This window comes from Melanaphis sacchari, unplaced genomic scaffold, assembly GCF_002803265.2.
Source record: "Melanaphis sacchari strain LSU unplaced genomic scaffold, SCAv2.0 Contig1_pilon_pilon, whole genome shotgun sequence".
NCBI lineage: Eukaryota > Metazoa > Arthropoda > Insecta > Hemiptera > Aphididae > Melanaphis > Melanaphis sacchari.
This window is the reverse complement of record NW_020270976.1, coordinates 604,960-677,048: the sequence shown is the minus strand read 5'-3', so window position 1 is coordinate 677,048 and position 72,089 is coordinate 604,960. Positions and strand designations below refer to the sequence as shown.

Sequence of the window (72,089 nt, the reverse complement as noted above, 5' to 3'; positions counted from 1 at the left end):
AGAAGAGTGTCATATAGCAAACTTTTTTTCCGATTAAGAACCTTTCTTTTTTTCTTTTTTATTATAAATAATTGTCAAGTCGATTTTTTTTTAAATTTTAATGTGCATAGATAAAAATATAAAACAACCTGAGTTATGAAATTGTATGTACTAGGTAAGCATTTGTTATAGTCTTTTATAATATATAAAATATATATGATCTGTAATAGTTTGATAATCATTATATTAATTTTTAAAATTTTATGATTTTTAAATATTATCAGAGTAGAATTAAAAGGTTCTATACAAACATATATTACATCAAGTATTTTATACTGCTTTTGTTTAAAACCATTATCAAAAAATATTATACTTTATACTTATGACATAAAGTGGAATAATATCTCAGAAACTACTTGTTTTAATTTTTACTTAGAAGTATTAATTTTTTTAAACATTTTAATCTATAGTAATACTTTTCACAAAAGTTCTGGTTTAAAATAAAAACTTTTACATTTTAAGTAAAAATCTAAATATTTGAATGTATAGTATTTACTATTCAAGTACCTAAGTATATATATATATATATATATAAATACTAACATTTAGAATTTGAATAAATACCTACATTACAAAATAATATACGAGGAATAAGTGAACGCTTAGGGTAAAACAGTCAGTATAAGATATATAATACAGTGTGGCGTATACTACGTTTTATCGTTGGTTTTCGTATTGTTTCATCGATAAAATGTTAAAACTCGATGAGCCACCCTATATACATAAAGAATTATAGTTATAGTGGCGCCAGTTATTATATCATGTACATACTGTCGAGGACATTATATCTATCGTATCTTAAATCTAGAAGACGTCTGCAAGTCGCAAAGACAAATGAAAACGACGAGAACGATGACCCACCACCCGCGCTTTGATTATTACGTCCAGTACGTGAGTGTCATATTATCATTTTACTACTGAAGTCATAGCATAGCTATTGTAAGTTGAAAGTTCTATATTACGGAACGCTTTACCCGCGAAAAAATCGACTTTACTACACGCTTCAATAAATGTTTTTGGTTTGTTGAACATCGTGACGGGAATATTATTATTAATTATTGTTATCGTGCAAATAATTGTCATTGGTCCTCTTTGTTTTTCTCTTACACCTGGCTTTGTTAAGAATAAATACCCGGAGCCGATTATAATAAAAAATTTAAAACAATATAATTTCTGGTAACAATTATATTCATTAGATCATCGTGTGAAAGTTATTATGTTTCTGTGTTATAAAAATATTTATTTTAATCGACGGTGGAAGAACTGGATGTATAATATTATTGTGTGAGTTTGCAAGTGTATGTAATAGTATTGTGTTTGTTTAATATTTAATGTTTCTGTATTATAAAACTATAAGAATACGAAATGATGTTTTGTCATGTTGTGTTTTTTTATGTTTTACTATTGTTGTTATTCATACTTATTTGGCTTGTATATAATATTAATATTATGTCATATTATTATTATGATATATATTGATTATATGGACAAACACATCGCAGGTACATCTTCGATGGTTATGTATTTAGACATTGTGATTGTACCACAGACAAATAATAGGTATTCGACAGTCGATAGTATTATTCATCGGTTGAATCTAGTTCAGTAGCACGACTTATTTAATCATAACACTGGAGACGACGTTTCAGCGGTCAATTATTTTTACACCACTAATAATAATAAGGCATTAAGTGCTTTTATACAATCCGCAATATCATATTATTAGGTAGTATTACCGTGCACAGTGATGCCTAATATGACGGGGTATTGTATATACGACAAGAGGGCGTGATAATAAAATATAACAACCTATTTCATTGCTTAAAATCTATGTATATTTTATTTTTTTATCATTTCATGATTTTTTCGAATAAATATAAATAAATAAATAATGATCGTATTCTTAATACTAATAAATATTATCATAAACTTTGTACTGTTGTCGTATAGAAGCACGTGTTCAGTTCAAGCTCCTCCTTCTTCGCCACGTGTTTTCGTTGGTTGCCTCATTGGGTGCTGCTTCGGCGATGGCACAGCTGTTCTGGTCTGTCTTGCGGAAGTAGCTCTTGCTCAACTTGTACTTGTCCAATACACCGTAGGCTTTCTGCATGACGGTACCTGGAGCCAACTTTTCACGGGTCATGATCCAAGCGTTCTCTGTGAAGATCAACATACAAGTGCGCATTATATATCAATACATTCGATTTACATGATTATAATACGTCGAAGTGATCAAATAATTGTCAAGTACTCACGTGTGTTAGCTACTCCATAAGACGAGCAAGACCAAACAACGGCAAAAGAATCATAGTCGGTTTCCAAAATCATTTGTTCGGTGGAGTAAGAGACTACAAAGTACAAACAAATATCGCACCGGTTATTAACACTCGTATTTAACGCGACAACATAAAACGATACCGTCAAGAGTTTCAAATTACAAACGAAATGTTTAATTTTTATAAATATCTAAATAAACCATGGTTTGAACATAAAATAATGATATATATTTACTTGGCAATGTTGTGTACTTGACATTCATTTTTGATTCAGCTCCTTTGACGATCAATCTGATTTCACCGTCCAATACGCGTTTCACTCCGGTACTAAGAAAACAAAAAAATAAAATGTCACATTATTTTTGTATTAAATGTCAATAGCAGGCGTTAGAAATCATTTTACGTACAATCTGTTCATGATTTCGTTGGAAACGAGGTATCTACCATCAACGGCCTTTGTGTAGTTTGTTTTTACGCAGCGAGTTCCAATTTCAAAGATGTTCACGTAGTGTTCGGCTTCGTACCACGTTCCCAAGTACTATGGAAAACATGTGTGATTAATATATCTTAATGCTATGATTTTTTTTTTTTCATATATTTTCTAATAATAATACATGACAATATAATCATAATATTGAAATTCATAAATTAAGTAAATATTTATTTTTAAATCGTTTTTTTTACACAAGATAATAAAAGAAAATATTTTTTAAATATATTATGATATAATAATATTCATCGATAAAATTATCATTTTAAAACATTTTTCATCGTCGAAACTAAAATGAAACTTTAATAAAATTATAGAATGAAGTTCTAAACATTAAAATGAAAAGTTTCAATTTATTGATTTTTTTATTTTTGTTTTTAGGTAAACACTATTTGTAAACTGTATATTAACCCTTTTAACTCTTTTCCTTGGAATTGAGATGAGAATTATACTATTGCTATATAAAATCCATAGCGTGTCAATACTACTATGATACAAAGAAAAAAATACCACTTCTGATTTAGGAAATATTACTACCTATTCCCTTTATGATAGTAAGTATAGAATTATTACGAAAACATAACCAGAAACCAGTCGCTAATAGTCACGAAAAATCCTAATAAATCGTCGAAATTATCATCGTTTTTAATGGTTAAAAAAAAATGAAATGTCAGTTATGAGATGTAATTATAATTATTACGGGTATATTTCTAGCACTAATTTTAGTAAAAAAAAAAAAAAACCAATGACCAATATTTTGTCAATATTGATTATATTGGCCTGACCGGAAATCATTGGTGATTAAACTCCGATACCAGAATGTGCGCTTACTCTGTTCATGTCGAAGTCGGGTTGCGAATCGAATTCCGGACATCCACCGATCGCGGGCACTTGGCAGGACACCATAGCGATAGAAGTGCACACCAGCAGCAAAACCAAATTCGTGTTGAACATCATGGTCGTCTTCGTGCGGCGTTTGTTGCGGAAACTAAAATCCTCTACACTATCGTTGCAGTCGATCTGTGGTGTAGGTACGTCCGGTTTGGCGTACAAGACGAGTGTGATGCCAGCCTGTGGACCGGTGGTCTTTATATACACGACGGACGCTCGCGCGCGCTCGTCTGGAAAGTCCGGTGTGTTTGTGTGTGCGAGTGTGAGTATGTAAATTTTAAAACTCCACTGCGTCACCGTCTTTATTATTATTATTATTATTATAAAAACGATATATCAAATATCTTTTTCTGTCGTGTGAGAACAAAAATCAGAAACGGTAATCTACATTCGAACGTGAACAATTTAGTTCGAATCTGTCTACTGTTCTTATTGTAGTGCCCTGGGGGAGCAGTGGTGATCTTCGACCAGGAGGTTTCCGGGCGGGCGAGAGAGGTGCAGAAGGCGACCAGAATAGATTTATCCTGCTGCAGGATCCCGGCTGCTACGTCCATCGCGCACGACGACGACAACGTGGGGGCGGTCGACGAACTCCATTGGCCTGGAGACCGGTTTCCAGCGCATAAACGCATATTATACCGAATACACGTTATACATACATATATTATTTTTATGTGTATAATATATTATATGAGTGTGAATGCGTGTGATGTTGAAACCCCTCACGCGAGCTGCTCACCTAGCTGAAATGTTATGTCTCCGCGTGACCCCATAACGGATTCCGGGTAACGGGACCGCGTGGATTTACGATCTAGTACTTATTGTGGCGTTCTACAAACAGGGTTTCCACCAGCGACCCACACATATCGTTTATTTTTATTTTTATTTTTTACATTTCCTTTGTCGTCGTCCAATCGTTGTATTCATACTTATTGCACCTATTTTATGACAGGTGTAATAAGAACAAACACTGGTAATGGGCGAGTCTGCGGTTTGTTTGATCCATAAAATATTTTTGTTTACATGAAAACTAATATTTTACTCGGTTTTTAAATTATATTATAATTTTTTTATAAATTTTAACTTATTCAACTATGTAGTAAATATATAGCTATCGCTGTTACGTAGACCTGCACGTAGAAAATATCGCGAGTAACAATAAGTTTAAGTAATTGTTTCAAATTTTTAATTTTTTTTCAAATACATTTTGTCATTGTGACCATCAAACAAATTTTATTTTTGGATGGTTCCAAGATTTTTATTTAGCTTATAAACCAATTAAAAGTAATTTATATCACAAGGCGATGCTACATGAATAACTTAGTCCTGGTTTACCCTGCAATATAAAAAAAAATTACAAAATAGTTATTTCAAACATCATATTTACTTCATTAATATTATCAATAATATGTAAAAATCGAATATTATTTTTGGCGAAAACAAAATTTGAGCTTTTTTAAGTTCAATGGAAATTGAAATATATTATTATTAGAAACTAATAATACCCTTTTTGTACTAAATCACTGTAATAAAATATTATAGAGCACACATAATAACTAATCCACATGTCACCGCAGTTGTAATTTAAATAATACGCTAGAATTGTATTTCACTGTCTCCTTAGCTTATTTTATATGTACATTATTATCACGATAAGTGTTGCATTTAATAACATTTGACCAACAAATCGGAAAGCTTTGACTGTATATTAAATGGTTAATGAAAAATGAAAAAATGTCTATATGCATTAAACAGCGTAATCGAGTTAGGCACGTATAATTTACGTTGTGCGATCGATTGGAAATCGTAAATGGAAACGGTAATGTCTCTACCGTCAAATGTACCGCAAATATCGATAGGTAACCAAAACTTCGATTAATAATTATTGTAATCGAAAACTGCAGCATTCAAGTTATCATAGTTATAAAAAATTTCCGTTATCACCTCGACATCGGTGATATAGAGTGTATAGATAATTTTAAGTATATTTAAGTATATTATATTCTGTATTTCTGAATGATATGTTTTTTGTCAGTTTAAACAATTTTAAATGATTTAATAATATATATATATATATAAACAATTACTTATAACAAATGTACGTAATAATTAAGCTTATAATTAAAAATAAAGTATTAAAAAATTGAAATATTTCACAATTTTATATTTCATAAAATTTTTCAACAATTATAATACATGATTGATTAAATTGTTTTCTTAATGTGAATTTGAGCAGTTTAAGGATGTTGATTGGTTCTAAGTTTGGAAGTTAATGTTATGAGATACAACAACAATATTTATTTATCATAAATAACATAACATTGTTTTAAATGATTAGAATATGTATTGTTTAAAAATTGAACTAATAAAACAAATTTAATAAAGTTTGATAACAATTAAAATATACCTACTCTAAAATATATAATACAATACAAAACAAATATTGAATCTTTATCTTCAATTATCTTTCTTAGTATGTGGATATTTTGTAGGTTTATACGATTTTCAATTAGTTTTATCAGTCACAATATTCACATCTATTATTTACAATAAACCTCGGAAATGTTTTACATTTACATATCAATACTAAAAATATATTTAATCGTGATTTTGATGAATTCAATAGTAATTTGGACTAATTTACGAAGAATCACAATGAAATATCGTAATGACATAGTAATTACATGGTATTATGGATTTTGGTATTCAATTATTTAATCAATTATTTAAATATTTTATTTTATTAATTTAGAATAAAATGTTGAAGATAATTAATGATTAAATGATAATGGATAATTTGATTATGCGTGTAATTGATTTGTGAAATATTTAAGGTAAATAATAAATGATATTAATTTCTAGCATAAAAAAAAAATTCAATATAGCATAAATTTAATTAGAATTTATAATAATAAGAATTGAAATATTTTACGTTAACCGTTTTATATAATAATAATACTGCAACTAATGCATAAATAATCAAATTTTAATACTGAATAGTAATCGGTTTTGCATGATAACTGAAATATAAGCTAAGATATTTAATGCTTGTTAATCATTATTTTTTATATAATAGAACATACTCTATGAAGAAGAAAAAAAAACACGCAAAAAATTACCTAAACTCACAGAACTAAAGATACTAAATGCTTTTTCTGTTGTGATAAATGGTTTTAGACTACAAGAAAATATTACCAATGAAATTTATTTTAAATTCAATAAAATTGAAATATTTTACAAAAAAAAGTAAAATTTATAGAAGTAATAAGCAAACGAAACCCACTGACTATTTATTTTTAATTGAGATTAAAAAATAATATATACATATATATGTTTAATATGATATTTTATGTATATTTTCAATGCAATACAGAATATGAAATATTTAATCATGTAAATATTAAAAATGAGAAATACCATTTAACAAATTTCTCTATTTTACGAATTTTTTTTTGTTCCCCGCGAGACTTTGTTATATTATGGAAGTTTCACTGTATTTAATGATAAATATTCTCTTTTTTATTTTAATTTTTTATTTACTAAGTAATTAAGTACTAAATACTTCTGAACTATTTAATTATTTATATCTGATTAAATAAAATAAATTACTATACTTACGTACGAAATAAGTTAGAAGTTATATTATATTTATCTTTATTGACTACAATATTAACGAACAGTATATATTTATTAGTTTATCGTTTATGTTTTACTTATATGCAATATAATGTTACATGATAAAATTTGTCAAATAATGAATAATAAAATTGAAGGCACCTATATAATAATCATGATATATATTGATGAATGAATATTACATTTAACTCTGTGTTGTACGCCTGTAAGTAATAAATCTAATACTATTTAAATGTTCAAAAACAATGGTTTTTACATATCATAAATCATAATGTTAAATTAATCGGCACATTTTCTGTACACGAGTATTTTTTTTTTTTTATCTTTATTGCATTCGTATAACCGAATTGAGAGTCGTAACACAATCCTTCCGTTTAGTGTCCAGATCGTATATAATTTAATGTAGGCGACACTACACATGTATAATAATATAGTACACTATACATTCAGTTGACCTACATGTTTTCACCAATAAACTTGAATATATATTACGGTTTTGTATAACTAGATATGATTTTTTATTGTAATAGCTTATTATACTATTTTCTTTTCTACCATCTATGACTTTACTACGTATTATTATATTATTATACTTTCCGTATAAAACCATAAACCAACAATACATTTTCGGATTCTTAAAACTGTAGCTAAACGCTTGAATACGTTAATTTTACGTGAGTAAAATATTTAATTTTGTTCTCTACAAGTATCATACATTATGAATAAAATATATAAATTATAATAGCATATAAGCGTTTGCATGTTAACATATAATAAAAACCTACTAATTAGATGAATTTATTATGGACCCGATAATGAGAAGAGATGAAGCATACGAGACCAACGTGAAAAACACAAAATAATAGTCGTTTGCCATAAGATAAATTAATGCGATGAATTAAACGAACTATCGTCGACAAATTAATTCAAATAAGCGTAATATGCCATAACTCATGTCTCCTAATAGCTAACGAATAAGAAAGATATCAAAAAAAAAAAAATAATAAATAAATAAATAATTAGGATAATAAAGTTCTTAACAAAACTATTGTTTTATTCTGAAGTTTTCCCAGTTCTATTTAAAAAGGTCTAAAAAGCCATAAATTATTATAAGTAGGTAAAAGGTTAAGTTTATCAAATAACTTATAAGTGCTACATAAAAATAATTTAACTTTAATTATTTGATTTATTTAAACACATACACTTGTTAATAAAAATAAAATAGTTAACCATTATGTTTATTTTTAAATGCCATAGAAAAACAGAACACTAGTTCTGCAAGGATATATTTTTCTTTTATATTATGATTTTTCTAGAATTTTTATTTGATTAATCTACCTTCTGTTTTTGATATAATATAAAGTCGAACATAAAAACAAACATAGCTAATTAAATTATCGATTTTAGTTAGATTGTTCTTAGAAATATAGTAAAATCATTATTTATGGAAACTTCCCAATGTAATAAAAATCATAAAAATATAACGACATTAATTTTGATTACAAAATAATGATACTTTATAAATATCTGAAACCTCTGTATAGTGGACAAATTTTCAACACTCTCAAATCACTGCAGGTACATAAAAGTTTCACTTATAAACATATCATACCATTTAATAGTGTAAATATTATTTTTTTTACTTATAAATATAAAATTTGAAAAAATAAATACATTTATGCTGTGTTAAATGTATTGAGATCTTATTCATGCTTTAATATTGATATTATTTTTAAACAATAGTCCTATAATCATAAAATTTTATTTTTAATAATATGTTAAATTCTGTTCACCATTACAATCAAACATGTTTCAATGAATACAATGTCTACAATATTACAATAACGCAGGTATATTATCCACCAATAGAACTTTTAAATACGCAAAAACTATATTATGTTTTATTGTTGTACCTATATAGTGTGTGTTTTTATACACTGGTTGTTATTTAATGGAAAATCCAAGAAATCAACTCGTTACACGTATTTAACACTAAACGAAAGTCTATCACATTCATTCTTTCTTTGTTTTGTCAACTCGCCGTAATAACAACACTACATCGTGAACACGCATATACATATATTATATGTTATGATTTGTTAAATATTCCGATAAACAAACTTTCTTTTTGATGAAAATATTTTTATTTCATCTGGTTAAGGCGGCTAGATATATAACTAGATTTTGTCGAAATACAATTTCTATTTCTAAGAACATCCAAAAAACACTTTATTTTATTCAATAACAATATATTCAACTATCACTGAGCGTTAAGTATTTATGTTATTTATAATCAAATGATAGAAACAGGAATATTATAGTATTCATGTTATTCTTAAAAATACGTAGTTATTATAATAACTACTTACTATGTCAAATATTAAGATTTGCATACTATTATAAATAAAAATATTATTAATACATAAATACGTCTACAAATTATTTTTAAACATTTTATTCGCTACCAGAAATTACCTGTTGTCGAAAAAATATGAAATTTAATCGTTTAAAATATTATCTATAATAATTTATAATTTATTTTAAATTAAATATCTATTAATAATTTCTATAATTTTAAAATTTATAATTATATTGGTCTATTTATAATGATAACTGATATTCATAAAATATAAACATGTAAAGTAAAATCTTGTAGACAGTGCTGGATCTAACATTTTTTTAACTCTGGGCAAAATATAAAATTGGCGCCCTGTTACAAGTTTTATTTTCCAACTAACACAATACAAATTTTGGTACATGAACAGAGAAATATTATAAAAATAGAAGATAATTATACTGCACTAAAAGTGACAAATCTTAGAATTAAATTTTTAAAAATATAGCTAATATATTACCATTTTTTCTTATAAGCCAGTTAAAATAATAGAAAAGCTTGACCCAACTCACTGAACATGATTTTAGACTATAATTTATCTACCTTGGGTTCGATTTTTTTTGCATTTAATTTTATTATTTATTGTCATGATAATATTATGTATATCTATTATTAAAGAATTCAAATGATATTGGATACGCTTATAAGCAATATTGAATAAAAATATTAATCTAATAACAATAATAAAAAAATCTTTTTTTTTTTTAAGAAAAACATACTATTCGTAAAAAAAAAAAGTACACAATAATCATAATTTATGTTTTATAAAATAAAAAAATAAATTTTTAGTGCTTTAAATGTATAAAAAATAACTGTAGTAATATATATAGACGGAACTCTAATAACTATACTTTGAGGTTTCTGTCCCATTATTGTATAAATTTAAATATTTAATAATAAATATATCTATTTTCAAGCATATTATATATTATATTAAATATATTAAATTCTTTATTTCACAGTGTAGAAAAGAAAGTAGAATCCAGTAATGACGAAAAACCAGAGGTAAAAATACTAGGTATAATACTACCTGTACAATTGACTGTCACGAAGGAAAAACATGTGTCGGTAAAAAGTAATTAGCCTGAATAATTTAGATAATTTTTAAAACTCAGTATTTTGTTAATGGTAATAAGTAATAACTAAAAGCGCATATTAAAAAAATAACTGGTTACTTAAAAGAATATATATAAATATTAAATACTCATTGTAATATAACGTTTATTTTAGCTATATTTAATTTTAAATTGAAAAAAATTGTTTATTGTAATTTATTACAATAAAGTGTCCAGTATTAATAATATTATGTTTATATTTTAAATTATCATAATTTTAATTTTTTTTAATTTAAAAATGTACGTCTTTAATATAATATATAATGTAATTATTTAGATATTATAAAAATTTAAATTTATAAAAATTAGTTCCCAAATTTGTTCACAACATTCTTGTAAACCTAAAAAAAGAATATATTAAAATTAAACCAAATAAATTCATTAGTTTGCGCTTTCTATACTCTAACCTTCAACCGGTTTCATAGGATAACAAAAAAAAAATTCACATACGGAGTGATCCATTTGAATAACTACACTTATTTTCTATAGTCAGTATTTGTAATTTTTTTTTTTTTTTTTAAAGCGTTTATATTAATATTACGTATAGCTTAAAATCTTTATAAGCATATTACTCTATTTTTTATAAGACACTTATATTTTTACTATTCTCTATGGTAAAAAATTTTCATTTTCAATAATCCCCTATTACAGTAGAATATATTTATAGAAATATTGATTTTCAAAAATATCGATTAGTGGTACAGTTTTTTGAGTTCATAAAAACTGAAAAATGGCAAGGAGTTATTATCTATCAAAAGAGCTAGGATCCATTACTCCACTCATTAAAAATGTATTTTGTATCTTATGCAACACAAAATATCTACGTATAAAACTAGTGTAGCAACAATTATTTTGACAGACCCCCCTGTATGTGTAAATTCGCGTATATTCAGTTCATCGTAATTATTTACTTTTAATTATCACGTACATAATATTATTGCCGCCACCCAGAGAAAACGCGTAGAAATCTTTTTGATTTGTCTTTCAATAAACGTCGTAATATCAATACGGATGTCAAGATGCAGCGGCGGTGAGATTCAATGCTAGTATTATAATTATAATTCTATTGAAACGGCCTTTAAATGTACGGAGAAACACATATTACCTATGTGTTCTTTTGTTCGGTAACAGTTAAGAAAGTCGATTGAGCTTATATTATAGTCAATTGTAGAAGAATATTAATAATGCTCGAGACCGAGGGCGATCATGAACAAGGGAAATGCGCGTATAAGTATTCTTGGTTACTATACATAATAATATTATGTATTATACATAAGTGTGTGTATAGGTATGCATAATTTAAAAACTTTAATCGTCTGATTACTGGCAATTTAAAAATAAGAGCTACTTCACATATGAATACGCAACGGGTGTGTGGGTATTCAAACGGCAAAAAATAAATAAGTATACGACCAAATGTTTTCATTCATTCTTTTATATCATTATAATGAAATTAGCATGATCACAGTAACAATAATACTAATAAAAACAAACTAATTATTACTATCATTTTACTAATGTATCGTTCATTTGTATACAAACAAAGTATAATTTTCTAGTTAAAATACACATTTCCGTAGGTAATAAAAACCCTTCGTTTGATGATAAAAAAAAAGTTTTTCTTTTTAAACCCACTGGATAACTAGGTATTTATTTACGAAAATTATAACCTTTTCAATGCCTTTTTTTTGTTATTCATTTTTACATTTCCGTAGCAAGAGAAAATGGAATTCGTTTACCAGGAACTAACTAAAAAAAATAATAATCAGTTATACCAAAATATATTGAAATAAGATATAAAATAAATAGTAAAAATAGTTTATTTTTGCAAGTATTAAACCTTAGATTATCAGTAAATCTATGTATTTTTAAAAGACACTGTTTTACTGATGTTATTATGACATTAATTGTTAAAATATAAATAAGATGTATTATAGCAATGTTTTATTTTTATTAAATAACGGGAAGTAATGAAATCATGGACGAAATTATCTCATGACTTTGCACAAAGTTTTATTTTTTATTGGAAAATATATAGAAATTTACAAAAATTAAAAGCTTATTTCGTTAGATTGATTAAAAAATATAAGTTTTCTTTAAAACATTTCAGTACTAAATTAGTATAATAATTATGCGTACATTTAATTATTAGTAAAATAAATTTTAAAAATGTGCTTAACTTCCTATCCATCTACACCAATGGGCTACGAAGTACCTACATTATCTAATTAAAAGAATTAGAAAAATCCACAGCAATAAGCTAAACTAGTTTTTAAACACAAATACATAATATTAGTAGTTGTTACACGCGTCATTAAAGACACTGATGCACCACACCTATTTAGTTTTCATTTGAAACACTGATTATAATATGCGTGTAGTCAGTAACGCTAATCTATATACTTATAAACATCGTGGACGCTATTTCTTGTTTCTTTTTTATTATTATCAAGAATATTTTTACAATCTATATAATAAAATAATTAAATTAAATAAAAGGATAATAATAAAACTTTATGAATTTTCGAGATTGCAGAAAATATCGGACTTATAGCAGTGAAAATAATATGTATAATAATAATAACAAGTAATTTATCTAACTTTAAATTTGTGAATGCAATTTAATTTTTTCATGCTTTCACCCTTTTTACTATAACTTAAGTGTTATATCCGATATTTTATTGGGTATTATCAAAAACTAGCAAAATAAAATTTATATAATTTAAAATTGTGTTTTTCGAAAATAAAGTGAAAAAAATATATTTTATAATTATATTATTAGCGTAATCGCAAAACGTAAGTTTATGTCAAACTATACGGTTTTCGACAATAAAAACTGTATTATACTTGATACACAACGAGTTAATTAAAAAAATAAGTACGATAACGACAGTTTTTTATGTTGTTTTTATGGTGAAAAGAAGTGCACGTTGTCATGGACAAACGTTACCGGTTTACGAAAATTAAATTTATCATCAGCTAGTACATCTACAGTCTTGCACGTTTATTCATATTAATAATAACTATCCGTCGTTCTAAAAAAAAAAAAAGAAAATCATAATTATTGTTCCATGGAACGGTGGCTTAAAATTACCATACAGTATAATTAACTTAAGCAGGTTTAATACATTTAGAAATAACTATTTATTAGCGTTATTATTAAATTGTCTGACTTATAAATAATATAATATATCTTATCGTTATACTTACTCCTATAAATAATATAGAACGTATAGAATGATTGTTATTACTTATATTCCTTGTCAGATAATCATATTTATGGTTTTAAAAGTCAACTTTTTTTTTTCTTTGCCTATCTGGTGCAAGTCACCTGCAATAACTGTGTAGTTAGGCCATTGACCCTTACTACTGCAGCTAAAGTTATCAAGCCACTCAACATGATATAGCGACAACGGAGTATTGATGAGTTATTTCCTTAAGTTTAACTGTAATATATTTTCAAAATATATTATGCAGTTGTTATTTCATACAACAATCTAGATTTAGAGAAACGCAGGGTTATTCTAGGCTTTACATTTCTGTACTTACTCTGAATTTTAAATGATAAAAAATTATTGATAATTGGTTAAGTATACAAAATATTAATATCACATTAAAATGTTTAGAAAAATATTCCAAAAGAAAATTAGTTTTAAAATTGTTTCTCGTTGCGACTGTTCTACTGTGAACTCATCGTTCATTTCTGCAACACAGCACAAGTACATTGCATGTATTAAAACGTGATGATAAAAATTATAACGCATACACTTCAGGATTATACTTATACAGATTAAAGTAATAACCGGTGATTTGTAAATTTGTTATTAACGTTGTATGAATATAATAAATAAAATGAACATCAAAAGTATCTATAAGCGTGGTGCCTTGGTGATATTTTCTGCTATGAAGAAAAAAGTATTTGAAAAAAACGGTGTCAATTTTCATATTGAAAGTATTAAACGATAAACACTACAAGAGTTATGGAATTATTTCTACCTTTTGGTTTGATAATGCTATGGTATTTTTCGGTTTCATTGTACTTGCTATAAAGTTCAACATAATTCCTCAGTAAAATTCCAATATTTTATAAAAAAAATTATTTTTTTTCCATTCAACAAAACTATAAAAGATAAAACTATTATTACTATTATTGTAAATACCTTAAATATAGGTTCTATTATCGACCTGCAGTTTAACGAAAATAGTTTATCATGATTTACTAGAATTAAATGAAAAGTATATAATTTTGAATATCAAATAAATTTATAAAAATCCTATCATATAATATCACATTTTATTATCTAAACACCTTAGGTCACTGAAAAGCCGTGGTTACTGTTATTATACTTTCAACTGTGTTATATTGCTATGATTATGTGGTTAAAAATCGTTTTTTGTAAAAGAGACTATTAAAATTTTATGACATTGCAATCGTTTAAACGTAAAAATATAAAATTTAAAGCTGTGAGTACTGCTTATCGCCGTTTATGTTAATGTCATCATACAGAAAAATTTGAAAAATCATAGTAAAATATAATTGTAAAAAAACAATTAAAATAAAAAAAAAACTACTAATATATATATACATGTAATATTTTATTGTATTATTCATCTTATTAACCTAAAATATTAATACACATAATATTATAATATAATACTGATATTTAATTATAGTATTGTTTATTTTACGATTAAATTACACAATATGATAGTTTGTAATGTTTGGAACAGTTAAAAAGACCCATATCCATCCGTTAAATAGCCATTTTTAGTTTTATGAGACAATATATTATTTTAGTTTATTTATTATTATTTATTTGGTATTGACAAATATTTCATAACTGAGTCCTCTTCAAACCGTTATCACTCAACTCGTTGTTATTTTCTTCTTGATTATTCGTCCATAAGTACCGAGTCGGTTGTTTATTTATCAGACAATATACTAAAGAATTAAGTCTTGAACGATTATAATCTAATTTTCAAAATATTTATCTCCACACGATTTCTGCACGCGTCTGGAAATTCAGGTTTATCAACTCATCAAAGTGAATGAGTGAGTGTTTTTTTTCTCTCCTTGATAAGTCCTTTCGCCTTCCGACATTGTTCAATAATCTATTGCAGTGATGATCACATTCGCGAGACACTATCGCCATACTAGAACGCCATATCGTATTATAATTATTCGCGATAACGCCACGCGTATTTACGAGGGAAAAAAGGGTCTGACGCGAGGTCGCTTGACGGCAACCTCGAACCCTCGCATCATGCATTCTTATGTGTATTTTAATCTACCTCAAGTATCTCTCTGTGAACAATATATTAAGGTCACGTGATCTTATAACTACCGAGAACCCGATAATAATACGTATATTACTTAAAATATTAATAAAACACAATATACCTATAAATAAATAATAATATAGTAGTAATCCGTGTTCTTGGAGTAATGTATCATTTTTCTCCACGTGTCGAATCCACTACACACACGCACGCCTAATATAATATAATATCTTTGACACGGTGTGGCCGTGTGGGTAACATTGCGCTCAAAAACGGATAATAACCGTCGAATCGACGTGACAAATTTGGTTGACAATATAGCAACGTCATAACGCTATATAATAATATGTAGCGTGGCAACCGGCAGGTATATGAAATTATCGAACGGGCCTAAAAAAATCGAACTCGCGTCGATACACCGTCACCATCATATAATATGATATAATCATTGCGCGAAACACGACTATACCTAACCTCGGCAATAACAATATTATATAAATATTGTTTTTTTATATATCTCGCGCTTATAGGCAGCACGCGTGTTATTCACGCACGGGTCGAAACAATGGGCCCCCCCCCCTGTTTACCGATTACGGGCGTGAATATATACAGCAAACGCGTGTAAACAATGAGAGGCGCGGATTGCGTTGTTTATCTAGAAAATTTTTTTGCGCTCGGAAGGTCTCTCTCGGTTTTAACATTTAAATTTTTTATTTTTTTTTTTTGCCGGTCGCGCGCGCGCGTTCGCGTTCCGTCGGGAAAACGCCGAGGAGGTGGGATCGCGCGGTATTACGTACGCACTCAGCGGCTGCTAAAACAATGTATAAAACTAAAACGAAAAAAAATTTAAATAATAGAAAAATACGCCTAGTAACGCGCGTACCTGCAGCTGTACCTAACAGCGTATACGAGCCGGCGGCGTCAGTCAAAAAGCGCGCGCGCGACGCGTAGAATCGTCGTCGTCGTCGAGTAATACCTAAAACGCCATCGCCGAACCGCACGCGATAAACATTTCACGACGATCGATAGAATTTCGAGCCGATCCATAGTGGAAAAATCGCCGGAGAAAAAAACATCGATCGTTTTAGCAATAATATAATAATAATAATAAATCGCAATCGTCACGCGTTCCACCGGCGACGGCCCAAAATGAAAACGACACGTCGACGACGGAACCGAAGACCGTAAAATGATATAATATGATATTACATATCGTACGTCATTTTTTCGTCGTACATGATATTATTATGTGATACCGCGTTACCCGACTTGACCAGTCGTCGTCATTGTCGGCAGCATCGATCCCCGTGTGCCGACATTACCGAGCAGCGAGCGGATGCTGCCCAAGACGTCGTCAATCATCTACAACGCGGGCCCTAAGTCCTACATCGCCGCCGACCACGATGACCGTCAGCTACCAGTCCAAGGTGTCGTCGTCGAGCAGCGCGGGTTTCACCAAACTGTTGTTTCTGTGGCGGGGAAGTCTGTACCAAGTACTGTACAGGGAGCTGTTGCTGTTCATGGTGGCGTTCATCATCATCAGCACCCTGTACCGGAACGCATTCACCGTCTCGCAAAAAGAGTAAGTCCGTATGACGTGATCTAGCTGTAACGATAATCGTCTAGTATTCAGTGCCGCGTTAAACATTATCTGAACAATGTTGGCTATCTTATTTTTTTTCTTATACGTATTCATAATTGAAGGAAAGTTTCCGAATCGATGATTCATAATTAACCGTTTTAAATGGCAAACTAAATTGGTTCCAGTTTAAATTTGATTCACCACATACGCGAATTGGTTCTCGGAATAAATTAGTCTTGAACGAAAGTATTCATTCTCGTTTTGTATAGGTTTAGAAACAGGACTTGGCGCCCAAATCATTAATTCAGACTTCTGGTTTGAATATATTCAGGTGTTCAAACAGCAGAATACAAAGTTTAAAAAACCGTTTAGATTTTCGTTGTTATTATTATTATTTGGTTTAATATTGTTTAATATAGCTAGTAGTTCAAGAAAAACAGTTTGAAAAATATGTATTAATAAATTGTTCAATTCATAGGATATAGGACGACCCCTATAATATTTAATTAAATGTATACAATATTATTGACACACCACAAACGATAATATGATAATGTAACAATAACTATATGAGTAAAAATTTGAATTTAGCTCATTGTTGTTTGGTACTGTTGCTATTTTTCAATTCTGTCAACCAGTTTACTCCAGATCATTTGTCGTGATAACTATGAATACAAAATTGTCGTTTATATCTTTATCTTCACGCCATTAAGAACATTTATCTTTTAGAGCCACGATTACAAAATCGTTTTAACCACTAAACATACATACAAAATGATAATATCACGAAATTAGTAAAATAAAAATAATACTCAGACTTCTGGAAGTTTTATTTGGGTTTCAGTTAATTACAATGTTTTGACAAGGAAATCGTGCAAATTTTGGATTAGGAGTTTTAATTGGGATCAAACAATCAACTATAATGATTTATGACTTATACGTAAATAAAAACCGTTTAAGTAATTTTTTTGTGAATCTGTAAGTTTGAGATCCAGACTAAATAAAATATGAAGTTACAAAAACGTAGATAAACATGTATAATGTATATAATAACATAATATAAAAATGTAGACGTCAGATACTCATTGTAAAATACAAGTGCGATGCTTAACCATTTCTAATTTAACCTTCGTTGTTTGGACGAACTTGTGCAATGCTTAAGTAATTATAGGAAAAACGTAATAAATTTCGGTGGACACCGGTGCATCGCTTTTAAATTGTTCAACCGGATATGGAAAATAGAATAAAGTTGCTCAAAATAGGGTATTTCTTGGCTGTTTATCGTTAAAAAAAAAAAAACCAATAACACTGTAAATAGAATTTAAAGTAAGAATACTATAAAAACAGCGCATCTGACTATCTATCATCGACTATCTATTTTTTTTTTATCCAATTTCCAAGCTATGCTGACTACAGCTGTTCGGAAAATAGCATACAATATTTTAATAGTTGGAATGATTGTTGATGCATTAGAGGGACAGATCAGCTAACACCACAGTGGTACATTCAATAGTGACCGTGGAAATGTCAAAAGCACCTGACAAATCAACAGTATCCGTCGAATAGAAACTAAAAATCATTGTCGATAAAAGAACTAACCACCCCCTCTTTAAATAGATTTTTTGCAAATATTCAGTCCATAGTTAATTTTCATTAATTAACTTTCGTTACTTTAATAATAATTAATAATTATAATTATAATTACTATAGGTATGTTAAAAAATGCATGTGCCATATAGCATTAAATAACATAACTTTTAAAGTTCTAACTATTCTAAAAAATTTACTATCTACTCATAATCTTTAGATTAAATGTTTCATAAACATATTATTAAAAGTTTATTACTGAGAGACTTAGAAAACATACTGTTTCCCAACATTACTGAATCTACTATTCTACATAAATTATAATAACATAAAATGTAATAGCCCAAACAATATCATGAAAGTTTCTGGTTTGCCAAACGTTTTTTAGTTAAATTACCTATCGAATTGTTAGTTTCAATGGTTCTGAGGTGGGCTAATAGATTCCCGTTACAGCTAAGTCTGATTTTTGATTTCTCGGACGGATGTGTGCATCGGAAATTGGGGGTTCTTCAAACCAAGACTACTATGTTGTCTTATGATTTTCTATTGCTATGTACATGACCGCTTCGTTAAGCACACGACAATTTATTTCACTAACTGTTGAAATCCACCATTGAGTTTTTTTTGTCATTCATTGTTAGCCTTTCACTCACCTCGTATCTAGGATTTTCAATTTATCAGTGTTGTCGTATACAACTTAAATTTAGTACTTAACAGCACATAAATAACCAAGATAGATACACAAAAATGTATTAAAATACGGAAGAAAAAAGTTATAATTTAGTCGACAAGTTTGCAAATACTACAGTAGTATGGTCAACACAATAATGTTTATATATATATACTACTTATATAGGTACCTAACCTAACCTACACGGATGCTGTGGCAAATTTATCTGAAAGGATAATAGTAAAATTAAACACTAAAAAAACTATCAAAAAAATGTATTTTTTGTAAAATACAAAATAAAGAAAAACCGCACATTTAAAAAAAAAATCTATACTAAATTCAAAATATCAATGAAATGTTTATTTAATTAATAATAAAAATTAGCATTTTTAAAATTATATTTGAATTCTTCATTTTGCCCTTCTTCAGGCGACCACGGGTACCGAAGTTAAGAGGCGGATCCAGAAAGTTTCCATGATAGGGGGAGGGAGACGCATAGAAAACAAAAACAAAGAGGTCATCAGACAAAAAAAATTGTGGTCCAATAATATCTTTTTTTTTAATTTAGAGATTTGGGAGGGGTGCGTACCCGCTTTGTCTCCCTCTTTAGATCCATCCCTGCCTATGTTTATCTATGTTCAGTTCATATTTCAATGCATACAATTTAAATTATTTCCTTTTGCTAATTACGATTATGGAACAAATCTCTTTCATATCTGGTTTAATTGATACAACATATAATAAATTGTATTTATTATTATTTATAAGCAAAAAAAATTTTAATTTAAAAATACCATTAAGTTGATAACAACACTACAGTGCAGTTAGTGGGTGTGCCTAAAAGTTAAATAAGTCTATGTGATATTTGCATTAAGTTTTAATTCAATGATAAGTAATTTGTTACGAATAAAAAGATTTTGAGCGAAGATAGTCTAACTTTTTGATAACCAAACAACATTTTAATAATAATACTAGCATTTTTATAATTTCTGTATTTTTCCCCTAATGATTTTACAAAGTAATTGGAAATTTCAATTTTTGACACACAAAAGTACAAATTTGATCATTTTTTTTTATCAGAAACCTCTCTTTAAGTTTAAAATTGAAGCTTTTTTTTTCTTTTATAAAATATATCTTCAAACAGAATTTGAAAAAAAGAAACCCCATTAATGCTGAAATTAAAATAACAATGTACTTGAATATTATGTCGGTTTGCTTAAATTTTTAGATTTTATAAAAAAGTAATAAATGAGATAATGAGATAAAAAATTAAATAATATTATAATTTTATAATTATACTCCAATAATATACTAATAGTAATACTCCTTTATTAAATTTTCATTCTATAATTCTAAAATATTTGAAAATTGTATAATTGCATGATAAATTAAAATTTTTATTATTTAGTACATGTAGATATTATAAAAAAACCTTGTCTCCTCAACAAACATAGTTTCAAGAGACAACCATTTATACATCAGTACTATGTGTTTGAAATATAAATATTTGTATTATTTACATGTATGTACACTATTTAGTTTTTCAATATAAAAAAAAAAAATCACACATCACACATCATCATAATATCAATTCATTCGTCGCTCAGTTTAAAATCTAAACACGTGTTCAATACTCAATGAATTGTAACAATATATAATAATAATATATTATATTAGCGACGCAAACAATTAAGAAAACTTAAATAATAAATTTCTATTTACAGTACACATATACCTTATGTCATAGTTTTTAGTGAATTTTATAAACGCATTATTTTAATTTTTACGAGCTTTTTTGAATTTTGTATAGATTATTTTCATTGCCATAAACTTAACAAATATGAACCAAATAAGTAAATTCTAACCTCTGCTCATTTTTGGTTAATCATTATAATATGTACCAACGCTAAAATATCAAAACCAGTTTTCAATTTTGTCTTCTTTGACCGCTGTTTACATAGTTGAATACCATATATTTATGTCATATGTTATAGGTATAAGTTGTATGACGATGTTGCACGCCCGTTGAATGCGTTTTTATCTAACAATGTATATATTTTACGTGTTTGAAATAATCGCATAATCAGTATGTGCCTTAACATATGCAGTATTAATTTCAAATAAAATATATACATATCTATGCACGAATGTCACGATAGTGTTTTAAACATTACGACTACAAATAAATCGTCCGTCGAATCGCAATCGCTGTGCAATGGTTGTATTATATTCACTCAATATAATCTTTGATCTCTTTTATTCACCTTGTGTCATAACATAAATATATACACAAAAATATATTTTATTGGGTACGAGATGTACAATACTATAGGAATATCATTGTCCATTGATTATGGAATTAACTATTGGTTGCCTTTTTAGTCTATTCTATAATCAATAGAAATTTATAATAATCGCACGAATTACATGGACCACAATATCAAAATATTGCACATTGTTTTATACAATCGTAAGTTATGGTACAAATACACCTAAAAAAAATTATATATATATTATATATTATATACTGTAGTCAGGATCATCCTTAGGCTTCGATTATGGAAAGTAAATGTCTAATTGTAGTACTCAATAATTACTTATTTTTATTTGGTCTCCACGTGCAAATCTTATAAGTTCATATCTAACAAATTACTTATATAAACATGTTAACAAAATATATATGTAGTAAATGTCTTATTTTATAGTTATAGCAAATATCAATTAAATAGTATTAAAATAATATTTTATTAAATAATAATTAATAAACTCAAATAATAATTATTTAAAGTATCCATTTCAAAGTGATGTTGGATAATATATGCTAGGGAATAGATGTTATACTTTTAATTACGTTAACTTTTCAAGAAGACATTATATCCAAATGTGTTTTGTTCTTTCTTCAAATTATAGCACTCAACATAAAAAATTGTACGTTTAGAAAAATCGATTTTACGCTTTTATTTTTAATAATAAAGTCAATAAACGAATTATCATACTTAAGTGTAATAATATTACCTAATATAATATTAAAAATTTGATAAGAGGTCCAGATTCAAAACTCCGCGTATCAGTAACTATATCAACATCATATCTTTCATATATGTTTTAAATATATATTTATAATTTTAACTAAAATTTCTCTTTAGAAAATATAGAAAGAGCTATCTCTGTTATCAATGTTTTAAAAACGACTGTTAAAAAAAATATTATTATAGCATTAACTATAAAATAACTATTTGGATTATTCTATTAAACGACATACATCTTTTGGACAGCAAGGATAAATAAAGGACGTTTGTATGTGTTTGAGCATAAAATACTTGATAATCTATTCGGCACAACAGCAAACAATGACTTTTCACTGTCAAAATATAGACTGCCGCAACCTTTATAGAATTCGCGGTCTTTTCAAATGACAAAACAAAATGACGATTTTCCAAGTTATACGATTCGTCACAAAAAATCATTTATATAACAGTATAAAAACAACATATTGTACATAAAGTATGAAATACATTACTAAAACCAAAAACAATAACAATGCAACCAATATCGTTTATACAGTGTCTTAGGCATAATATCTACATAAATTGTTTAATACTCAATAATAATGGATAATTTAAATTTTTTACACGTACTATTTTAAAAATAATGTTCTTTTTGTTATTATAATTTATAATATTAGCCATACGATGTATTATTATACTATTTAGTTACAAACGATGTCCAACGTATAACTATAATAACTGAACTCGTCTACGAAGTATATACTCATAAGAATTGCCATTGATGATTATTAAGTTCCTTTGTGTATTATTATTCAATTTTTTTAATCTATAAACGTATTTTTTTTCCTAAATCTTTTCCAAGTACCTACTTAAAACAATGATGGCAAAACATGTCAATGGTGGAAGTAAATTGTGTAAATAATAAATATTGAAAATTATAGAAGTTTACATAACTAAGCTCATCCTTTAAAATTAATAGCGACATTAAAACGGACACAAAAAAATTAACCGTTGCTTATCTATGAACGTTTCGGTTATAAAAAATGTTTACTATTTCACATTAATTACTTATGAACTATTTGATATTATATAAATACTATTTTCTACATTTAATGCATAATAAAATTACGAATTTAAACATGTTTAATTTATATAAGTAATAGTATATAAAATACAATAGTATTATATTATATGTACAAAAGTATAAATAGTTGCAATTTTTATCGCAATAAAATTATAAAAAAAAAGAAAACCAGGAAGTCATTTTGCAGTATGCTGTGTAAATATATGTCGAGTTTACTTCGTCATTAAGTAGGTCGATAAAATGTCAAATTAAAGTTCAATGATACATCAGTGCATATATAAAACAGTTCTGAGAAAAGATAGTCTTATCAGTCTTTACCTATTTCCAAAGATATCTTATGACTTATTATAATATATTTATTTTGTTTTAAGTTATTTATATTTCTGTTATTAATAAGTAATAACTAGTAAAACTAATCAAAAAATTTTTTTTTCAAAAAAAAAATCACTTATTGTGTTTTATTATTTTACTTAGTTTCGACACACCATAGAACGGTGTAAAGAAGTTTATGACATGAATTATATAAAAATAGCTTAAAATTAGTCTAAATATTTTAAAACTTTCATAGTACAATAAAAATTAAATTAAATTAAAAGTGGAGTATTTAAAATTCTTGTGGTTAAAATTATTTTAATAGTAATGACATAATACGAAAAAAAAAAAAATCGTTTTAGGATAAATCATTATTTTACGTTTAAATTTCACAAATATTTTAACTTAAAATGCTCATAAAAAATAAACATGTATTTACGCTCAACTTTTTTCATTGCACTAAGAAAAAATTGTAAGTAGTTTCTTTGCTTCTAATTTTCTAACTGTTTGGCCAATTCTACAAATTTGTATGCACGTGAATAGAAAAAAAAAACTACAAAAACTCATATATTTCACATATCTATTATTAACTCAAAAGAGCCAACCAAGTTACTACCAAAAACATACTAGAAGTTAAATATTGATGTTTTTGTATTTTAGAAATGCCTTATGTTAATCAACAATTTAAAAATTAATGATCAGTGCTCGGACAGTTTGAAAATTATTAACTCATTTAAGTTTTAAATTAAGATTTTATTATTTTAGAAAAAAAATATTTGAACATTTTCTTGTATTTTAAAAAGATGAAATTAAGAAATTGTAACTTCCCTCTTAACAATTTGGATTACATAGTTAGGTATATTAAATTTACAGTTATATTGTGACTGCAATTATCGAATCTATTCTAATTTAAAATTAAATACAATCTTAACTTATAGATTTCTATTATATTCGGTAAAGAGTTAAAATATGAATTTAAATTTTGAAATAACTTTAAAACCATAAATTAAATATGATTTATAGGTAAGCTAATGATAATTTGTTAAGTTAAAGAATAACTTTCTCAATGTATTGTGAAAAATAAATATATTTTTTAAATTCTTTTATGGATAATCGAGGCTACTTCAGATATATAATAAATTACTGATTGTCACATGGTCTATTACGTTTATTTGTTCAATCGAAAATTTGTTATTTACATATGTGATTAACTCCTTGTTCTAACAGAAACCATATTCAGCTAAAAAGCATGTAAGCTTACGGAACTTCTTTGGAAATAATTGTAAAAATCTTCATTAAAAATGCAAATCAAACTACAAACACTTTTTAAATGTATAAAAAAAGCCTTACTTAGTTTATTGGTTTTATGAATATCCTAAAAATCCTAAAAGTAACATGCAGTTTTATTTTTAAATCTGAACACTGAGGAAACTGAAAAATATCTTAATATATATATATACTTCAACAGGTGGAGACAAAACACTTACATTTCAAACTTAAAATATTCAATGATCTGTAAAATATAAGTCTTAAAATCTTATCAAATATCATTTATATGCCTACACCAAGTGCCGGAATTTAAGTCGTATTATTTTCATGAATAGTTATAATAAAGTAATTCTTAATGAAACTTAGTTAATTATTTTAATCTAAGAACAAAATCGTTTCATGCAATGAAAGATCTTAGACCGTTTCCATACAAATATTACATATACTTCATAAATATCAAAAATGAAAATACTCAATGTTAACTATATCAGATATCAAAAGTTCTATTAAACATTAGTAAGGTTACAATAAATTTCGAATATTACATTAAATTATTTATTATGTCGTAAAATATAAATTATGTTATTCTTTTTGAACCTATTTAATTATAATGTCTAATAACTAAAATTATTCTTTAAACTATACGCATATATATTATATTTATTGATATATATATTAACGTCGTACATTAAAATTAAACTTCAGTAATAATCTTAAGTACAGTCAAACGATTTAAAAAAAATAAAAAATAAAAATGTTCTACATTTTTTGTTTGATGCTTTTATTCGCATTTCACTATAACAAATTAATCGAGTATTCGAATTCTCGTAATAATTAATTATAAAATATTTACGTCAACATTTTCCAAAGTTTTTTGCTTTAAATTATTATGCCATAAATACTCATGGTAATTTTGTTGAAATATGAAAATATAGTAATTTATTTTTATTTTGTTTTTTATCAATCTCGACTGAACGTAAATAAATCGAAATACGTCTAAAACATAAACTCATTCCATAGCTTATTGTTTTTTTTTTTTTAATTTAATATCATTGAAGATATTTCATGTTTGAATCATAATTATTATTAACAAAACTCAATTATCTTCTTCGGTATTGATTTGAAGAAAATTATAAAATCTGTATAATATTGCTATAATTATAAATACTTTATTATCAAAAACCACTACTGAAATAAAGTACACAAAAACAAACTAGAAAGTCAGATTTTCTAATCGTTTATTAATGATCATCATCTAATATCTTTAATATACAATATTGCTACAGGTTACTTAAAAAAACATTTTTTGTTTTATTTTGTGATCAATTTCAGATACTGGATTTTTGTTTTTTATCTGACTTTATTTGATTTATAGTTGTTCCTGAATTAATTTTTTATTAAACTTAAATTACTTAAATATTATGGTGACATAATAAAGTCTAATTAATACGATTAACTATTAAGTATTTTTCCTTTTCACCATACTTTTAGTTTTTGAATAATTACATGATAACATTTATTATGTAGTGTGGTTTACTTAAAAATTAACAATTTTAATATCTAAGCACAAAAACACTTGTAAAATACGTATATGCAATGTAAATGTATAAAGTACATTCATGATTGTTCAAAAAGTTTTAAGTTGATGAAGTTTAAGTGAGTATATTTTGCGAAAACAATGCGTTTTTTTTTGATAAAATATATTTTAACTCATTGCAATATACCTATATATAAATAATTATTACTTATTATTTTATCTACAGCTCAAAAAATAATTTAAATAAAATCATTTCATACTGACGACGTCTTATTAGTTTATTATTATTCATGTAACTGGATGTCGTCTAAAATCTGCCTATCCCGCCAAATACACGTAACCTACACCGGATACTCGTATATCATACACTCCCACCAAGTCTATGCAAATTTTTTGAAAATCCAGTTTTAACGGTAATGATGTTTTTTTTTTTCTATATGTGGTTTTATAAATGTAAAATTGTTCTGGTTTTAATAAAGACTTAAATCTTCTATTTTTTTGCACTTCGCAAACAATATTTTAAAACGTATATTCTAATTTGAAAGTTAACATTTTGAATATTTTGATGGTATTTCTATTTTAATTTCTCGTTGAAAGTCGATTGTATATTTCGAAATATGAATACATGATTTAAGATGTTATTTTATATCTTCATAGTTAGAAATCGTATCATCGAATCAATCGTTCATTATATGAACTCGTGAACAGCTACACTAAAACAAAAAAGTCAAAGCGTTTGATAAAAACTTATCAATGTGTTGCAAAAATACTATAATATATTTGTTATATTTTACACTATCAAAACACGCATTATGTATATTTATAATATTATTTCCGTTTCAATCTTATACGAGAACTATTCGAATCATAGAAACCGTAAACGATAATATTAATATTAAATATAAGTATTCTACACATTTGCATGAAGTTTTTGAATATTCTAAAATCAACGACTATACCTGTATACTAGTATACCTGCTGTTGTATAGGTGAACCCATATCCTCGCATATAAGTCGTACAGTCGAGCAAGTCGTTAGAGTTCGACTCAGCAGTCATAAAACAACACACCTACGTTATGTTTTAGTTTTATATCAGCTAGTCTAGATCACGATCGAAAGAAAAACAAGTTTGGGCTTCCACCATATTGTATTATTATAAATTATATTACTACAGCATGTGTTATGATTTTTTTATTTAATTCCTATTCACTCATTTCGTCCGTATAACAATATAGAATACGCTGCTGGTTATATAATATATTATATCCAACACGCCTAATTTATTTAAATTCGACTATATTTCAATGATAATAAATAATCTTATATAATATAATCTAACGGTTTTAAAAATGATTATTTTTATGTATTAGAACTTATATTATATATACCTATACTGATACACACCTAGCATAAGATAATACGAAATATGAAATATATAATTAATACTTATAGAAGAAGTGGTTTATATGCTATATCATTGATTGGTACGATATTTTCTGTCATTAAAATATTTTTTTATAAAATTAATTTAGCAATGATAAATCAAAAAATAAGTAGTAAATAGTAGTATGAATTACTATGATATCAAACGGCTTTTTTAAAAATATAAATGGGTATTTTTAGCTTATAACTCAAATAAAACAAACGTTTTATTAAATAAATTCAGCATTTTAATTAACAAAGCAATTCGACATTTGGCGGTAGGAACATAAATTAAAAATAAACTAGCTGAAAACTAAATTTATTAAAACATTTTAAGTTTATATATATTTATATATATAAGCAAATTTCGAGAAAAAAATATAAACAATAATCAATAATTATAGCATAATATGGAAATCAATAATATCTCATGAATAATTTCTGTTGTTTGAATCAAAATGTTTGTATAAATTTGTAATTTAAAATTACTTTCATAAAATTGTATCATATACATATCAATATATCACATACTGTGTTATAAAAAATGTATTTATATGTAAGTACAACAAATAAAAAAATTAAATGATGTTTTGTGAACGAATATATATATATATATATATAAGTATTATAATCATTAATAAGTTATAACTAAAAAACACATTAAACTATCTGTCCAACTATAATATGTTTATCATATAAATCAACTATTAAACCTAAAATTTTTTCAATACTCGTGGCACATTGTTTAAATAACTAAATAACTATAAGTTATACAATATAAAATATAACCTCATTGATAATATTAAATACCTAGAAGACTAGAAATAACTTTGTCATATTTTTCTCAGATTACCCACAACTTTGAAAATAACTTGCATATTTCAAGTGATTTTCGAACAGTAATAATAATAAAACAGACAAAATATAAACTTGAAACATAAAATAAAAACAGATACTTTCTCCCGTCTCAATTTGTTCTATTCTACAACAAAAAACACTCGTCTGCCTCCCAACCCCAACAGTTCCAACTTTTTAATGTCCTTAACGCCCCAGCTGGATTTAAGTATGCCCCTCAAGTATCATGGGTTACACTCTCTTTTCATAATTGCTATTAATTTTGATTTGGTAAAATAATCTACTCAATTTATCTTACACATGAGCTTATACCACTAGATCACTCAAATTCCTACACCGTTTAAATTGTCATCATAATTTTATTTTTCCTCGTTAATTTATTGAAAATACTATTTATACATTTTAAATAATGAAATTACGTTTAGATCAATGTTCTACGTACACAAATTAAATCGCGTATCAAAAATATAAGCAAAAAGTTTTTTTTTTTTTTTTAATTTATCTGTAGTTATTCAGTAAACAGTCGATTAATTTTTTGTACATTGTTTTCAAATTACTCTATTCTCTTAGCTAAGCACTAATATTAATTTCAGTACTAGTATTATCTTATTTATTGTTGCTTATTTTTATAATTTGTTTTTCTCGTACGTATTTTAATCAATCACGATATGAGTAATTTATCGAAGTTGCAACGTCGGTAGCTGTCTTAACTCCTCCAACTGGTTATAATAATGCACGTTAATTTTCGAAGCTGTTTCAAAAGTTTATATCGTTATGGAGAAACATCAACTTTGAAACATACAACAGAACTTTTTTATGATGGAAAATCTAAACTATTGATTGATGACCAAATAAACATGCTAACCATAGTCCATTGTGGTATTTATTATAGTTTACTACAGTGATATAATAATTTATATAATATCTGTAATAAAATAAAAGTTTTAAAAATATAGATTCGTCTTCATTTAATATTATTCTTTAATACGTTTCTATTCAATATCTTCGATTACAGACTAAGTAATTAGTATTAATATATTAGGGATTTTGTATTTTTACAAAATATCGTATACACATTTAATTAAATTTCAAAATATAGCTACATTTTGTAAAAGTAGAACAAACTATAATTTTAAGCCATTAAAAACTTCAACGGTCGCGTGTCTTAAAGTTGATGTACTATATATCTTAAAGTTTTAAACCCATGATACGAAATATTACAAGGTATTTAATCTGTATAATATTAGTTACCAGTAACAAAAACTGAATTCTTAAGATACAAATAATATTATTATACTTAGTCGGTCGATTGTGAGCAATCGAAATTTGAATAATATTACCATACAAACTGCGATTTCGTTAAATCTAAAAATGTACGTTCAGTTGGTGAGTAGTTAAAGTGGTTTTTATTTGGGATAAGATAACTACGCTAATAAAACTATATAATATGATAGCAGTTTTCTGAAAACTTATAAATGACAATTTTTTTTTTAAATGTTCTCTAATGTAAAAATAACAACAAGAGTAATAAGTGTACAAACCATAGTTTTTTCAAGAAACCCGTAAATACCTCTTTCCAGCATAAAATGTTCGATAAACAAACGATTTTGACGAATTTCTATTAAATTTAAATTATGGACAACCTAGTTTATACAAACTAAATATTTGTTTTACATATCCTATATTTTTACTCAATTACAAACTACATCAACGTAGTCATTTTTCCAAGAATCCCTAAATTATACGTAACGTAAACCGCTACTAGAACAATATGACCTTATACTTGATATCGCTTGAGTTTAGAAAAAAATACATTGTAATTTATTCACCCAAAAATGTGTTTTATTGTTCAGGTACTTAAAAAGAAAGTAAATTTAAGACGACATTTGAATAACTGTTAGTTTTTATCTCTGTGGTTAACGAAAACATAAAAAGTACAGCGTAGATATCTATAGCCTAGACCAAACTAATATCACCATAATGCGTAAACTATAAAGGTGTAAAATGTTTGTCAAATATAATTTTCTTCAAAGATTACTAAAAACATAGAGCAAAAAGTATTCATATAAATTCAAGTAGCATATAATTAAATAAAATGTAAATATTATAATGTAACTAATGGCTTGTGTTACAAAAACTGTAATTTAAATAATTAAAAAAAATCTTCGTTCATTTAAAAAATACGAAAAATATTAAATATTTATCACTACCAAATTCTATACTATAATATTTTGTTTAAAATAATCCTATATATTAGTACATTTAATTTAGATTTATAAATTTTTTGTAAGAATTTCAATTTCAAAATAAATATCACGATAAAATTAACAATAAAAATCATTAATTATTTATTTAATTTATTAACTTATTGATAGATCTATAATATTTAAAAATTTAGAACTGTTTAGTTTAAAACAATATACCCATAGATAGCTTAATTAAGTGGTTTCTAATCATTTTTCTAAACAAAACATCATTATTATGATTAATGTGTTTAGTGACCCACATTTCAAAAATTATTTTTAATTCTTAAACCGTGACAGATTTTCAATATTCATATACTAAATTAAAAATGTCACTAATCACGGTACTTATTCTAATATTTTAATGTAACTTTAAAGAAAATAAAGAATATCAGCTTCATTATGTCTGCTTATTTGTTGGAAAAACGTATTGAAACAATTTAGTGATATTCAAAAGAAACTGATTAGGATAAATAGGTAAGTTATATATTTTCCAACCTAATAGTTAATATATTTATCACAAATTTATGTCACATAATTTTTAGATTTTATTGTTCATTTACAGTCCATTAATTAAAGGATAGTATAATTTTAGCGGTTTCACTAGCGTATTCTAATTTTACAGAATATATTTCAAAGGTCTGATAAATTTGTAAATGTTATTTTAATGCAAATGTTGAGATACAAATTGGTAAAATTGATTGCAATTCTTAGATACTATTCATAAATACTATATAACGTTGTAAAAATATGAAATGTATTAAAAGTCATCCCGTTTGCCATTCAATACCTATTAAATTATTACATGAATAAAACTATAAAAATCGAGACCAGTTTTTCTCCATAGACCATAGATATTTAAATTTATTAATGAGTATTTTTACTTAATTATAAATCTATTATCATAATTCAAAAATCGTATATCACTTCAGGCTTGTGAAGTTTTCCTCTATTGCATATTAATTATATTTCCTTAATCAGTAATCATAACATTATAATACTAACAATAGGCTCGAACAACATGTTTGTTAGAATAACGCAATAACGATTTTTAAAATATATACCTATTACCTACGTATTACTTACCTATAATCATTACATGGATATTATATTATTTTAAAGATATGAGTATTGAGTAATACACTAATACTAAATGTAATTTGTCACTAAAATTTCTGATAATAATTATGGATTATACATTTAAAGAATGTTCAGGGTTAATAAAAGCGTCAGAATTATTATTTTTTTTTTTAAACAATCTATTACTACTTGAATGAATGATTAACTTCATAATAAAACACTTAATTATAAAAATAGCTAAAATTATGGACGTTATTTAGTTTTAAATTACAAGTACCTACTATCATAGAATTCTATAAATAGTTATATATATACAAAATAAGTAGGCATAGAATTATAAACTAAAAATGTTGTATTTGAAAAAGATTTAATCCGAAATACTTTTAGATATACGTTTGCTATTTCTGGAATTTAAAGTACAATTTCATTTGATAGACTGTTGGCGACACTATAAATGTTAATGTACTTACACAGATTCAAGTACTTAAAGAAGAAAAAAAATTTTTCATCATCGCTTTATTCAATATTACACATGAGTAAATAGATACTGTCTGTTCCATGTACTTGCATTGCACCGTATTAACCTTAATGGATTTAAAAAAAAAAAAATATTTCGATGCTTCAAAAAGCTTTCAACATTACTCTAAAACTTAATGGATAAATCACGTCTTATTCTACCCAGAAATAACAAAATTTAAATTATATTTTACTTTAGGTTGCATTAGTCTAGTAAAAATAAGAAATAAAAAATTTCGGAACGTGTAAAAATACTATATTCATAGATTAAATCTGATTACTTTAACAGTTTAACGTAATGCATGATCGTCAATGGCATAATATTTGAGAGAGCGATAGGAAAATTTGTCCCGCTTCCATCACTAAATCATTTAATCTTATTGATACAATAATTTATTTACAAATTTAAATTTAACTATAATAATAATACTTATTAAACAAGTAATAGCATGTATTTTCTTCTCCCTCCAAATATATTTATTGTGCCATTTTCATACATATTGTATTTTTCTCTTAGAAGTAAAAAAAAACATAGTAAATGTAATTATCGTCAATACTACTATTATTTCATTTTTTAACTTACTATGAATACAAATTTCATAAACAATAAAATAATTATTTTACTTAGCTTTCTATAAGATAATTGCGTAAAATCATTGTAGAAGGAATAGCTGTGTTATTACTAATTATCTTATGTTCCGTAGATACTGTAGTAATCACATATAAAGCAAACGTAATTCCATAAAATCATTAACAAACATTTCTTCTGTTCATTTTGTTATTTTACAAACTATCAAACGCATGAACTTCCGTAAATTGCATATATAGTATCTGAAAAGCGAAAATCATATAAACAATACTTATGAAAGCAAATATATAAATATTACAAAAAAAAAAAAAGTTTAAGTTACTTTTAGATGTAAAAAATAAAAATAAGCTCACAAAAAAATATAATAATAATGTTTGTAAATGTTATAAAACATCACTTTTAAAATAATGAGGTACATTCTAAAATCTATAGACACAAACATTTTTATTTTATTTTAAATAAGTGGAAATTGGTGGTTTTTTGTTTTAGTAAATGCGTCTACCAACAACTCCTTCTAAATTAATAATGCGTTTAGAATCATTGAATTTTGACTTCTTCTATTCAGTTAAAACTTTCAATCTTTATTAGATAATTTTATCAATCATTATCCGTAGTTGTGCTCAAATAAGATTTCACTTGTTTAAACGATGAAAAGAACCTTTTATTTGTACAGTTGTTATTAACTCCTGCAGTATTGGTAACATTTTAATTAATTAAATTAGTTTTAAAGTTTTAGTAAAAGCATACTCCTATGGTGATGGTGTTCATATTTACATCATATATAACTTAAAATAATGCTTTTTATGATAGGAATTTGGAAGCAATTTGAATTTCATTAAGTTTTTAGTAACTTTAATGATTCATTAATATAGAATACCAAACTATTACGATGTAAACGTTTTTTTTTTTTTTTAATTTATGCTGACGAACATCTTTTGGGGTGATACAATTACAATATTAAATTTATTATTTAATTAATATTATAATTCACATAACATTAATTAAATTGTAGTTTATATTAAATAAGATAAATTATTATACATTATAAATACAAAAAGATAGACCAGTGAATACTACTATTATATACATAAAGTATCGAGTAGGTCACTATTTAGGGTCTGTTAAATTTGAATTCAATGATATAATAATATTATATAAGAAAAACGATTCACTTACCAATATGTTTTTTGTTTTTTTTTAATATAGCTATTTAGTCATTTATTTTACTTTTAGTATTATATTTGATATTATTTTCTTCAAAAATATTGCATTTATTATATCATTAGTATTTAATTACTATAATAATATATATTTATACTGTATTATATCAGCTTACGATTATATAACTCTAAATTTAATAGCATTTTTCTGTAAATATCGTAAAATAGAAAAAATAAATTCATAATACCTAAAATACATTATATTTTAGGTTAAATTAATAATGTTACCATAAAAAAATTTATAGTGGTATAAAATATATAAAAGTTTAAGTTCTCACGAATAATATTTATAAATTAAAATGAAATAATTTAACATACTATGTCATTTATTATTTATCATTTAAATATAAGAACTTAAAATATCTATAAAAAATAACTGTCTTATAATACATTTTTTAGATTTTATGATATCAGTATTATCTACTTATGAATAATTTTGTATTAAATTAGTTACAAAAAAAAATTTTATGAATTTTTAAAATATTATCAAAATTTTAACTTCAAATGCATATAAAACAAATTGGGCTTATATATTTTTAATAATTTAAACTGGGACAATAATAATTTTTATGAGATTTTGTATTAAATTTTCAAAAACTTTGATTCGGCATGTAGTTTTTTTATCGACATGTATAGAAAAAAATAACTAAAAAATAAAAAATTTCTTATATGTATAAATAGCTTGAAAATCGTTGAGATATTTTAAAAAACATTTTTATTAATAGAAAATTATAATATAAACATTTGGTTAAGTATCTAAATTTATTCGTTTTTGAGGTGTAAAGAAAAAAAATCAAAATCGATTTTGTCAAAAATTACATTTGCATAAAAATTTTCGTTTTTCCTTAATTTTTTGTTTGTTTTCCTCGATTATGAAAATAAGTACTGGAAATTTTTATGTTTGACCTCTCCAAAGTATTTAATAGAATCACTTCGCTCAGAATCTAAAACGAATTTCAAGTTTTAACGAATGAGATATTTCATAAATATACAATAAATGTAGTACATTATTTTGTCATAGACAAATATTAATTAAAAACATATTTTAATAAGTTTAGTTAAGATTATTTTAATTCAAATGGTGCAACCACACACAATGAGCCTTACCTAAATGTCTCCCTTGAATAACGTACTATTTAATATCTTTTAATGCTGTGTATATTGAATTACATTTACTACTTATTGACTTATTTATTTACTCAAATAATCATCTCTGTTTAAAAAGATGAAACACATGAATAAAAATAATAATATATATCCTCTCAAAGGTACATATCATAACAAAATATTCTCTCTCCATAAACATTATGTCAAATAGGCCTTTGATAAGTAATCAAATATACAGTTGTATGTGACCAATTAAAATTACCTCGGATAAAATGTCAAAAGGTCCTGGACAAATATCTAGTGCAAAATATCCTAGACAGCACATTATGAACAATGAATTACAGTAACGATGAAAGTAAAAAAGTCTTTTGTAAATGTCACAAAACTGGATATGTGTATGACTATGGTACACCAATCATAAAATCAAGTGGTCACTGACCACTGTTATAACAATATATTATTGAATAAGTTTTACGTTTTCAAGTCCCATGAGTTTGAAAAGTGAAGATTTTGTAATTTTTATTTTATTTTTTATATTTTTTATATATTTTTTTTTTTTTTTTTTTAATAAGTGGATAGGTTATGAATAACTTAGTGGATTTTATACAATAAGCAGATACCATAAGTACTTAAGGTAAATCCCGTTGGCATAAAATTAATTTTTTTTATATAAAATTGATTTATTTTAATAACAATTATGTAATTTATATGAAAAAGGAATCTATTTTATCAATAAATGGATGAGTGGATAGTTGAGTAAGTCAAATAATATTGTTTTTTGTCTCGCACATAATATTTTACTCCACCGCTTCAGATAAGAATATCAATATATTATGTGTGAGCATGTATGAGTGTGTATAGGTAATACCTACTTCCTGTATAGTATGCAGTATGTGGGCGCGAGTCACCTGCCTGAATATCATATCATATTAAAAGTCACAAATTAAAAAAAAATTGTGTTCTAAATTTCATGTTATTGAAAAATCGTGTCTTCCATAAATTATTTATTTAAAAAATTATCTATTTAAAAGGTTTGTGTTAGATTAAATATGTGAAAACTATAATACTCTTATAAATTACAGTTATTATTACAACTAATTGATACACCATCAAATATAATAAAAAAAAATTATAAATAAATAATAAAATATAAAATATAATAAATCAAATCTACCTACTAATGAAAATAAAATAAAATATTAAATTGTATTATTTAATTTAACTTCTATCATCAATTATTCTTATTGTGCTCTTTTTTTTTTTTTTTTTTTTTTTTTGAAACAGATTGAATAAAATAATATGCACCAAAAAAAAAAAAAAAAAATTATTATGATTATAAGTAGGTACTGAGTTAAAATTAAAATGTATTACTATAAATGTATATTGATAGTATATATAAGCATCTACTTACAAAATAAAAATAAAAATATTGCTGACGCGTAAATCTATAAATAACACATTTATAAAAATCATGACTGATACGCAGATACTCAGAAAAAAATGCTTACAAAAATAAGTTACGTTAAATATCTTTTAAAAATGTTAACTTATCTAAATTATCGTCAGCGTAAATTCTTTTTCGAATGCTAAGTACCGAGTATTTTTTATATCAACGTTTTTTTATGTCCTTTCAAAGTTCATCTTAGAATTAGCTGTTGGGTTACTGATTCTGTGTGATTTTGCACTTTTTGTATTAATTTAATGAATTCAAATCACCTGAAAAATAGTTTAAAAAATAATCTATTTCTACAACATTAACTGTTTCATGTTTGAACTTACCTAAGTTAGGAAAAACTAGTATATGTATCTTCCTGTAACACAATTTTGTAACGTTTGTAGTTTTTAGTAAGTCTCTAAATTCAATGTTCAACTATTGACCACATTTACTTTATTACTTATTAATAGTCAAATAAAACCAATTATATATGACTATATGAATTATCGTAAAAATCAATCGTAAATCCACAAATTGTTATTTAATTTTTGTATATTATAATGTATAATTGTTTTTGAAGATACAGAAATTTATATTATATGTAAATCTTCTATACACATATAAAAAATTTATTGCATTATTATGACATATCAACGCGTCAAAATACAAAATTCATACGATGCGAAAACTTATAAAACATAAATAATTACTTATACATTTCTACATATTTTTAAGTGTATATTTCGACGAGTTATGACAAAGAATAAAATGGTCATTAAAATTTGAATTTTTTGATTTTTCTCATTTCTAACAAAATGAAAATAAATTATTTTTCAGTGATCATAAATATATAAACAAAAATATCTAAAAGTGCAGTATTTGTATATATATATATATTATAATTTATGAGTGAACGTTCTGGGATATCCTACCGATTAAGTTAAAAAGGATAAAGGTTAAGTTTACGGTTGGGTCACATAGTTCATGTAGTGAAAGGTTAGGGAGGATCGAAAGGATCACTACGAAATAATAAATATACAACATTATAATACATATTAATACAACATAGTAACATTTTATAAGCATAACGATGAAGATTTATATTTCGCGTTAAACGATCTATATTTAATATATACGTCAGTTGTAATATTTTAAAATATTTTTTTTTTCATCGGTTGAGATATTTGCACATTATTTTAATATCAATAAACAATAACGTTAACTTTTTTTATAATAATTTCGTATTATACTACTTAGCTTAGTACTATCGCTTCAGACATCAAAACAAGTTTCCATTTTCCATCAGGCATACACGTTAAGTTTTAAATACAACAATGTTTCCATTTAGAATATTTCCAGAAAGATAAAAGACATTACAACGTATTCATTATAGTATTTATTATATTACTTATTAATTAAGTTTTGAAAAAAATAAATAAATAAATATTCGATAATTTCACGACTTTATGCTGATGAGTATCTAATTAAATTTTGATGAATAAAATAACTCTATTAAAATTTACAATTTTTAAATGACTATTTATATGTTGGTTAAAAATGTAATTGTTAAGATTTTTTGAATTTTTCACGTGCCAGCGTCCAAAATAAAGTTATTTACCTTTATTAAATATTTATATATTATGTTATAATACAAGTGAAAAACATCAGTTAATGTTAATAAAATAACTGAACGTGTGGTGTAATGATAACAATGTTCGTAATATTTGAGCAATGCTAATTTTAAATATTTATTTCCCATTAAAAATTAAACTTTATTCTATAATGAATGGTCGTTTTATACAACACCAACATTTGTATGGGCATTGTAAACACTAAACTATACACACTACAAATTAAATACCTAGAGTCGTACTTAAGACATTTTATAGCTAGTGGCAATCATTTTTATGTGTCTCTCTCCTTCCCTTTCTATGAAGGGTAATCACACCTCTAAAAAATCGAAAAATATGGATTTATATCACGGTGTATCAACTCTCAGATAACTGTGGTCAAAATTTTAAATCCTGTATTGTTGACATATGCTATGTATATTGTACACATATTGTGATAATTCCAATGTTCGCCTTATTTTTATTAATAATAATAAGTACATGGCTCTTTATAATTAAAATAACTACCCTAACTCAATTAACACTGCCTAATTGTACATATATTATTATAAATAAAAGTTTTTTTAATTATCTCTTTGTTATTACAATAATATATTTTTTACGTAACATATTATTATTAAGTAAGTTTAAGAGAAAAAGTTAGAAAATTTCAATGATATACCCCGTAACCAAGTAACCAATAAGAGAAGCATGTTTTACAAGGGCCTAAAAGAGACATAAAAAGTGTGTTTATACTTAATTTTGTTCAAAAACACAAAATTAAGAGAGGCAAATTTAAAGTTACATCCTGCTAGAATTTTATACAATTCTAAATTATATGATGGAGCCTTTTGTTAAAATGAATATGTAGGTTATTATATTTTAATATTTTAAAATTTTTATTAATTTCTGATTTATCAGAATCTAAATAGTATTATTTATTTATTTTGAATTTTACAATTTGTGTTATTATTTTTATAATAAATATAAATTATGTATATAACTTTATAAGGGTGGTAAAAAAATAAAATGATAAATAACTATATTTTATAATGAGGCTGAAGACACCGGTGAAGCGGCCATCCAATGATGAAACTTTATGAGAATATCACTGTAAATTTCAGTTTTAATAAATGAATCACAACAAACTAAGTATAATATTTTATATTTTCTTCGTATGACACTTTTGTATACAATATACTTGATCAATGTGGATATTTAATAAATTATCCACATGGCTCAAAAAATTGAGCATTATATATTTAGCGCGGTCAGTATTTATATTTACATGAATATATCTAATATAACTGCCCTGTAATAATGATTTAATAGTAAATTGCATCTAGACTACACTCATAATAATCAATTGATTTTTCTAATTTAAATAAATTTTTAAACACTGTTTATAGAATAATTTATATTTTATAACACTAAATTTTTTAGAAAAAAATAATTGTTGATTATTTTGATTTTTGAATTGCACAGAAATTATCTGAGGTCGATCGTTGTTTATTTATTGGCGTGGTTTAGTAATTAATCTCATGAAATGAAGTAGGGACCAGTAAAATCTGTGAAGCACTCCGTAAAACCAACGGTAATAATAATATTGTATAGAAAAGTCAGCAAGCACAATAAACTCCAGGTGGTCGCTGGCCAATCCATGACTGTAATGAGAATGGGACCTTGTGGTGGCGTTATTACTTTTTTTTTTAATTACCAGTTGAAGTGCCCCGATAAAAGTAAACAAAATATTACGAATCGTCATACGTAAGTACATTAGCTAAATAGTGTATGTATAAATGTGTTATACGACTACTCGTAGGTACTTAAATTATTCGAACGGAAAAAAAAAAGATTCTCATGGTCAGATTATCCGCCGAACCCTATTGACAAAACGCGCTCTCAAGCCGTGACTGCAAGTACCTAATAAATATCATATTGTAAATAATTGTAATTAATGCGTAACATAAAGAATGACCGCAAATAGTAATAAATAATAATTAATTATTAGAATTAATTGAATCGAATCATCTCGGCACGTCACGATTCTCGTTTTTCATTTCACATTGTATACATTATTATATAATGTATAATTTTTATACGTTGTGTTTTGTAACTATTCAATTAACGTGTCCGCGTGACTCTGATAATAGAATACACGTGCGAGAACAAATCATATGTCATTATGTAATAAGTAATAGGACGCGTGTACTTACGTATAATAATTGGTATTAGGACAATATTGTATTGTGCCAAAGTTTACAACTTAAGACTTTAAGTATGGTGTAATTACATTTGACTATTTCAAGTAACGCTTCCACACGCTACTATTGTGTGTCATGTATTGTATTTGAACCAATCACTGAAATGACTCGATTTTTATATATATATAGTTTAAAATATTTATCAGTATTTTCTGCTAGTGAATTTTTTATATTAATTTAAACTGAATGATTAATTGTCTCTATTCAAAAAATTTTCACATTTTTTTTCATGTATAATATACATCCAAATAAATATATTCTAACGAAAAGTAAATTTTTCAGTGAATATTAATTTATAGTATTTCTGCTATTTTACTTAGACTTGTTTACCAATCATCACCCTGCATCTTCATCAATTATTATTTTATTGAATTTTAGCTACTAATCCATCATTCACGTATATAAATTCCAATTTTTCTAAGTTTCCAATTACCACATTAACCTTGTTAATTTACAAGTATATAATATACATAATGTCTCCTTTTAGAGTTCTTCAAATTTTTATTTTTTGCCTCCTTCCTTTTGCGAAGTCTTAAAATAGATTTAGCGACATAAAATGTCAACTATAATTCGTCTGTAACTTTTATAAATATTTTCTGTACATATTAACTATTTACCTTAATAAAATAAAAACTAAATTAAATTTTAAAACTATATTATCAATATTGTACATTCCATTTTAATGGCAAATTTAAAATTAGTGTTAAATTGGATTCTAACAGAAATCAACAAATTTACTCATAGGTAAATACAAATAAATCATAAACTCGACGTATGATTATCATTAATCTAAAATATCAACTAAAATTTTGAATATTTAAACAGGTATACATACATTACATAGCTAAATATAAATTAATAATAGTTAATACTGTCAATGAATACTTAATAATTTAAACTTATTATTTTATTTATTTAGTAATATGATTTCATTGTCAAAAATATGATAAATTATATTTTTATATAATACTGTTTAATTTATAAAATTGATTATGTTTCAGAATATTTGAAAAAGTAGTTCGATATTGTGATGCCTTTATTACTCAATTGCCATTATCATTCATCTTAGGATTTTATGTAACGTATGTAGCTAAGAGATGGTGGAATCAATACTTGGCGATTCCGTGGCCCGACAGGTATGTAGAATATTATTATCTTTCGCTTTTTAAAAAATCCCCACCATCATATTATAAAATAAAATATATTTATTTTTTTGTTTCTCATAAGAGCAATGCATGTAATAACAATGTATGTAGAGGGCAATGATGATTACGGATGTATGATTCGAAGATCACTAATGAGATATTTAATTTTGACATTGATTTTGGTGTTGCGTTCTATCAGTTCACCGGTAAAAAAACGTTTTCCGACATTAGAGCACGTCGCTGAGTCAGGCAAGTTGTAATTGCATCGATCCAAACCATAAAAATAAACATAATTTTGTATAATAATATCATATTGTTGAAATATGCGTATATCTAAGTAAACATAATCATTATTAATTTTAATAAATATGTACAGGCTACATGACCGCTGACGAGATAGAAGTATTTTATTCGCTCCCCAAGGTAGAATTTAATACTTATTGGGTGCCTTGTACTTGGTTCATAACTTTGTTGAAAGAAGCCAGAAAATCTAAGCGAATAGAAGATTCCGAAGGAGTCAAGCTCATTATGCAGGTAATAATACTTTGTTTTATCACAATATTATATGGACAAACGTTAGTTAATACTTAATAGTTTGATAAAACAATTCTAAACACGTAGACAAAAAACTATATATGCATAAAATTACTTAAGTTATTACTGTACTATCTTTCTACACTTCATAATATTATTTATCGATCTACCGGCTACCTAAAATTACATTATTTGCCGTGTTTAAGTCATTATCATTCGTATTAATTTCGTAAACATTATATTTTTCAAACTACTAGACTATCTACAACCTTTTATTATATGCTATTGAGGCATCTTCTCATCTATGTAATTGGCAACCGTTATAACACTCGCGATATTTAATATATGTATTTAAATTTTAAATGTCAAGTGATCAATGATCAAAATAACCTGTATAGATACTATTAAACTCTCAAATAATATCTGTGATAAAATGAATCCTCCAATATTTTAGAGTTTAAAACCAAAAAATCCCTATGTTTTTGTGACCGATCTTAGTAAAAAAAAAAAAAACATTATGCAAAATAAAAAACCCACATATTCTATTGTAGACTATACAAATACTATAACTTTACATAAGTTACAGTCATTGTAAGACCAATTACATAATATTAAAAACAGAAAAATAATGTTCAATATAAATAATATTATCACACATGCAATATCCGTGTAACTATGATAAGAATGTAACTGTATCAACCTCAAATGCACACTTACTCCTTAAACACCCCTTACCAGCATTTATATAATTTATTTGGCGTGTATTATAGCATACCTTATACACTTAAGAATTTGACCTTACTACTTTAAACATCTCAATCTAAAATATAAGCTAAATCTGATGAAATGAATAGGCTAAAAAATTTATATCACGTCGAGATTTATTTTATGTAAAATGCAATTATAAATACCACCTAATACTTGTAACTTTAAGATATAAAAAAATAAAAACACCTAAATTCGTTGTAAAATAATGATACAAGACATAAAATAATAAAAATTATTCAAACTCATTTGTATCTTACACAATATCATATTTTTACAACGAAAAATAAAATATTGTAGGTACTCGAACCTAACGCTGAAAAATCGTTTTTTATATGCGAATAGTAATAAAACGTTTTCCTAACATCGGAGACGAAATAAAAATATTTAATTCTAAATTTCATCTACACAACTTTTGTACAATTTTATACGCCCAAAACCAAAATGAACATATCAATAAATTGTATAGAAATTTTTTTTTTTGTAAAGGCCGAACATTTTATATAACATTGTATACCTACTAATTAATTAACACAGTCTTTAAAAATTCTTTGATTTTTGATTTTAATCTGCTATATTGTAGGTATAATCCAATACGGTTTAATTAAATTTTTATATATGTTTTCTTGTTTATTCTACTTACATAAGTCAACAATCTTCTATAAAGAATATTAAAATATTCAGTTCTATACCTACTTTAAAAAAAATCTCAAACTTTGATCGACGTAAGAATTTTTAACGATTGTTAAGCTCCTTACTAAAAACTTACTAAAAGACTTACTAAAGACAATGGATTTTTTTGTGATATCGTTAGCAGTTGACAATGCAATGGATACGGCCGTATATACTGAGGAAAATAGTTATCTTGATCTTTTCATCTTTACTACAAATCAACAAGGGTCTATACTCAGTCTTCAATTTTTGCCCCATCAGTGAATATTTTAGTGTCTTAAAAATCTTTAAGCATTGTTCGTATATTTATTTCGTTTATATATGTTGACTTAAATTTCGGTTTTAACATTTATAACCTGAAAATGTTATGACTTGTGATTTTAATTTTGAAGTTATATTTATGATTGTGATATTTTGAACATATAATTATTATTATTATGTACCTGTAAAGTTAAATATTACTAATATTTACGTGGTTATGATTACAGTAAAATAGTTTTATAATTTAAAATTATCTATATTTTAATGGCTAATGAACTTAATCTAACCTCAGTTATTACTTTATATTAATTGTATGTTTTATGTATTAAATGAGGGGAGGAGTGTTTACTATGAAATCAAAATTAAATAATTGACAGAAATTAATTGGATATAAGTGGACGCCGCTAATAAGACTCACGGATATAAGGTTCTTAGTAGGTTAGGTAATTATTTTTAATAATAGACTTATTAAGTTTAGAGTGGTCCGGACGTATCCAAACACACTATAAAAAATTCAGTTATAATTTATAAGATCCGCCACTTCGTATGTAAGACTCAAATTTTATGAAAAAAAAAATGATAGAAAATAAACATTTTTGTTAAAATCTGGAAATAAATTTGTTTTCAAAAATTACATATTCTTGTTAGTTATTACTGGTTTTAATGCATGCTTTATAATGTGTGTATGTACAACAAATTTTATCACGTTTCACATTTATTGCAATTATTATAATAATTGTAGTGTGATCGAGACGTGAGTTATAAACACACTTTAAGGGATCTAGACGTGTGAAGGAGAGTTTTTCGTCACCGAGGTAATAATTTTAATATACAAAATGAATACGAGCAGTATATTCCCGAAATATTAGAACATAATTTAAAATAAACCAGAATAACAATTTTTTCATAATTAATAAGTACATACATAATTTATAGCTATTTATTAATATATAATAATTTTTATAATTTTTCAATTATTCACAAATAAGTAATAAATAATATGTAATATGTATGTATTAAGTAGATTAAAATAAAAGCGAAATAATAAAATAAAATTTATAGGTAAATATGTTGGTGTTTTTTTTCAACTCGCCTATAATATTCATTTGGTTATACGTAAGACTCGCATTTTGTGCTGGTCCCAAAGTGAGCTTTTTAAACGGCGTCTACTGTGTAAATATTGACAACAATTATTTTAAGATTTATTAGCTATGACAGTATTTTTTGCTGTTAATTTTTACTACAACCACAATAAATGTATGGATATAAATTTAACATTGAGACTCCGTCGGTAATTGGTTTGTGGTTTTGAACAAAACACAGTATTATTTTAATTTTAAAGTTGTTGATTTAAATTTTTAACAACTATATTTTATGATACTGACGTAAATAACAAAAATAACCATATTTATTGTGAATAATCTTTTTGCTATTAATAACGCATCATTTAAGTTATTTAATATGTTTCCATATGTTATATTACAACTTTGATAAATTAATATGTTTTACAGTTTAAATCATTTGTATGACAAAAAATGTTAAAGCTGCAATTTAAATAAAAATAAAAATAAATTTCAATCATTTTTTTCAAACTCATACTTATCGATATTATGTGATATAAGTGGATAAAATATAATAATAGGTTTAATTAGTTCATTGTTAACTACAAACAATGCAGAATTTAATCGAGAATATACTACACTATGATAAAATATTTAACAAAATCCAATTTTATTATGATATTTGTTTCATTTAGGAATTTATCGACTTCAGAACAAAATGTGGTTATTTGTGGAGTTACGATTGGATTAGCATACCGTTAGCGTATACACAGGTAACAGCAATAATAATAATAATAATAATATCATGATTTTATTTGTTCTGTAAATTAACAAAAAAATACTATTATTTTCATTGTATTTAGGTCGTTACAATTGCAACATATTCGTTTTTCATTACTGCCATTGTCGGGAGGCAATACGTGGAAGGATCAAACAAAATGCTGCAAACAGAACTTGACGTGTATATACCGGTGTTTACAATAGTTCAGATTTTATTCTTCATGGGACTTTTAAAGGTAGGTACGCAGTTAATTATATTTTAACGTGAAACCCAGTGTTTTAAGTGTATACCTAATTAATAATTTAAAAAAATTAATTTATCAAACTTATATATCAACACTAAAAGAACATAAATATTGTAATGACTAATAATTTTTTGTGTTTTAATTTACCGTCGTTAAAAAAATTATTAAAAGGAAAGCATAATTGAATAATATTATATATTAGGACGTACCTAATGTGTATTTATATTATTGTATATATATATATATATATAGATTTTGATGTTTTACAGATGTATAGCTATTATTTCTTGAGAAGATTAGTTAATTTGAAAATATGATATTAACAACTAAAACACTGAAATTGTAGGAATACTATAAAATATTAAGAATATAGAGAAAATAACTATAACAATAAATTCAAACTATGCAAATGGGCTAAAAAATGTCAAGAATAATTTCATGTATTACTACATTTTAGGTAAATACAAATTTTAATCATGAAAGTACAGTTTTATTTATTCTTGAGTATTCATAAAAACGAATAATAAAATATTGAATTCAGTAATATCGAAGTAGATTAATTAACTTAAAAATTTAGATTGTATCTATTTCAAATGCTAATCTGTAATTATTATTGTTATTAAATTGTTGTTTTGAATAATAATGAAATAAAATATATGTATTGAATTTAAAAATATATACAGCTATACAAGTAATCAAACATAAACATTAAAAAGATTAAGCACTTATACAACAGTTTTAAAACTTAACTTACGCATTTTTTATGGTACCTAAAACAGTAGTTAATCATGTGAATAATTATACAATTTATTATATTGGTAGTATTATAAATTTAAATAAGCAAATAATTTACAAGTAGGTATGCTGTACCGATATCTGTCATTAATCATTATTGAGAGATCTCAAAGATTTCATTTGATTTCAATAAACATTGGGTTAACCGAAATGATTCAATAAATATTAAAATATTATTTTAAATTAATTTATTCAACACTAAAAAATATATTTTATTAAAATATATAACTATTTGATGCAAAAATTCAATGGACGAAAATATGATTTATGAGTATAACGATATTTATAATGCTATCAGAAATATTTTTTTAAATAATGTCATAATACCGGTAGATACAATTATTCGTAAAGAAATGTAGACGTCAACAGATCTACTTAGGTTTAGTCTGCTCTAAGCTCTGACAATATCAACATTTCTATAAGAAAAAAAACTTGTTCATAATGTAAATTATTTTTTATATTTTTCAATTTGATTGATGTACTAAAAAAAGCACTCAATTATTCTCTGTATTTCTTTGTTGTATGTTGTTTTTATATAGGTTATAGCTTATTAAGTTGTTTATTAATACTGTTAATGTTTTTAGACTAAAATTTCTTGGTTAATTTATTTTTATACTAGTGTGTATAGGTAAATTGAATCTTAAAATAACATTTTTTACCTAAGAACATTTAAAATGCATTAATCAATTTTTAATATTTGTGCGTTATACATTTATGCATATAATGTATAATGTACATTGGTCATTTATTTGATGTTACGACTCGTAAATTATTTTTCAGTACTTGATATATACATACATTATAAAGAACTTAGTTGGTTTATTTATCTTTAGAAATATTATTCATAATATAGTAAATATTTGACAATATAAACAACATACAAAATTATACTTTTAATGAAAACTCCTATTTGAATTTGTAAATATCAAACTAACATATTTAACTTTCTTCCCTTTCTACTGTATAAAGTAAATATTTAAATAAACAACATTAAATAATAGCTGAACTTTTTTTTTTTAATATCAAACGACCATAAAATATGAAATATTAGTTGATAAGTTATTCTTAATTAAATTTAGTACACTAACATAGACACACAGTATTATAATTACATATATTATATTAATATATGTATTGTTTTTGAATGATACCAATTAATTAATAGTAATCAGTCATTGGAACATTATCAATCATGAATAAAATACACTTCATAGGATTCATAGATGTAATTCGTAATTCGTATATCAATCAAAAAAGATTTATTGCTATTTTTCGTTTTATCTCGTTATTTTAACTTTTTATCAAAATAAATGGCATAATAATGTGTAATTATTGTCATTTCAAAAATGATTTAAATACTTATTAAAAAATGAATATATTATTAAACATATCTCTAAAAAATAAATCACACATATGATATATTGTATCAATAAATATATCTTTTTATAGGTAGCAGAACAATTAATAAATCCTTTTGGTGACGACGAAGAAGATTTTGAATTAAATTTTTTAATCGATAGACATACAAAGGTAAATCAATTTAAAAATAATAACAATATCTTAACAACTCAGTTATATTTATTATTACAACAAAAGTGTTTAATCATACTCATACGAATTGTGTTCCGGTAGGCATCCTTTTTGGCGGTAGATTACCTTGCTAAAATTAAACTGCCTTTGGTCAAAGATATTTACTTCAACGAATTGGAAGTATCAATTCCTTACACAAGCGCGTCTGCACCGTTCAAGAAAAAATCGCATAGAGGATCAGTTCACCACATGCCGTAATAATCATTATTACAACAGTAATTTTATAAAATATAATGTCTTAGCCGTGTTATCGTTTTTCTCTTTTTTTTTTTTAGTGTTCCTGAAGACCAACATATGATGTTCTTACCCGAAATCATAGAAGAGGCAGACCCCGATCAGTCGAAAAGCAGAAGGCCTTCGATGTGTTCAAACAAAAATGAAGGAAAAATCAACTCGAACTGCAAGGATAAAGTTAATGATTCCTTTGGCATTATGCAGTAAGTCGATTCAAATAAACAGCCACACTTATACTTTCTAATAAAATTTACTCATTATATTGTATTAAATTATAATTGCTTTTATCTACTTATAAAATATTTGTAGATAAAGTATTATATTATATTTTATATCTCGTAAAAATGAAAACATGACACACTGCAGATGTCTGATGTCGACTAATTCATGTATTTTTAGTAATTTATTAAGACTAATTGGTAGGTACGTTATGTATTCTAACAAATTTTAATCGTCAGAGCACGTTTTGTTTTTAATTTAAACTCTGTTTTGTTGATTTATTCAGCAATAATCAACAAAACATTTTACAACAACAACAAAAAAAAATTTAATTAATTAGATATATTTGAAAACTAATTTAATAAGTAGGTATATTTTTAAGTTAAAAAAATAAATTTTATATGTTAATCATTTTTTAGTTGTATGTATTTTATTACCTTAAAATTATTAAAACCCCGTTTTGTAAGCCGCTATTATATATAATTAAAATTATACACTTCAAAGAAATTCAAAGTTAAGTTTTTCAAAGATATTAATTAAAATCTAAAGAATTTATACTATTTATAGTACATATAATTTTATGATTTATTTCCAAGAGTTATACGTTTAGGGTATTAATGTATAACATAATTTCAATAATCCGATATTTTATTTGATGTTTATTATACTATTGTGTACAAAATACTACTGATCGTAGGTCATAAACTCGTAATCCATAATTTTTCATTAATTACTAAAAGTTTTATAGACCCCATTTTATTTGGTATTGTTAGACATAATGTACGCCCACACAATACCAATAGATTGGTACTAGAATTCATGATTTCCATTGTACCTTGAATTCCTCTCGAGAGACAAAAAAACAACTCCAACCAACAGTCTAAAACTAGGTTAATCTAGGATCGAGCACTTTGAGACTCCGCGTTAATATTCGTAGAAATACGCCTATTACCAATGGATTTTGACAACATCATTTCAACAACTATCTTAAAACAAATTTTTTTAAGTCGCAGTTTTTCCACGGAGCTGAGAGATGCACCTAAATAACAATTTTATTTCAATATTGCAGTATAGTATCTTCTAAGCGGTCATTATTGTATTCGTTTTCATGGTAAAATTGAAAATTACTTCATCGTATATACTACAGCAAATGGTTAAAGCGTGTACCATATAGTGTTTATGTACGTTTAGATAGTTCAGGCGTTTTGCCCTCTCCAAATGTTCGTGTAGTAGCAAGTTTTTCAGTATCGTCAAGCCTTTATTTTATGCATTAAAATTAAAATATAGGTACCTAGCAACGTGCATTTATGCACGACACCGCGTTAATGGACGTATGCATACATACGCGTATTACATTTTCGCATTAGATTCCGCCGTATTCGGTGTAGCGTACTGCTAGTGTTTAAAACTAATATATTTTTTTTAACACGCGTAAATTAATTATAATACATGATTTAGGCACAGCCCAAACCATAGATAAGTTTAACTAGGTGAATGTGCAGTTTAGAGCGTCCAAAAATTTTCAAAAATGAGCTCGTTTTATATTATGATAAAAGCACATACAGACGTGATGATTATGTACGTATTATAGTATGAATTTATACGAAAAATACGATGGTGGAAACTTAAAAATGCATAACACGTAATATAAAATGATATAGTGTTATATTGGTATTTTATCACACGGGGCTTGGATGTTTATGATTTTTTTTTTTTTCAATCGGTTCTATTTTATGAATAACCGTTTACCGATATAAAACATTATACATCGAATAAGGTAATACTCATTCAATAAAAAATATCAACGTGTTATCTTTTAATTTTGAAAAAAAACATTTTAATAATAATTATTGTCGATACAAAGATTTAGTAAAATTATAATCGTAATTTATTGAAGCATACGCTTTAAGATTCCAGTTAAATTCGAGGAATTATTAATTTTTATTCCAATTTAGCACCCGTTCCATTTGAAAATCTTAAACACGCCACTGTTTTATTATTAAGTAACAATAGTTTTGAAATATTAAACAAAAATGGTACCAAATCGAAATACTAAACATTAACTACATGTTACCAGAGTAATTATTATGAAAAACAAATGTATTGCTCGTGTGTATTGATGTGTATATTGTGTATTTAAAAATTGTTTCCAAATAGATTCAATAGAAACAAAAATCTTTTAAGTAAACTATATAATTATCTATTTTTGTGCATACACATGGCATGTATGATATGTTTGTTCGTAAAATAATTGTGTTGTCTTCGTTGTTATTATGTAAGTCTGTGCACAGATTTTTATTTTATCAATAGACTTATTGGCCCGTAAAATTAAATAATATATCGGTTTTCGTTCGATACCACTATAGTATAGTTGTTTATTCCAGTGAATAGGGACTAGGACGAATTTACTGATTTATTACCAGTACAGTACTTCTTCATAGACAAAATATATCGCATACTAGATATATTACTAAATATAGGTATGGATTCAGGCTCTAATAGTCGTTGCGATAGTCTATCGTATGCGATCCCGCCAAAAACCGAGACTTGATACTGGTGAAATGTATTCAATCATTAGGATATAATAACCTGCAAATATCGAGTGTAAAATCTATAACGTGTTTATTTTTGCTGCGGTGTTTTGTGCGGACGTGATTATTGTTATTATTGTTATTTTTTATTTATTATTATTAATGGATAGGCAATGCGTATAATCCCTGCAGATGACTTTCGCATGTCAGCAATACCCATACGCGTTTATATATATATATATATATATATATATATATACAAAGTATATATTATATTACGGTTCGTATTATGAGCCGTGGGCTACGCCAATGGCTTTACGTCGTTATTAGTATGAAGAAGACAACGACCATACACAGAGAGATATAAAAAGAAACGTCTATACACACGGTTTTGCTCATACACGCACGCAAACACACACCAGACCAAGTTTTCCGGAGGGTACGACGAACAAAAACAGATTCTCGCATATAGGGTTATTGAGACTGTGACGTTTCCGGAACTGTATATACATGTTAAATAAATAATATATATATATACACATATATAGAAAGAGAGAGAGAGAGAGAGAGAGAGACTATATACACGCTGATAGTATGTATGTGTGTGCGTGTGTTGTATATATCTACATTTTGGTCAAAAGTCATTGGCGCGGGCGACGGGAAATGTTTTAGAAAGATTATATATTACGGTTCAGCATATACACACAAGTCACTTAGACACACGCGAATATAACATAAATATATATATATATATACAGGACTGAACTACTATATATGTGTGTATCAAGTACGATCGTGTTTGCCGGCAGCGAACAAAGAAAAAATAAATAAGGAACGCCGTATATTTTCATAATAAACACTATAAATACCTATATAGCTGCACGGCGAAACGTCAACAGCATCAGTTTACGTGTGCATGCGCGCGGGTACAGCTTTTATTGTGATATTTTAATATTATAATTTTAATGATACATATTATATTATAATAATATTTTAGAACGCGACGAGCGCGTTTGAGTAAGTCTCGTACGGCGTCTACTAGTTCGCAATTAATTTGTAACTGTTAGAAAGTAGTTAAACTTGCCTCGCCGCCGTCTGTACGCGTAGAGTAGATAGTCGGTATTATAATATTTTCATACGAGTATTTTTTTTTTCTTTTTTATTATTTTTTTTTTCTCATACTTTCTCAAATTCTGAATTGGCGAGAGTATAATATGTATGACAGACAATTTTTTACGAAAAAATTCGAGTTCTGTATGGTATATTAGCCGACTCTGCGATCGGTACCGTCGAATCGAAAAATAAACGATCCCACATTTACGAGAGTTCCAAATCGCGTTCGAAGTGAATGATGACGGTTTGCGCGATAACACTTCTGAAAAGTATAAGTCGTTATTTTTTTTCAGTATAATATAGATTAACATTATTGAGTTTTTTTCTTGTTACCTTTATCGATATAGTAAATCCGTCCGACCGTTATATTTACGTGTAAAATATCGATCGTAAAATCTATCATATCAACTTGCGCAATGCTGTAAAGTACTAGAGTAAAATACTCTTTTAGATATTTTCACCGTGAAGTGTTTTCAATGGTTTTTTTTAATATTTTTTTAATTTTTATTTTCGAAAATTTTATTTTTATTCGAAAGTTTAGTTTAAGAGTAATAACTGTTGCCCACTCCAATAAAAATGTTATATTCTGTGTAGACGAAACGACCATGACAAATAAAGGACAAATGTGACAGATGACAACATTTTTACAACTTTGAATGTTATATTATGTTTCTGAAGTGCAGTAAACAAAAATTAAATAAACAAATATAAGATACTATATATATATATATATATATATTATGTATAGTATGCATACTGTATTAAGTTAATAATAAACCTAAGAATTAATGTCCAAAAGTATTTTAGTAGTATTTTAAATACTTAAATAGAGTTCATTTTACAACACTACGTTATTACTCATAATGCGCAAGTACTATGAAAATATTTATAGGTATATACTACATATTAATATATTATTATTATATAATGTTTACGGGAATTTATGTACCACACGCATTATACCGTAGTAAACTTTGAGTTTTTCTTTGCATTTCTGGTTTACATATATTGAAGTAAAAAATTGACCATAAACATATTTTTTATTCGAAAACTAATTGATAAGAAATAATTTATTAATATCTTGAAATTTATAAATAGATGTGGAAGTAACCATCAAACTTTATTTTAATGGGCACCGTCAAAACAGAGTAAAAATACAAAAAGTGCAGTTAACCTTACAAATATGAACATTAAGTAATTATGTGAAATGTCCATGTTCATTATTTTATTCAATTCCAACATTATATTCTCACTTCCAACATAATAACATTTGATAAGTAATTAAAAAAAAATACCAAAAAAAAAAATTGTCAATTCAAAAAATTAACAGTTCTACTACTCTTTCATCGCCCAAATATGTAATATCGTATACATATTTCACTATTTCCCCGTATGTCTATAAAAATTCTAATACTTTGGATGAAACATAGAAAAATCATTGAATGAAAACAATAAATATATATAAAAACGTATTAAAAGATAACTTTATTTTTTTTATTCATTAATATTCTATTTTACTTAATAATCTACTCAACTGGGAAACTAAATTAATTGGTTCTCTGTAATAACTAACAAGTGATGTCTTATTTTTCAAGTGTTTTAATGATGAATTAAAATCATATTTTTGCAAACTGTAATCAAAATAAAAAAATAATAAAATATTTTTTTTTGTTTAATGGTATTCAAAACAACGGTTTTAAATAAAAATTAATAAATAGGTATCAAATGATATAATAATATTTAGTAGAGAAAAATATATGATTTTCCTAAACTAATACAGTGTAAAGTAAAAAGAAATAGTAAGATGCATTTACAAAAAAATTGTAAATTATTTGAAAGTTTGAAAGTTTTTCAATCAATAGTAGGCACTACAGTTTGACCTAGGTGGAAATTGAAAAAAATTAATTAATTTATTTTTAACTGAGTTTAATATTCATCTATACAATATAGTATTAACGTTACAACTTTTGAGTTAAAAAAAAAATAATAATAATAATAATAATATATTATTTAATTAGTTTTTAACTCATAACTTAACGGTCTTAATAGTTGCTTGAATTCAATAAACTCGAATTTATCGTTTTCATTAACACCTCCGCGTCTATACGTAGGTATACCAGACAAGGCGTCAGCGGCGCTTGTGCAATAAATAATAAAAAAAAAATATTCAATATCGGTATCATATTGTGCAGGGTAGTACAACAGCGGTCATCATCGAACGGCTGCGGCGAAGTCGGTGGATTTGGCGGCGGAGGACCGAATTCGAACGCGCCGACCAAACGCGGGGGCGGCGGTGGTTTCAAGCAGTTAGCCCAACGCAAATCGGACGCCGCACAACCAGTAGTACTGGTGTCAATGACCCGGCGACCGAGCTGCAATTCGGGACAGTGGAAGCCGTTCAAGTGGAAATCGTCGGACTGCGGCGAACAACGACGCGCTTCCGTCGGAGCCGGTTCGCGACCGGAACGGCATCAGCAGACGAATGTGGATCTCCAGAAACGTGTCCGACCGGAAACAGTGATGGCGGCGGCGGTGCCGGCGATAGTACCGGAAGGACACGTCAACACGGCGTTCGTACCGGACAGACTGCAAAGAGACGTGTGGTCGGTGCCTGCAGACCTAAGTCTCTGAAAGCCGCGGGGTGCAACAGCTGATATCGGAGGTCCCCTTAATAAATTGCTGTTTTGTGAGTCATGCATTATTGTGATGCGTTGATTAATATTCCTCCGTGGTATTTGATAAACGGTGAGGATAAATTTAAAAAACAAAAACACCTCTACACTGGGTGGATACCCCCGTGACTCGTGTATTCCTTTAAATCGATTCACTTGTAGGAATAAAATTGAATCCTAAGCAGTCTAGAACGAACGGGCGCGAGTTATTTCTTAAAATACTATTTTACTTGACCATCAGCCCTGAGACCCCAATGCGCATTACACCCCTGCTAAATCCGGTATTGCGTGTTACGCGCATTACTCAACAGCGGTGAATTCGCGAAGGAAATAGTCGTCGGCTAGTTTGACGTCAGATCCACCCCCCCCCCCCCTCCACGCCAACGTCGCCGTTTAATGATTCTGATCCCGGTAACACTTCAAATGTATATGATATAATAGTTAATTCGGTGTAACATAAATAGGTAACCGCGTTATCACGCATGGGGTCATTGCCAACCCTTTTTACAAAACCACGAGTTTTTTTATGGTGTTAAAATTATTATTGATCCTCCTCCCCCCTCCCATCCCATAAAAAATCTCAGCGACATGGCTGTGGGATCGAAGTACAAGTTAAACATTTGATCGTCTTGTTATTTTTGTTCTTCTATAAAATACCCGATTTGATTATTAAATTATAACTATTTCGATATTCTTCGGTAACCCGAATTTTCATAATCTAAAAAAAAGTACAGTACCTATACATAGTATACATTCTAAGTACACCACTGACACTATAGTATGTGTTTAATGACGTTCTTTCATATTAAAATCAAATATATTTTAATAAAACGAAATAAATTCCTTTTAAGAAATACATTTTTACTCTCGGGAAATCGACTTGAATTAAAACTTTACGAAATTAATCTTTTTAAACGGATCGTTAAATAGAACTGTTTTATTTTAAACCAAGAAAATTTCATTAAAATTCCAAAATATTCTGCTAGGTAAAAAATAATGTAGGTACATTTATTTTAGGAGAGACTAGTTTTAGTATACCTACGTATTCGTGATAATTTATCCGAATTGTCCGTAGTCCAATTTTCGACGTAATCTCCCCGTCAGCGTAATTGTGTATAATTATTATTTTTTTCGATTTATCTTTAAGTCGTATTAAATTTATTTATATCCCCACATCAACATCCGTTACAAAACATGCCGTCTATTCGCCAGTTACCAATAACATCCTTCGAAAAAATATCTATAGCCTTGTACAGATTATATTCCTTCTCGCATTGATTTTTTTGTTTTTATAACACTGTATATAATAAATTATGTAGGTAATTTAATTTTATGATTTTTCATATAATTTAAAGATTACGTAAAACCCAGTTAATTATTATTAATTTTCATCATGACACATCATTATATCAATATGATAAAAAATATATCGTATATTATGAGTTATGACTAGAGTTAGGATGTTGATGACCTAAAAACACACAAAAATGCCCTAAAAACTTCAAAAAATGACCTTAAAAGTTATCTAAAATACTAATTAAGTAAGTGAAAAAATTTATTTATAAATAATAATTTTTATTAGAGATATGGGTATAATAATGGGTGTAATAGTAGAAGCATTTAAATAATTTATAAATAAATTTCAATATTAAAAATAAATTAAGAAGTAAAACATAAATAAAAAAAAATTATATTAAAAATATTTGCGTAACATATTTTGTGTAACATTTGCCTTAAAATCTATAATTTGTGAAAAATGCCCCACTTTGTATAAAAAGTACAAAAAATTCCCTAAAAGATGAAAAAATGACTTAAAATGTTAAAAAAATGACGTTAAAAACAAAAAAAAATGCATTTATAGCTAAAAATGCAAAAAATGCAAAATAAAATTAGAATATTCTGCATCAAAGGAACATGAAACAAATTTTTAGCAAGGATAGCATTGTACAAAATAAAAGGAAAAAAAATGCAAAAGTCATCAACATCCTAACTTTAGTTATGACTAATGAATATCCAAATTTTAAGCAAATTTTAGTATGATTCATATTGAAAATTATAAACTATAAAGGTACATAATTAAAATAGATAAAGAAGTAATTTTAATTTCTTACTCAAGTTTAAGATTACTTTAAAAAATAAATGGAATTAACGCGTGCAGGATTAAGATGATGACACGCACTCTGTTATGCCGTGTATTGCACATAATGTATGTAAATATTTTATCGTTACTTTATTTTGTAGGTACTAATGGTCTTTTGTTCGCATACACAAAATACTATAAAATAAATGTAATAATTTTAATTATAAATAATAACGGAAGTCTTAACAGAGTAACTATAGGGATATTGTGTAAACTGTAGAGAGATTTAATATTTCCACAAAAGTGTTTGACGGGCCTTTTTCATTCAGCTATAGTTTTTTGAGACCCACCCAAATGAGTCATGACGTATTCACCTCTATAGTAGGATATTCTACAAACTTTACTTATAAACTCGATGTTTCTTAACGTTTATCCAACATGAGTTTACAGAACAATTTTAAAACACCTCATATCATTATTATATAGTTGTAAATATAGCCATACTTATATTTTATGTATAATAATTTATTATAATAATACAATATAATATTATGGCAATAATTGTAGATTAGTTTAATTTTATATATGTTTCGTGTATATAGTATGTGTTAACGTGTTGAGTATACACTTTTATTATAAAATTATATATATATATATATATTTATCTCATTGTAATAGTGTACATTAAAAACTTGGCTAGCAAGCCAGAAACGATGACAATCGTAATACTGATTTACTGATTTAAATATTTTACAAATTATATGATTTATTACACATTACACGAGTACCGCCCTAATATAAGGTTATATTAAATTAGTAATATTTATATTTATTTATTTATTTTTTTTTTTTATTGATCTTATTTAAGTTCGGCAACTAGGCCCATTAACTGTAGACAAGAATAGTAGGTTTTTTTTTTTTGAAGTATAAAATTTTTTTTTAAGGCTTATTTAGTAGGGTTGGAACACGTGTGTGTGTGCGACATGAATTTGTCACTAACAACTCGGATGACGGTCACCCATCCGAGAGCTAGCGATGCCGGCCGATGCTTGACCTCAAAATACTTTAATGACTAAGGCCAACCACAGCGCCACACCGGGCCACTCTAATAATGTATTGTATGACAACAATAAAAGTTTTATGTAAAATATTTCAATAAAATATTATTATGTTTTAATAAACACATAGTTTACCTGGTATGTTTATATCGTGCTAAAATGTTTATTAGGTCTTTAACATATTATTATTAAATAACCAAAGAGCTTTTGCCTCGTGACATTCTATATGATGTGGACGACTATTTTAGGGGTATAGATAGCTGTACGGCGTTCACCAATTATTAAACTGAAAACTTTGAAAACGTGTTGAGTGGATCGATGGCAAATGTAATACTAAATACAAAATTAGTTTTCTTCTGTACAGTAAAATATCAGTAGACGTTGAACGTTCAATGTACTTAATCGTTGATTAGATGCTGTAGTGGTTGTGTTAAATTTAAATTCAATGAAGGGTTATATTGCACACGAAAAACGGTTATGAGCGAAGGCAATCTATATCAGCCTACGTTATTACTACTAATTATAATTTATGCATGTTTTTTTTTTTTTTTTTTGATAATTTATTTGACTACTATTAGTAATACGGTAAGTAAAATCATTAGTTTTTAATGAAAACGTGCTATTTTTTTTTTTTCGTGATTTTGGCGAATATTATCAAAATACAATTATATAGACGTATGAAAAGATTTATGTTGTTTGTTTTATGCTATCACACTGTGATTCGGTATCAAAAAAACTATCATTAACTCGTTTTTTTTTTTATTTGTCTATTTGTGTATGGCTTGATCAATCGACAAATAATTGAATTATAGTATAGACACCGTTTATATTGAATACCTACTATGAAACTCTATTAACTCCTATATGGACATCCGGCGTACAACTATGAGGTTCGGCCAAAAAATTAAACATAAATTAAATTCAAACATTCCGGTCTATATATCTTTGTATAATCACAAAATATGTCCAAAATATTCTAAGTCTCCAATCACACTCTTCATGTAAATCCAAAAATAAATACATATAGAAGAAATTGTCAAAATCCAGTATAAAAGATTCTACTCTCGATTGACATATCACTCAAATTCACTAATATCTACTCTCTATTCCGACATTATTCTATCCTAAATTATAATCAATCCTAATCTAATCTTATAAAGTGTCGTCATTGAATGTCTACACTTTTTTTCATGTATGTCCAAACCATAAATAAAGTCAAAAAATACATATATAGTCATAAGTATAGATTACGGTTAGCACAAAAAATTGGTTATCATCATAAATTATGGAAAATCAAAACCTAGTGGTTATATATTGATACACGCTGCAAAAAAAGAAAAACACAATAGACTTTTGTAAGATATCGGGTAAATATTTAATTTACGACAGTGTTGTAGCGAAATAGCCTATCTTTAACGCCGTTTAATCAAAATTTTAATATTGAAATATCGTACGTCATGATACAAATTAATATGTTATGCGATTCCAGAAAAATGGTATCATTAAAAATTATAATTTATATTTAAGTGTTTTTAGAACTTACTTATACTAAGATTTCAAAAAATACATAACCGTTTCGTTAATTGCAAGTATTCATATAACGTGAATCAATATAAGTAATTTAAAAAGGATGAAAAAATAAAATACATACAATACAGCATGGATACTATAGGCACTTTTATAAAACGGTGATGTTAACAAAATAGACATCGGTGCTATGGCAATAACGAATAAGTTTGTGGCAGTATCCGAATCATTTGAGCCCAATGATACTTATATCCTATTGGAAGTGTTACAATTTATTGTAAATAGTTACAATTTTGTATAAAACAACTGTAACACTTTATATAATTTTAAAAATGCTTTTGTTGATCGCATCAAGCAAATAAAGCTTCAAAGCTACATCAAATGATTTGAATAAAACGTCTCGTTTATATTGGTGTCTATCAACAGTATCAACCTATACTATCTATGAATAATTGAAAAAAAGTTTCTATTCTAATTTCATGAAAGTCTATACATTACGTGTTTTCAATAGTGTAGCACACGATTTTACCTCTGTTTTTGTACTCAACCCCACGTTTTACTTTTAATTATGACGTTCTTTTCATGGGCATAGTACCGTGATTTATTATGCGACGGTACACTTAACTATACTCCCGATTTTTTTTCTTTTATTATTAGTTTTAAAGTTTTTGATAATTATTTTATTTACATTTACTTTTTAACCAACCAACATTTAGTGACAATGAAGGCATCTAAAAAACTTAAAGTACAAATTCTAAATATCGAGGACCAACATCTTATAAATTTAAAATGAAATCTTTATGCCTTTAAATTTTATGATCTACCTATAAAAAAATAGGTACTTATACATAGGTATATATTTCTTTGATAAGATAATATATTTTGGAAATATAATAGACTGAAAAAATCTAGATAAGATACTGAGCTTTACTTGAATATTGGATCCTGTCTCAGCGTAGGTATTAACATTCTATTTTGCCATACCATATTTCTAGAACTTCGGCATCAATTTCCCATACTTCTCACATACAATTGTCGGGAGTAAAATGTACCTACTGAAAAAATAGATTACTGATAAAAAAAATAATCTCTTCACTAAGGGATTAGTGGATCCTTAACACATTGACTGAAATTAAGTATTGAGACTACGCATTTTGAAATGTTGACATGATATAGCAACACTATTGGTATATATATATATTATATAACTACAAATTTATTATGAAAATATTATAACAGTCTAACGATAAGTAATCATTAAAACTAAAAATTTTTAGAAACTGCATATTTACTTCCATGGGTACTCTCGATGAATATTTATTCATTCTATACAATGACCTGTTAAAAAACAAAAATATAAAATAGTTAAAAATAGATTTGCATATTCTGACAATTAAAAAAAATCTGTATATACCTATTCATTTTATTTTCTAAATATGTACTTACACAATTATTTAAATAAAATAGGTATTTTCTTTTTCTCACAAACCATATCCAACAATTTATCCACTATAAAATTGTTTATTGATAATTCTATTATTGTTATAGCTTGACACCTTAACAGTAACACCACGATATATTTTTTTTATCCAACAATTTTGCATATTCTATTAATATCAGTTATTTTGAATAACAAATAATAAATATGATTTTTAATTTTTTTTATATATTGAATAATGTTTTCTTATTATATATTTTATTAATCTTAATTTCTATAATTTTAGAACCCAATTTATCATTAATCACAAAAGTCACAAAAACATAAATTTAATAATACAGCCACATTTTATTTGAAAAATAATAGGTTTTTAAAATCTATACATAAAAAACATGAGTTGATCACTAGAATTCATTAGATTTTAATGATAATAAAAAAAAAAACCTATCGAGACAACCAAATTACTATGATAACCGACCCGGGCGTAATAAAATAGGTCTATAATTTATTATTGAATGTAAAAAATAATAAGATAAATATTTTGTAATTCTCTAAAATTAAAATGCAATAGCTAACAGGTGGAATAAAATAAAATATAGATATTCAGAGTGCTGTCACATATTTAAAAAATGATGTTATACTTTAAAAAAAAAAAAATATATATATATAATATATATTAATATAATTTTTGTAACCAATGCGTAATTTGTTACCATCATTCTATTTACAATAACAAATAGTTCTAATTTCAATTTTATTTGCTCGATTTTATTACATAACACATAATTATGAGTGCGTATACACTGTAAAAAACCTCTCATATTTACATCATACAACAACATTTTTAATTAGACAAAAATAAAATCTTGAAAGTTGAGTAACTCTAATAATTTGAATATGGCTTAAGTATAGTACTAAAAAACTATTTCAATGATACAGAAAAATTTATTCTCGAATTACAAATATTCTTTTTTTTGTTTTGTAATACAAGTAACACATTATTAGAACATTTATCATCACTAAATTAATAGCCAAACATAAATTATAGAGTTTTATGTAAACAGACATAATAATTAAGTATAAATTTATTTGATTAATATCAACCAATATAATACAGTGATGAACATCACTATTTACATTTCAAAATTTAGTTCACTTAAACTATCAAAACTCTAGTAGTAGTTGAATTACAGACATAGCCAGTGGGTTCAAAAAGTGGATATATCAAGGTTACAGTAGGAAATAAAATTAATACCAATAAGATGGAAAAAAAATAATAAATTAAAAATAATTTTAAATCAAATCTCTCATACTTTTAATTTAAAAAATGAGATTCTTTCAGTTATTTTTATCAACTTTAAATAGTATTTACTCTATAAAATATAAAGGAATTGCTTCTTTTTTCTATTTTATTTAATCATTTAGGTATTTTAGTATTATTGGATTCAATCAATATCACAGTTTTGCAATTGTTCTAATAAACCTATAGCAAAACACTAGATCTTGTTTTAACCAATGTTATTAACCCATGTAAGGATATTTCCATTCAGTCAATGGTACAAATGTTTCTTTAACAGATTGAGGTGAGGTCCATCGTAGAACATAATGGGGACCACCAGCTTTGTCGTTTGTACCTAAAAAATAAAATTATTTATAGTAACAATTTTTTTTAAATCAAGAAAATACAATAAGAAAATTAATATATACTATTCAATCAATTAAATTGCTAATAGTTTACATTTAATAAATAAATATTGTATAATTATTTATTATACATCAGATGAATCTCAATTTTTTCTATATCAACCGTTATATCATGCAATGAAAAGTATAATGGAAAGTTAAACAGAAATTCAAAACTAAATTATTTAAAAACTATGTTTATTGTTTTAGTTGTATTATTAGTTAAAAGATAATATGTCTCTAGAATTAACCAAACAATGAGAGATACCATTAAATTTTTCAAAAAAAAAAAATGTTTATTTCTTAGATACCATGCGGTAAAAATGATCAAATAATATTTTTAAAAAATATATATATATAAATATTTCTATTAAAAATATAAGAAAAAAACACTATTAAGCACAATAAAACAAAATATAAAATGGCAAAATTGTAAATAGTAGAGAAAATCCTATTCATGTTTTTGAATGATAAGGCAAAAATTAATCAATCAAAGCCTAATATAAACCCAATAGAGATAACCATACTTTCAATGAATAAAATACTTTGAAAATTACACACCTTTATGGTAAGAGTATTGTGGAAATTAAGCATTTAATGGGAAAAATAACATTTAGATAGTAGTTTAAAATATTTATTTAGGATTATGGGTTCCATAACTATAAATAAATTCAAAAATATACAGTGGAAGAAATTCAAATTTAATGATACAATTATGTTACAGAATAATCTTAGTATTGAAACAGAAAGTAAAAAATACAAATCCTAAATTCATTTTATCATGAACTAAAGAAAACAAATAAATTAACTACACTTATTTTTATTATGACTTATAAGTTATAACATTTAAGTAAACAACCCATAATACAATTTAAAACTATTTCAAATTACCTGACATTCTGCTTCCGCCAAATGGTTGTTGTCCCACTACAGAACCTGTAGACTTATCATTAAGGTAAAAATTACCAGCTGAGTATTTTAATGTTTCAAGAGATTTTTTTAAAAAGTTTCTGTAAAAATAAAAATAAAATAGTAAATAACTATATATTTTTTCTATTTGAATTTCTTACTTATCCTGAGCAAATACAGCTCCAGTCAATGCATAAGGTGTAGAACTAATAACGAGATCAACAGTTTTATCAACTTCTGAATCTTTATAAACATAAACAGTCAAAAGAGGCCCAAAGATTTCTTCTGTCATAATTTTATCTAAAGGATCCTTCGTTTCCACTATAGTTGGCTGTATAAAGTATCCTTTACTGAATTTAAAAAAAATTATATTATTATACAATGTATACAATAGTAAAATTTTAAAATTTAAATATAGGAATATATATATATATATTATAAATATTATATTTAATTACCTGTTGTCATACTGTCCTCCACCAATTATTTCCAAATTAGGAGATTTCTTTGCATGTTCAATATATCCAATGATACGATTAAAAGCTTTATCATCAATAACTGCAGAAGCAAAAGAATCAAATTCATTAACATCACCAATTTTCAACTTATTACGTAGTTCTAGTAGTCCTTCTTTAATCTATTAATAAAAAAAAAAAAACCATTTAAATTAAATATAACAAGAATTATCATAAATAACAATATTACTTTAGGCCATAATGATTCAGGGACATATAGTCTGGAACAGGCTGAACACTTCTGACCACAATATTCAAATGAAGATCGAATAGTGCCGTTAATGACAGATGTCACATCTGCTGACGGATGTACAAAATGATAATTCTTACCTCCACACTCTCCAATCAATCTTGGAAAGTTAACATAACTATTTATATTTTTTCCAACTTGAGTCCATAGTCGATTAAATGTCCTAAAAAAAAATTATCATAACTAAATCAAGATATACAAAATTAAATATAAATGAAACAAAAAATTTCTATAACCCATATAATATCAGTCAATAACACTCAATCAAATCAACTTTTGTGGTTTTATAAAAAAAATCTTAATTTAAACATACTACTATAATCATAATAGTATTTTAGGGGGGTTTTAATGGTAAACTATGATTTGAATTTCACTTTCAATTTGTGATTTCACATTTTTTTCAAAACTTAATCAAGGCATAGATAGATCTTATAGTTGAATGTGTTATTTTAAGATTAGATAAACATTAAATGCATGTGTAAAAAGAATTATATGAAACAATAAAAACATCTAGGCAATGTGTTATTCATGAATTACACAATATTAAGGTACAATTTCCATGCTACGTTGTGACATGGTGTCTAGTGTCAACTACCAGTCCGGACATACTAGGCGTCATGATGCCACGCTGTTCCTCTGTTGACGCTGCAGGGAAACCGTACCTTTATAAAAAAATGAAAAACATAAGATAATCAGCATGTTAATTATTATTTATTACTGATTTAAGCAATTACTAAGTTTTAAACAATCGTGTGATCTTTCCCAAAGAAGACAAAAACTAATCAATCAATTATATTTTGCATTTGAAATTATTTTTTAAACATTAAATTAAACGCAATATTTTAATACTCATTAATTAAAATTAATAAAAAGGATACTATTTTTATTTAGTTAATTAAAGAAAATATAAATATATTTTTAGTAGATTGAGTTATAAATGTATATTTAACTTATATGTTAAAAACCTTACTGTATTCTTTACAATATCTAAATATTAAATAAAACTCCTAAATTAAAAACTGTAGCATAAATTTAATAGAATTTAAATAGATTATTTAAGATTTATAAGTCTATATAAAATTTCTTACGGAACAGATCCAGTAAAGTTGATACCCGATAAATGTGGCGATGCAGTAATAGTATCACCAAATACAGGACCATCTGCTGGGATAAAATTAACTACGCCAGCTGGAACTCCTGCTTCAGTCATTATTTCATAAATCACCCAGTTTGATAACAAAGCTGTATCTGATGGTTTCCATAAAACAGAACATCCCTAAAAAATAAAACCACTAATAAATAAAATAAAACAAATTACATAAAAATCAATTACCATTAAAGCAGGAGTGTATGCTAAATTCCCACCAATTGCTGTAAAATTAAAAGGAGACACAGCAGCAACAAAACCATCAAGACCTCTATAACGCAAACTATTTAACGTGACTTTTTTATTTTCACTAATTGGTTGGTATTTTGTCAATTCTTTAGCAAAAAATGCATTTAATCTATAATTTGATTACTATTAATTATATCATTTTCAACAATTATTTATTCACACTTTTGACAAACTTGATAAAATCTATTAATTCAGCTGCTGCATCAATTTCAGCTTGGATAACTGTTTTTGACTGACCAAGCATAGTAGCTGCATTCAATTTCATTCTATATTTGGTTGCCATTAAATCTGCAGCTTTAAGCCAAATGCTTATTTTTTCTTCCAAAGGTACAGTATCCCATTTTGTTTGAGCTTCAGTAGCAACTTTAATTGCTTTTGTCACTAAATCCTTTTGAAATAACAAATTTTAATTTAAACTGGACATAATAATTTAACAATTGATCTGAATACTTACTGATGATGCATAGTAAAATTTAGCGATTTTCTTGCCGTGATTGTGAGGCTAAAATCAAATGTCATATCATTAGAATAAGTACATTAAAAATCTAATATTTTTTTTTTGTTAATCTCATCAACTAAACATCTTCATAAATCTAAGTTATTAAAGATAAGATTAACTGTTTATGAATGATAACTCCAAATATATACAAGAATAAATAACAGATAAAAATGATAGAATAAGAAACCTTCAAATAAAAAAAAAATATTTGGTTGAAAACAATACACTACATAAGATACATATATTACATATTGTAGTTTAAAATGAATCATATTTTGATTTAACCATATTCAAATGTAATTTAAAATAAATGTATTTATCTGTAATACAGTTTATATTATAATATCTATTGTTACAATTAAATATATGGGTGTATAATAAATATTACTATACAATAACTCAAAATGTCTTACCATAACTTGATATCTAACATCTTTAGTCTTGAATTTTTCATTACCAATGATAATAGGTACATCTTCCACATTATTAGACAAGCGTTTTAATTCAGCTTCAATTTCTTTTCGTTCTTTGCTCCCAGGTAAGTATTCTAAAAAAATATTTAAGTATTATAACATAGTTAATAATAATCGACTAAAAATAAATATTATGTTTGAAACTTAGAATTACTATAACAATTTTTTATATTGAGAAAAAAAATTAAGAAATAATATTAAGAACAATACAAAAAATGTTAAACAAATATTTGTAGACATTACCTTATTTAATTTAATAAATTGAAAGTAAATTAATACAAGAAAATATTAGACTGATTTTAAATAATTTATTATCATAATAACTTCAATAACCTATTTAATTATTACTATATATTTTTTAGATTAAGTTCTTAATTCCATGCTACTTTGACCTCAATTAAAAAATCATTTAATGATTATTATAATTGATTGATAAATACTTTTTCTAATAGATCCAGAATTTTTGGTATATTGCACTTTAATCTACATATTATTTTTTACTTTATGCAAAACATAAATATTTGTTTTAATTGGGTAAAATTTATCAGGAAGAAAGTTATTAACTAATATAACTTACATTTGCTTACCTAAAAGTGGTTCATTTTCTACATTAAAATCCTTAATTTTCGGCAGTGAAAGAGATCCAATGCTTCGGCAACACAAACTAAACATAAAATAATAAATTAAACTACTTCCAAATTATAAATATTTAGTAGGTAGATTAAATATTATAATATATTCAGATAATAAACTTGAGTATCTCATGTGGTAAAGTATATTTGACAACTTAGTATGCAAAACATGGAAGTAAATATTCCATGGATATTTAATTTTTGATTTATTATTAAATATTAATTTATCAATCTATTTTAGTCAATGTTATTAATGTCTTCAGTTAAAAATACTGGTCAAGGTTAATCATGCGTCAACTAGTGTTTATATATTTATGTTTTAAATAGATATTTAAAACGAGTAAAATAGCCACCAAAATAATTTTAAAACATTTTATCAGATTATCATTGTTTTATTTGAACTATTTAATAAATTATTTATAAGTATTAATACATATTCAACACAATTACTTAAATGAAACAGTTAAGGTTAAGTCAATAATTGTAAAAATCATATGAGATCCATTTTCAATGATATCTTGATTTTTATTTATGGTTATAGAATTGGAAAGTTTGCCAGTATTTAAACATTCTATTTAACATTCCAATTATACCACAAATCTAGTCAAATCTTAGGTAATATAATGAAAACCATTGAAAACTTTTTTATTTTACATAGCAAAAAAAAATTATTTACCAAGATGTAAATTATTATCAACAATAAAATTAATTTGATAATTTAATACACATTTTAGAAGCATAATGACAAATTTAAATGTATATCAACCAGAAAAAATGAATATATTACTATCTTAATTATTTATTTACATAATAATAGTGGTTATGTAACCAGTTGCAAAATGTATTTAAAAACCATGACCCTAGGCAACATTGACAATTAATTCTCAAGCACTCTCAACTCTTTATTAATAAATAATAATAAACAATAGTTGACACTTTAAATGTAAAATATTTATTTTTAAAAAATTTATTGAATTGAAGTAATATGTAAAATTAAAAAAGGGTATAGAAGCTCTAACCGACTATGAAAGTTTTAAGTTGATACAACAAAAAATAAGTAATTTAGTTTTTATTGATAATGATGTCTATAGCCATTGATTATATAAAATAATACAGTACATTAAAAAACAAATACTATAGCCTAGTATACGTTTTTAGATCACTAAATAGATTACGAGAGTAAATATTTTTATCATTTACACAAAATAATCCGACGAATAAACGACCTGAGAATTAAATTTTATAAAGTGAACATCGTCCTACTATGTAGTAGAATAAAGGATTCGTGTAAAACGACGTATAATATAATATATAAACATACTAACAACGTTTCTAACCAATGCCTCAGACCATCAATATTTGTAAGTAAGACCTATTTTAAATTCCCAACCCCACTAATTAAAAGTAAGTAAGTAGGTAGTATATTTGAAAGTATTTTTACCTTTGAAATCCTTTTAGCGAGGCCGATGAGAAACGATTGACGTTCGACAGCATTCTGACGTAGGTAAGTGTCGTTCGTTTGACACCTTACGACCTGGTCGGTAACAAAACGAAATTATTTATAGTAATACACGTTTTTTTAGTCTGTGATTTTTAAGACAAAAAAAAAAATGATTTTTTTTCCTCAGAGAAGATACTAGTTGGTACAACGATAAAAGTATCCGGTATTTAAAACTCTTAAGTGATAAACAATACGCTATATAACAAAATAATGATCAAACAGACGACAACGTTCACAGTAGTGTATGTGACGCCGTCATGAAGTTTCGTGTACTGGCGTACTGTACTGCGAAAACAAATTATGTTCAAAACGGTGGTGGTCAGTAGGCAGCACTATGTAGGCATGGTTTCAAAACGGGAGGGGGTATGGTAAATTAAAAAAAAAATTTCTGTTGAGCGCCAAGTCAAAAACAACACGGGTGAGCGCGCTACGACCAGTCGAGGGATCAGGGAACAGTCGACATAAACAGTAAACAACTATTATAATAAGTAATAACGAGTAATTACAACGGAGCGTTGCTATTATAAGTTATTAAAATGGTACAAAACAATATAGATCATCGGGATCGCCGACTTCCCCTCCTCGCCTCTTAAAGTCTTAAATGCTACAAACCACTAATAATTGCGGTGTTGAACAATATAGTTATTATTATTTATCAATTATTAGTAGTATTATTATTTTTTATTATTATTATTATTATTAGAAGTGTTGGCTGTTCATCATTACTGTGTTTTATTTTCGCTAGGCGAACACCGGCAGAAAAACGACGACACGCGACAGCGCACGACGACCTCTCTGACGCACGGCCTACGCGATATTGAAACTGGGACAAGATCGCAAGACCACTGTGGAACGCAAGACGAGTGAGTGAGTCCACGGAGACACCACCAGAAATTCAAAACGTCGGCTGCGGTCCCGCAAATAACGTACACTATTACTGTGACGAGCCACTGACCGCGAGTGAGTGAGTGAGTGAGACACTCGGTCGTACGACAGTGAACGCGGACGGGGCACCCAACACCGCCAGTCACCACTCACCGTAGATTATAGATGGCGGAAGTGTCCCTCGCTCGGACAGACGACGTTGGCGCGCGGTTTGTCAATTGGCGACTGCCAAAACTAAAAAAACAAAAATTACCGCAGACGCGGGTCCGCAAGTGTTGCCAACGTAACACGGCGCTGCAACTTGTAATATTGTCGCGCCACTGGTACCGAAATCAAAATGCGAGTGACGGCGACTATACCCCCCCTCCACCCGCCCCCCCCGGCCGTTGCGAGCGTATACGAAATTACGAACTGGCGATTCGACCGTCGTCCGTCACCGACACCTACTCGTCCTACTCGTCTACCGACTACCGAGTGACCGGTGACCGAGTGTCGACCAGAATACTCGGATCAGTCGGACCTACCGACCTACGTATTAATATAACGGCCGATGTGATCATGTGATGCGAGCGGTGTGAGTGTGTGACTCAATCGCTCAAACAGCCAAACCGTGTTAATTGATAATTATAACTATTTATCAGTCCAGTCCCGTCGTTTATTAATTATTGCGCTGGCCGTCCGGTCACTGCGACGTTCCACAACTACAGTCAAACGCATCGTCGGCAAACACGGTGTAGGCCTGGACCTGATCGTTTGAAAACGAAATATTATGATGCTAGTCCTCGACCATCAGATTTGGAATGTTTACAAAATTTCTGACCAAACGACGTTCAAATTTACCCCCAATACACGACGATTACGGAACTGAAAGACTTATTGTTTATGAACTATAACAATATAAACAATTCAGAATAAAAACTATAAATGCATAATACAACAATGAATATGATCGATATGACAATATATTATCTTATATTATAAAACTATATAACACGTTTTTTTAACAAAATATTAACGATTTAATATTCTTAAATTTAAAAGCACAAACCACAATACAAACTTCAGATCATAAACAATTTTTAAATCGTTCAAATGAAATTTAGTTTTTAATATT

At 26.3% G+C, this 72,089-nt stretch overlaps 3 protein-coding genes across 5 annotated transcripts; 1 reads left to right on the top strand and 2 right to left on the bottom strand.

Moving 5' to 3' along the window:
• Positions 1-1,894: 1,894 nt before the first annotated feature.
• Positions 1,895-3,876, bottom strand: LOC112593189 (apolipoprotein D-like). The gene is made up of 5 exons (XM_025337530.1): positions 3,637-3,876; positions 2,723-2,853; positions 2,551-2,642; positions 2,295-2,387; positions 1,895-2,196 (listed from the first exon to the last, which is right to left on the bottom strand). Exons 1-5 carry the CDS (start codon positions 3,760-3,762, stop codon positions 2,000-2,002), a joined length of 639 nt encoding a protein of 212 aa, XP_025193315.1. The 5' UTR covers positions 3,763-3,876; the 3' UTR covers positions 1,895-1,999.
• Positions 3,877-17,000: 13,124 nt separating this feature from the next.
• On the top strand, positions 17,001-57,449 carry LOC112593302 (bestrophin-4-like). Its single transcript, XM_025337682.1, has 10 exons — positions 17,001-17,704; positions 42,514-42,648; positions 42,740-42,906; positions 43,034-43,191; positions 46,646-46,723; positions 46,814-46,966; positions 49,220-49,300; positions 49,403-49,554; positions 49,636-49,797; positions 55,650-57,449. Exons 1-10 carry the CDS (start codon positions 17,526-17,528, stop codon positions 56,086-56,088), a joined length of 1,704 nt encoding a protein of 567 aa, XP_025193467.1. The 5' UTR covers positions 17,001-17,525; the 3' UTR covers positions 56,089-57,449.
• Positions 57,450-63,599: 6,150 nt separating this feature from the next.
• Positions 63,600-71,207, bottom strand: LOC112593317 (delta-1-pyrroline-5-carboxylate dehydrogenase, mitochondrial). Of its 3 annotated transcripts, none has more exons than XM_025337701.1 (13): positions 71,129-71,207; positions 70,031-70,123; positions 68,545-68,621; positions 67,898-68,031; positions 67,440-67,487; positions 67,159-67,373; positions 66,923-67,094; positions 66,678-66,865; positions 65,530-65,752; positions 65,283-65,461; positions 64,986-65,174; positions 64,807-64,925; positions 63,600-63,866 (listed from the first exon to the last, which is right to left on the bottom strand). In XM_025337701.1, the coding sequence occupies exons 2-13, from the start codon at positions 70,081-70,083 to the stop codon at positions 63,754-63,756; spliced, it is 1,710 nt and encodes a 569-aa protein (XP_025193486.1). In that variant the 5' UTR covers positions 70,084-70,123; positions 71,129-71,207; the 3' UTR covers positions 63,600-63,753. The 3 variants fall into 3 exon arrangements, with proteins under 3 accessions (XP_025193486.1, XP_025193485.1, XP_025193487.1); XM_025337700.1 differs by lacking the exon at positions 71,129-71,207 and adding an exon at positions 70,817-71,108; XM_025337702.1 differs by lacking the exons at positions 70,031-70,123; positions 71,129-71,207 and having other exon boundaries at positions 68,535-68,622.
• Positions 71,208-72,089: the final 882 nt, after the last annotated feature.

Excerpts from the sequence above, each read along its gene's own strand:
- LOC112593189 (XM_025337530.1), bottom strand. The coding sequence starts at position 3,762 with ATGATGTTCAACACGAATTTGGTTTTGCTGCTGGTGTGCACTTCTATC. Across the intron at positions 2,854-3,636 it reads CCGACTTCGACATGAACAGA|TACTTGGGAACGTGGTACGA; the intron begins GTAAGCGCACAT and ends TGTTTTCCATAG. Across the intron at positions 2,643-2,722 it reads AACGAAATCATGAACAGATT|TACCGGAGTGAAACGCGTAT; the intron begins GTACGTAAAATG and ends TTGTTTTCTTAG.
- LOC112593302 (XM_025337682.1), top strand. The coding sequence starts at position 17,526 with ATGACCGTCAGCTACCAGTCCAAGGTGTCGTCGTCGAGCAGCGCGGGT. Across the intron at positions 42,649-42,739 it reads GCGATTCCGTGGCCCGACAG|AGCAATGCATGTAATAACAA; the intron begins GTATGTAGAATA and ends GTTTCTCATAAG. Across the intron at positions 43,192-46,645 it reads GAGTCAAGCTCATTATGCAG|GAATTTATCGACTTCAGAAC; the intron begins GTAATAATACTT and ends TGTTTCATTTAG.
- LOC112593317 (XM_025337701.1), bottom strand. The coding sequence starts at position 70,083 with ATGCTGTCGAACGTCAATCGTTTCTCATCGGCCTCGCTAAAAGGATTT. Across the intron at positions 65,753-66,677 it reads AACTTTACTGGATCTGTTCC|GACATTTAATCGACTATGGA; the intron begins GTAAGAAATTTT and ends ATTTTTTTTTAG. Across the intron at positions 64,926-64,985 it reads GCTGTATTTGCTCAGGATAA|AAACTTTTTAAAAAAATCTC; the intron begins GTAAGAAATTCA and ends TTATTTTTACAG.